Genomic DNA, 72,089 nt, shown 5'->3' with positions numbered 1-72,089 from the left:
TCAGAAGCAGATGTCACAACAGTGGCAGGTTTCTCTCCCATCCACTCTAAACCCTTTTCTTAGTATCAAAATAGTTGTTTTTTTTTTCCTTTGCTGAAGCGGAATAAGGTGACATAGTAACTATGGAAAGAAATGAGACTAATAGTTTGTTTCAAGATACGAATCGGACATGCCCACGTAAATTGAAACCGTATAGGCGACACGAAGGATGACTAATCTTTCATGACATGCTGGATAAAAAAAATAGTTAGGTTTTCATAAATATTCGCAGTCGACTTGTCGTGAGGTCCGTACTCGTATCCCAGCATAGTATAACCTGCACTCGTACCCGGACTTGTGGATTTGTACTCAGATTTGTGGATTTGTACTCAGACTTGTGGATTTGTACTCAGCCTTGTAGATTTGTACTCAGACTTGTGGATTTGTACTCAGACTTGTGGATTTGTACTCAGACTTGTGACTTTCTACTCAGGCTTGTAGATTTGTACTCACCCTTGTAGATTTGTACTCGGATAATCCTACTCGTACTCGAGGCATCTTCAATAGTAGGATTTGTACTAATGCAAAATTGTGTACGCGTACTCGAACGTAGAGCCTTGTACTCGTGCTTGTACTCAAGTCTAGGGGAAAGTTTATACTTGTACTCGTTTTCACTGGCTGTTGTACTAGTTATTGTATGTCTGGTTCGCTTAGTCCAAAGAATCGTTAGAAAATAATATAGCCCTTAAATGACACTTATGTACTCCATTTTCTCAACAACAACAGCAAAAAGACACCTACATGTGTAATGCGGTAACATGTCCTTATCATTATTAGCAAGGACTGATGGGTATAGATGTTGCCTGGTCACTTATATTCAAACCTTGTTACTTCTTCATGGTAGCCCAGGATATAATTCAACTGGCAAGATTGATAATATTTAGCTGTGTCCATTAAAACATAATCCACGAAACGTTAATATCAGGGTTTGAAATCCTGCCATTATTGTACATTTTTTACTGCAGCTTAGTCTAGTTATGAATCGAGAATCGAGTAGGCCTATACTCGTGAATGACTCACACTTTTATTCATAATTTAACTCCAATATTTATATTCAGTGCTTAGAGTGTATAAGAACATAACAGTAAGAACATGTTAATGTCTGGCAGCCATGTCTCTCTCTCTCATATGAAGGCAGTAACTAACAATAATAGGTACGATTAACTATCACCCGCACCAATACTCTGGTATATGTTATGATGTTTTATTAGCTGTTATGGAAGTTTTATCGAATGTTGTAAAAGTCAGAACGATGAAGGTCAATATTACTTCAAGTCCTCATTACGTCATTCGTCTTGCCATTAATATGACAGATAACTTGATGAAAACCATGCTTTCTATAATGAGGCATCACTTATAAGAGATATGGAACATAAACCTTATAAGTACATACTAAGTATATATGCCATATGTATATATATATATATATATATATATATATATATATATATATATATATATATATATATATATATATATATATATATATATATATATATGTACGAAATGTTGTGTCGTTTATATCAAATATCTGGACCTTCATCTGCTGAAAATAGGCAACAGACATAAGTAATTGGTTTGGTTTGTTTTTGTACTTATGGAATAAGGTGTAAAATAACTATAGTTTGTACTTTTAAATTACTACAATTGTTCTTTAATTTACTCAAACCTAAAAAACTAGTCAGCTGCAATGAGCATTCGACAGTAAACGAAATGGAACTTGAATTGTTGAATAGGTAAACTATAAGCAGAAGTTTACTCTTGTTATGTTACCATAAAAACAAAACAATTGAGCACGAGTAGCGATAGCTATTTCAGTTTTCAAAACATTCAACTTAAAAGTATGCTAAATATCTGGAGTATTTTTTATTTGAGGCTAAATTGGTCATAAAGTCAGTTTGCAAAGTGCAGGCCTAAATGTTCAAGCCGTTTATCCATTTGTTTATAAATTCGTATAACTCAACTAAAACATAACTGTTCTCTTTAACAAGGCCCCATTATGCATTTTCATTATAAACACAAATTTAACCGATCCCTATATAACTTTACAATCGTTGTGGGTACTTTTGTGTTTATAGTAAATAATCACAATGAACTATATTGTAATGAATGTGTGGCATGGATAAAATATATACACTCAACATCATTCCTGTTTTAGTATACTTTGTTCTTGAAACGTATAGTTTATACCACACGAAGAATTGAGTGTGAATTTTAACGAAATACGTACGGTAGATTAAAAGAGCCATGAAGGCATTTATAACTGGAGGATGTACCCGAATTTGTCACAGGCGAAAGGTCGTTAAGTCTTGATCTAGTCATTAAACTTGTTTGACTAGATATTGGGGGCCATTTTTACCCTTGTCTTCTTTCTACTGTCATTAAGCTACAGAGAAGTTTATGAAGTATGCCAACGAATGTGTAAGTAAAATGTATGATAGCTGTATACATATACACATTACCTGCAGAAGGACCGTATAACCAGGCTTTCATTTAGAGAGAGAGGAATAGAGCTTTCCTTTTGCTCTCGAAACATTGGAGTAAATCATCGTGATAGTTGTTGACCTCACAGATGGATTAAGTTATAGTTGTACCTCGTGATTAGATTGACTTTCTTCCTCTGTTGTTTAAGTATCTGACCTCCGTATCCTCATATTCCAGGCGTCGACGGTCGCATAAACAAGAGCCACTTTAATCAACCAAATTCAAGATGAAAATTTACGATCGACAAGTTGATAGGTGAAAATACAAGTACTTTAATGTCGTTTCTACAAAGCGAAGGCTGAAGATCTGTATATAGACCTATAAATACTTTGCATATTCTTAAAGTATACACAGCCTCATACCATTTTATATTATAATACCATGTTTTTATGACAGTGAACAACGATCAACGTTTGTTTACTCTATGTATAATATCAAGATAAAAGTTTGGTGATTGCATGGGTTAGCAAAGAAAACAGAAAACACCATGTAGCTTCATGCAAGAGGTTACCAAAATTCTTGTATGGTTTTAACTGTACTGACCTGGAACGGCAGATTCTTTGTATATATATATACGAGACAGTTGTCAAATAAACAGAGTAATATACTGCCAGTAATTAAAACGACTTGAAAATTTGGAAAATGAACTAGTAAATTATGTATTATTAACTGTCTCTGTACATTAGCCTTAAATCAAAGATGGAGAAATCTTAAACTTAAACTTCTTCCGTAAACTTAGGGAGAAAACAAAGACAGGTGAAATGCAAAATCAGTAAAAAGGTCAGTTTATACCAGTCTTATAGTTTAAAAGTCAAACATGAAGTTTCGTCAAAACTGAAATGAAATTAAAGCAACTTTTTTTTTGAGTCGATTTTTTATATTTTGCTTAGCAAATATCGCTATTAAGTACTTTCGTAATAATGAAAGTCAATAGGTCAAGTTTCACATCGTGAAGTTATAAAACGTCAACAATTGTGAACAATGTCAGTTCGCATTTGTTTTATCAATTGCAACCATGTCTTGACTGTCACTCTTAGGTTGAAAAGCTTGCCGAACGTACTCATATTATAAAACTGGGGTGGGAATGAAATTGAACAGGCTGGGGTGGTTGGGGGGGGGGTCTGGGGAAACTAAAACCTCGACTGATTTAGGTAGGAATATGAACCTTTATGGAAGTGGTATAATTCTTCCCCAACTAATTTATTTTTAAACCGACAGAACAATTTCTCCAACTGAACGTTTTCTCCCTAGTGATGAGTGGGTACCCCGCCCCGACCCCTGCGCAATAATGTATTTTAGATCCTCCTGCAAGCAGGAACTCTCGAAGAAGCCTCATTGGCTTATCAAAGTCGCAAGCTGACCGAAGTCAGTCTCTTACATTCATATTTAACGTCCATGATTATGAATTGTCAATTGTCAACAACTTTGTAACTGGACGACATACAATAGTCTGGGAGTGGCTCAACCGGGGACCTTATGATTGAAAGGCACATGCTATTATATTGGCAATAAAATATCTAAATTTTCAACATGTTTTCCAAATGGAAATTCATGCAATTAGTACACATGTTATCGTGTATTTCTGTATAGGAGAAGGTTTCGCGAACCACATTAATAGCGGTGAGGTAAGCTTTATCGCGAGCGGCAGAAACTTTGTTCGCTGGCCGTATGCGGCCCACGGGCTCTTAAAGGTTACCCCCGGTGTCGATACGTTTTCAAATTGTTCCACAAATCGTTGGTGGCAATCCCATGTACGACCTCTTCGTTGCTGGGGCAGAGAGGGGTGGGAGCGAATGCCAGACAGAAAACACAGTACCTTGCAAACAGTGTTTCCCGGGATCGCATACCTTGCAAACAGTGTATCCCGGGATCATACCTTGCAAACAGTGTATCCCGGGATCATAAAATAGTTTCATTACATGCTAACCCAGCGAGCAACAGGAATCGAATTGTAAGAAGAGAAATTCAACCATTTCTGTACACAAATGTGTAAATAAACAACTGCATAATGAATGGGATATTATCAAGGTATACTGTTAGCATGAAATGGGGTAATATAGATTGATAGATATCTTCCGAAACTCACCATCACCCTTTAATTCTTCAATCTCATCCTTTCTGATCCCAGCCCCTCCCCTATTTTCCTCTTTTGGTTAAAGAACCCATTACTGCAACACAGGCTACAAAATAATGACAAGTGAAAAATCGAACATTTTCTCCGTCGTCAGTTTTGTTTAATAGAAAAGCTTAAACCGTTTCCAGTAATCAATGATTTTTATCGGGGTTTACTGTTCACAGTATAATTAATAAACTTGAAAACAAATCTCGCATGAAATATCGTGACGGTTATGGCCTAGCTAATGACTTGTTAAAGAACACATTTAAACCATTGAACCGCTAAATGTAAACCTGGACATGATCATAACGGGTATTAAAGTGTCATTTATAAGACATATACAAAACATTAATCATGTTTTAACTTTAACCTATAAAAATGAAGGAAATATATCAAGCGAACGACGTAGATTTTATGTCCACTAAAATGTTTCTCTAAAGTGTGGCAAACAAGACACACTCTTTAATTGCTTCTACGGGTGGAGACATTTCGCTGGTCTGAAATGTCTAAGCATGGATGCATGGTTTCGATGAACAGTAGTACATTTTACTGTACATTATAAATTATCTGTTTTTCCTTACTTGAGGATATATGAATCAGTTATACGTAGTATAGATATAGATATATATATATATATATATATATATATATTTATATATATATATATATATATATATATATATATATATATATATATATATATATATATATATATGCACATACACATATAGATATATGCATAGGTCCTATATTAAAAAGTATATATATATATATATACCACGCCAGAGGACAAGATCTAAATTCTATCCTCCGTAATTTTGCACTTCCCCGTTCATCACTTTTTTGAGCTCCTCTTGGGAAATCATGAAACATAATTCATTTCGATTTTATTTCAGTATTGATTGAAAATTCTTCCTCAGGTAAACCGTGTCGTTTCATTAGTCCTGATTAGTTTGACACCTCCGGCAGTGACTTGGCAAAACAACGTAAATGATAGTTTAAGCATCAGGCGCACAACCGTGAAACAAAAACAATGTTTTTTATGTATGAGGAACATTAAAACGCGCGCTTCATGGTTCATTCATCTGATCTTTGGTCTTTAAAGGTTAACTTGACTGTAGTTGCAAAATTAAGTTTAATGTTTCGTGAATCGTAAAAAAATATATAAAAAAGGAAAAAAAACTCCTTTCTTTAGAGAGAGAAATGAGTCGACTGTTTAAATATTAACCGTTCATCAATCGATATCATTTTTTTTCAGTTATCTTCTCTGTTTTTCATTTTGAAGGCCTCAAATAACATGTTTACAATGTATTATCAATTTCTCAAGGACAAATGTTATTGGACGCTCTGTTGTATAACAAGAAGCTTGGAAGAACATAATGTATTAAGGTAGCAATGGATAGTTTACGGCTGTTTTAAATAAACAACCAAACCCCTATTGTTCAAATGGTATAGTCCTGTTCTGTTCAGACGAGTTATATTTCAAGAGTAGAATTACTGTTACTGTCACTGTTACTGTAACATTACAACCTGTCAACAGTATATTTTATATTATATTCACTCATATGTATTTAACTTTGCCTTCCCGTATTACGCTTTCCATTTTTGGAAGATAATGAGCTTATTCTTTGTTGCAGGTAAAATGTTATTTCCATTTTTGGTCAATATAGTTGTACAGGAAGGATGCACCAGGCGAGTAACCAGCCTCCGATAATTGAGGGACAAGCCAAAAAATGTGTTCCCATTTTAGGAGACATCGAATTTAAGTTTAATAAACTCTTGTATTGATATGACTTTTCATGACGGTACATATGCCTTTAGGCTCTACCCCACTCTCTCTCCAATCCCCCCTCTCTCCACCCACCCCCCTCTCTCTATCTATCTCCACCTCCATCTCTTCCTTTCCCTCCACCTCCACCTCTTCCTCTTATCTCTCTCTCTATCTTGCTCGTCTTGTTTAGATAGCATGTTAATGCGTATAATAACATACAAGACAAGATTACATACAGCTGCTAATGTCACTAGACATTCAGTAAACGTACGTATTATGTAGTGTGATAAAGAACTTCATGGGACAGAGTGAGAGCTTATCAACAAAAGTAATGTACCATAATCTTTATTTAATGGCACAAAAGATCAATTTACACAAACAAATTGAACAGTGGGAAAAATCTTAAATGAGGCTGTGAAATTGATTGTTGTCAAAGCATTCAAGGATGTCGATGGCGATAATGATACCGATGTCGAAGATAATGACGTTACAATGATAGTGGTGATGGTGGTGGTGGTGGTGGTGGTGGTGGTGGTGGTGGTGATATGATGATGATGATGATGATGATGATGATGATGATGATGATGATGATGATGATGATGATGATGATGATGATGATGATGATGATGATGATGATGATGATGATGATGATGATGATGATGATGATGATGATGATGATGATGATGATGATGATGATGATGATGATGATGATGATGATGGTGGTGGTGGTGGTCATGCGGGAGTTACAATCTAACACAGAATTGTACCATAACTGTGAATTCCGTGTCATTACGTACTAAATTCTTTTAACTTGATTCCCCTCGGGCTTCCGGACATATTCTGAAGGAAAATATACTTTATATCAGGAAATTATATTTTATTTCATCATGATAATTTTCGTTTACACCAAACATTTATTTCTAAAGTACAAAGCACCTATTGTCATCAAATTTAAATATATATATATAAATTACAACAATAAAGCAAGGTAGTGGGATATATTAACATCCTTTATGTACATTGTAATATAGATTTCAAATGAAAACGATCTACGTAGGACAAATTTAACAGACAACACAGACGTCCTCTTGCTAGCAGCAGAAGTTCAATTGTTCAAAAGGTTTCCAATGATTAACTAGTTTAAGTTATGGTTAAAAAGAAACAGACCCAACGAATCAATATTTTCACTTCCATCAATTGATTAAATGGAATGTTTGTTGATGTAGGTTCAAGGATAGTCTTATTCACCAAGTCCTTTTTTTTTCTTTTTTTGAATCGATATGTTGAAACTGACTCAGGTTGGTTTTGATATTACTGTCGTTAGTGTCGTTTGTGTAGATTTGCAAGAATTTACTTTTATCCCGAGTTGAAGAGAAGCAAGTGGGAACACAAAGACTGGGTTTAATGCTTTGTTTGATTATTAAAATTGGAAACAAATTGATGACTTTACTTCTTTGGTTATTTCAAAGTGAAAAAAACAAAATCCATTTGTACTTTATAAAATGAAAAGTAAAAGATACAACTGTATCTATAGCTTTGGGACACTGCTAAAATCATAACTGATTTGGATATTATAACAAGATTTATAATAGTAATACCAAATCGGCAAAAGAAGGCACTGGTGTCGTGAAATTGTGAACGCAACGGGGAAAATAACACAAATCTCAAATAGTTCGAAATCTTGCATTTAGCCACTAAAATATAAACTACTCTAGTGCTGTTTGGGCTCCCCCCCCCCCCCATTTTTTAAATGTTTATTTAATCGTGACCGCGATCCTTTTAATTACAGTTACACGGACAATGAAAAGGCAACTCGTAAAATTCATGATCGCATATATTTACCTGGCTTAAAATGCAAAATTCAGAGGCGGATCCAAGGAGTTGGTCGCGTGCCCCGCCTCCCCCTCCCCTTCCCTTTCCCCCTCCACTCCTCAATAAAAATATTGTTTGGCCCTAAAAATTACCTGAAAATATTAGTCTGACTCAAAAAAATTGGGGCACATATTGTAAACAAAAATCACACTTCGTGCGCTGGTGTATGTATGTCGCACCTTTAACGGATGTTTTAGTTTTGTTTATGCACCGACATTTTGGTACTAATATCGGTATCTGCCGATACTCGTTCCCTGGGCCACCTCTTCCGAGAAATCATGGATCCGTAATTGTTGTAAATAAATAAATATAGTAATAATTGTAATGCATAACACAAACTAAAAGCGAAAAATGTACAAGGACAACGTACCGTTAGACAATTAAACTATGCTAAAATAGGAACATAATACGAACAGATCAACCTACTAAACATTACTTCATCACATAATCCATTTATGTCAATGCAGCTTTAAATGAGTTTAAAATAAATTCCTGCAGTAATTAACTTCTTCAATTAAAACTTCTTTAAGTTTAAAAGTTAATAATTTAAAATTTAAATTAAAAAAAAAAATGAAAAATTAAATATATTTTTTTTAAAGTTTAAATTTAAACTTCTTTAAGTAATAATCTTCTTTAATCTTTAAGGTTATATTTCAGTATCCCTTTAACGATGAAAGAATAGGTCGAGATATTTCAGTGGGAAGAAGGACTGAAGTACTGTCAAAACCCTTCTGACTGGTTCCCTCTTTGACAGGACTGGCCATCATTCTCGTAACCTGATCATGAAGAAACAACTGGATTGTCTCTTGGATAACGTTCGCGCGTTTCCTTTGCGGGCTGTCTAAAATGGGCTTTAGAACAGACACGAGGGAGATATACAAGTATTGGATTTCTCTATAAATGATGTGAGATCTGCCTTCGAGGACAGACGGCTTCTCAAGTTATAAATAACGGACTGTTAGTGATCGTTAGAAGACTTAAATAAAAGGTGATATTTAGTCACAACCTTTTATTTTGATGTGTTATAGGGAAAAACTATAATATCAGTCAAAGTATTGTAGTATTTCTTTAAAGGTCAATATTGCGTTTATCTGGAATTGTTAGCATTCCATTGTCACTTACATTCATTTACATATCAGCAACTTGCGATCGATGATAGAGAGATTACTGTGATGGAATATTTTCTCGGTGAACCCTAATTAACGAGTAATTAACCTTTTTCGTAAATATTTACAATTTCGTTAGCCCAAACAAATGATGCATGTACACCACACCTTTCTTTTTCATATTTTATAATCAACCAATCAAATCATCTCTATCGCGTGACGTCAGACAAGAACATACCGTTGTTTCGCTCATTGTATACATACATTGATGTGCAATAGCCCTTTACTACTAGATGTAACTAAGCCGTGCGTTTTAGCAATTTCCTTTACACGTAACGTTAACTGACAATCAAAACTTCCAAAAAGAAGAAAAGTAAGCCCTTAATAGACGTAAAGAACTATTCATAAAGCTTGTGTTAACGAACGAGCTAGCTTGCCTAACACGGAAAAATCATATGTAGGCCTATAATATTTGCAGCCTGTACATACTATCAGTGTAGTACTAACGAGTGACGTTAGTTGGTGTACTAGACGTTTGTCAAACGAATCAATCATTGCAAATGAAATAAACACAAAAATAATATACTAGACTAACACTATAGTCCTGAGGCATTAAGCCGTCGATATAATCCACGGTATGTTCCGAAAATTCCGCTACAATTTCAAGTTTACGTGAAGTTCAAATTGACCATTCAGTGTGTGGGTATTTTCTGTTACGTCCGAATCGTGGTTGACAACACGGTATAGCATAGACAAATTTGAGCTATATGTACAGCGTCCTGCCCAAGTATAAAAGCATGGTTATGTGTGTGTTGTGTGTGTGTGAGTGTTCGCGACTGGTGTATATATAGTAGTAAAAATAATTACCTACTGATTAATTCAAAAATTGAGTAAATCGATAAAAAACAGCAGTCCATTTCATGAATATGCTCTGGGAACACTAAATGTTTTGTTTTATAGCTATAAGGGATGAAGAAAAGAATGACACATTAAACAACCTTAGGCCTATTGCTAATGCACTGTTGTTCGTTTCCTGCAGACCAAATGATCTACGAACTTTTGACAGTTACACGAAGCCAGGGTTTATTGATCTTTATTAATTTAATACATAACTACCATACTATACTTGCTACACATTTATTATAATTTTTATTATTATATTTTTTATTATTATAAGTATTATTATTATTATTATATTTATATATATATATATATATAAATATATATATATGTATATATATATATATATATATATATATATATATATATATTCCGTATACTTACATAGCATTGGCAGTTTAAAATAATTTACCCCATCACGAGTAAAAGCATGCCGAGATCTCTGTAATGAAAATCAATCTGACATCTTTTAATTGACCAATGGCCTCCAACGAGGAACCATAACGATGAGAGGAAAGTAGCTGGAATGATTAAATTTGCAGTTCCTCTGACGATTAATTTAATATGGTTATACACGTAATTTGATATCAACCGCTCAAGGTTAACCCTCGGTTCAACGTTCAAAGTCCTGGAGGAAGATACAACAGTTTTCTTGTGGTAGATATATATACCGGTACATGTATCGATTAGGTGTTTTTTTTTCTCTGCCCTTACGCAAGTTATTGTAGTTTAAACGAGAAAATGCCTGGTGTACAAGGCCATACGCGAGAGGATATTAATGATAACGAGAGTTTCTTTTATATATACTCATGTGTAATTAAAAGATAGTCTACGTAAAGGTCAAATCAAACCATATGAATAGCTTCGCATAGAGGTTACAAAAAAAAAATGAAAGAAATATGGTTCGGCTTTGACTATCCATATATTTTGGTTTATTTAGAGAATGTCTTTCTTGCAAAGAATTTGACTTAAGACAGAAAGGCAAAAATGCGTAGCTAATAAAGAAGCATTGACACTGAGTATAAAAATTCCCTGCTGAACAATAAACATCGGAAACTTTCGTTCAGAATTGATCCAATGTATAAATAAACTCAGCATTCGGCCAATCAATATCTTAGCCCTACAACCCCCCCCCCCCAACACCCCACCCATCCCTCACCCACATTAGGGACCCCCAAATACTTTGGTATTAAAAATAGTGATTTGCAATTATACTGTGAAAGAAATTCCACAAACTGTCACTATGGACGTACACAATATAATATGTTAACCCTGAAGTTATACCTATAGCAGCATATATAATATTGCTGTTGTTAAACGTGACCAAAATTCAGCTATCAAATACTGTCATTACGTGAATCGGTAATGCTGAAAGAAAATGTCCATGAAAAGCACTTCCCAATAGGGACACAAGCTGCATCAAAATATTTAAGAAAAAAAACTGTTGAAAATCAGTTACGGTTGTATGGAAAACGAGATCAATCATGAAACCCCACAACGCACATATCATCAGTAAAGCCAACACAGTACACCCCCTCATGACGTGTATAACCACAGAGAGAAAAGAAAGCTAATCATTACGCCTTAACAGCTCCATCACACATAGAAAGCCATATATATATATATATATATATATATATATATATATATATATATATATATATATATATATATATATATATATATATATATATATATATATATATAGATATATATATAGATATAGATATAGATATATATATATATATATATATATAGATAGATATATATATATATATATATATATATATATTTATATATATATATATATATATATATATATATATATATATATATATATATATATATATATATATATATATATATATATTCCTGTGATTGCGCCGACCTCTACTGTGAAGCGTATGTATTTTTATGTAGTCGCTGAGCAGACTCAGCAGAGTCTATACAGGGAAGACGGCTTAGCGGTAATGATGTCCTGCTCTGGCAGCCAATCCGACCGGACTAACGAAAACACTAATTAGGGTTTTCAAATCTCGTAGACTGAGTATTACCGTACAAACTACTCTGAAGGTAGTAGATTTTCTTGACCTCACCCTAGATCTAGGCATTGGGCACATTCCAACCATACAGAAAATAAAATGGCCAACCAGTATACATTAACCGATTGTCACACTGCCCACCCCCTCCCTCTTCCATCAATATTAAACAACATCACCTAGCCATTGAGAACAGAATCTACTCCCTATCCTCCATCAAAGACATCTTTAATAAGGCCGCCCGCCCGCACTGTAGACGAAGCGCTAAAATCAGCCGGTTACACCCACAATCTTCTTGAATACCCAATAATATATATATATATATATATATATATATATATATATATATATATATATATATATATATATATATATATATATATATATATATATATATATAGCTATCAATTACAAAAGGAAACATAAACGTTACTTTTTATTTTTTGTTTCTACAGATTGTAAATTTATAATAGTATTAAGATTGTAAATTTATAATAGTGTTATACTACGGCGCATTTTGAATGATGTTTGTTTATGAATTTAATGCTTCGCTGAGAAATTGATGACTAGAACAAATGCTCGTTCTATGATTTTACAAAGATAAGCTTCGATGAATTTGGGGAAACTCAGAGACCCAGAGAGGATTTACAAAAGCTGAAAATATCATTAAAAATGACAAAATTGAATTAAAGCAGCTTTAAGATTATTACTCAGCGTCAAGAATCACGTTAGATAACTTGCACAAAATGCCATACGAGAACAGGTATACATATTCAAAGAAATAAGTGAAAAATCAAGCAAATTCAAGAAAAATCAAAACATGGTGTTATAAGTAGATTTATCTCCTTTATCCTACTGAGCATATGAATAGGCCTATTAGGACCGTAAATACCAATTAGAATTATAGATTTCTCAGGAATAGGTCAATTTTATGGCATGAAACAATCTTTACTTTTATTTTATTATATATATCAACGAACGATGTAGAACACTGCCTTCTGAATAAAATCCATCAAAATGTAAAAACTTTGGTTTGAAATATGTGCAGGTTTTTTCTGGCAATTTGAGAGATTATTTACATTCTGCATATATTTTGACATAATCATAACACAGTGCATCTTTCTATGAATTCTAACTAGTGTGAGAAAACCATGTTAAATTGGTATAACATTTTAATTATTCATCATGCGTTAGTATAAACCGAAGATGCAATTGGTTTAAAGGCATATTCCGATAGCTGAAGTTCATTGTTTCATTAGGTCATAACCACTACTTTAATAACATTAGGTCTCGTGGAACTTGTATCGATGGCAGTTGTATCGAAAATGTATACTTCTGTATTTTTTGTTTCGTAATGTGCCAAATCATTTATCCATTGAAGAAAATAATATTCTTACAAACAAGTTCCACACCTGATGACATTCTAAAATGGAGATAAATTGACCAAAATTTGTATTTACGTCATGTTTTTATGGACAAATCAACAGCTGCACTGTAATAGAAAGTAAAGCTGTTGAAGATGATATACAATGATTACGTCACAGATCCCCCACTGTCATCCCCTTCCTAGGTAAAGGAAGCGTTTATTTGGTAAAAAGGATATAGTTCACATTCAGAGAAACATATATCAAAATTTAAGATAAAAAAGATGTTGACATAGTGATGATAGTTTTCATGTGAAATATTGACTACTTGCCCCATTTCTGTATAAACATTGCATTATTTGACACCGGAATATGCCTTTAATGTTTTGCCACACACGTTGATATTTGATGTATTACACGAAAGGGGGGCTTAAATATTCATGATGATATATAGCAGCCATCTAATTTAAATCCCAAAGGGTGTTAGACCATTAGGGACCAAAAAAATATGTTGATTTCATTATGTTAATGAGCTAGATATTGGACGTACCGGGTAAGAATGCCCAACTATTTAGATTATTAAACACAGACTGAATATATAGTTTTCTTTGAGTAAACATCATAAAGAGTATTTCATGTATACATACGAATTATTTCAAGTATACTAAGTTTCTAGAGTTGCAATGACGGATTAAACAGAAAAAACTTAAAAGATTACTTTAGGCAGATTTTTACAATTTTACTTTTGATATGTTAGACTCCAAGCCAAAATGAATAATTGAATAAATACATTGAGTGCTAATAATGCTTCTATTACTATTGAGGTTTTCAAGATATTCACCATTAAAATAAATTAAACCTATGGAAAGCTCCTTTAAGGCTTCAGAGATGATGACGTTATCTACTCAGTACATTATACCTAGAAGGTGATGATAAATCCGCTGCTTTGTAAACTCTAATAACTGAACATGTTCTTTTAACTTCATATAAACTATATAGCACCCTTGAACGACATTCAACATATTTACTCTAAATCAGACTCGTAAAAACACAGTCGGGCGCCTGTACCCCCCCCCCCACCCCGCCCCCCCCCCCACCGCCCGCCTGCTCGTGATTTCTGTCATGTTTTATACTTCTCAACGTGCATCGAGCAGTGACATGGTACACAAATTTCAAATTACAATATGCTGAAAAGTTTATGTCGTAACCATTCAATTTCAGGGATCATTTTTAGCATATTTGATAATTTCAACGTATTCTAGAAAGTTGGTTACGGTACCACCTTAGATCATAATGTTTTATCATAATGTTAATGTCAATTAAAAGCTATTTCTTAATCAGCGGTATTACTCTGGAAGTGTTATGAACTCGAATGCAGTAGCACGGTTCTTTCTCATCCATAGGCGACTGAAATAGTAATCAAGTAACAGATGCTTTCAGCTGAAGTGTTTTCGAGGCTCATTTGGGTAACCGGTCATAATGACCCACTCCGTATCATAAAGCAGTTATTTAAACAAGGGAAATTCGTGACTCCCATGAATTCTTATTGAGTACACAAGTCTGTTATTCAGTTTGTGCATAGGGTACGTTACCATAAAGAATATAGGACCTACTTCGTGTAAACCCCAATACGTTAATACAACCAGTCACAGATCCAGGGATGTAGGCATGTACACCCCTGCCCCCACCCCCACCCCCCCCCAATACGCTTCCAATTCAAGAGAGAGAGTGTTGTGCACGTTTCATGCTTATGTAACGTATGCATATGCATGATGTACTTATTCAAGCCAGCCAATCCTCACGTGAGAGTATTTCTCAAGAGAACCGTTTTGTACACAGTGTAATATGTCGAGCAATGTCATCATGCATGATACAGCCCAATCAATGACGTATCTTGTGGACCGGGGAAACCCTATGGTTAGGGTTAACCTCTAGGGTAAACCCTAACCCTAACCCGAGAAATACTGCATCACATGTAGTATCATGCAATACCGTACTACTTGAGGCAATGCAACTTGCCACATTATAACTTGTCATGAGAGATGGAAAAACACTTGAGGTCTTGGTGTTCCAGCCAACAATGTAATAGTATAATGTAGCAATTCAGTGACTGCCAGCAACAACTTAGTGTTGATTTCTTGTGAACGCAAAGAAGGACAGGGGGCTATAGCGTATACTGTCATCCGATGTAACAAAAATAGGCTAATCTTGATAAAGTTTCTTTTGAAAGTAGCGAAAGCTACAACATTGTACTCACGCAAATGGGAAAACTCACGTAATACACTTGTACACAAATGCCATGCCTATGGACATTACCTATATAGGCTATCAATTGATTTACTCTTCTATGACATTGTAATATACCGATTATAAAACGTGGACAATTATTCTTCGTTGCCAAAATAGTCATCACATTTTATTTCCATTTCCACACAGGCCTACCTCCACCTCCTCCCCCCCCCTTCCCCATCCCTCCTCCTCCCCATCTCACTGACTGTCATACAGGCCTGATATGCGTTATGCATCCTCCCACTGACTTGATGGAAATTGGGGAACAAAACAAATAGTTGCTAAATTTGAAAGATTTTCGTAGCGTCGTTTCATTTTCATCACGTCTTCTATCACCTTGGAATTTGTTATTCTTGTTCACATAACTATATTGCCCGTTGTTTTATAAGGGTATAAAGGCGCGAAATACTGTACCAGCTGGGCAGCTTTCTACCATTTGAGACTCGATCGTGACACCTGTACGTGTCCCCATCAACTTATTAAATCTAGCAAGTCGTGTCGAATACCAAACGTCTCTTGCCCGGAGGATGACAGCTGTCCGCCAAAAAAATCTACCGTAGTCAGAAAAAAATAATAATACATGAACAAATTTCAAGTACGACACTCACTTACTCAAGCTGCTCTATATTAAGAAGATAGAGCAAAATCTCAATCTATTCTACTTGTTTATTATTCACGAACATGCCTTTGGCGAATAAAGTCCATTGTCGCGTTCCATAGTAATATGTTGAAATCCCGAATCTGTTTGACTACATTGTATCAACGAGGTAAATGAATCTGGAGAAACTATCACACAGTAAATACGCGCGTACCATGTATGGAGGGTCATGTGATGTGTTCCAGGGTGGTACTAATATACTACTCTCCCTATTACGCATGATGATTTCACCCAACTAGAACGTAAATGTGTTTGCGTGCTTAGAGCAGCAGACGACACCCGTTACCTAGCAATAACCGTGCCTGTAGCCTAACGTGATAGCTATATTCCCGTCGAGCAGCATTAGGCTCTGTTCCATGGAGAATTCCGTGGTTGCACTGAACTAAACATTTCCCCACATTTCCCATTTCTACATTCACTTATAGCGTGTAGTAATAACGTTAGGCCATATGAGACAAAGCTTGCCCCTAGAGCTGTATTAATAAGTAAGATTATATAGAAAGCCTGCCTTCATTCAAGAGAATAAGGTTGAACGTTAGCATATTAGCACTATTTCGTAGGCCTGAAGTACCAGTACCTTCTTATGCCGTTAGTTCCCATGTCCGAACCGACCAATCTTTCACGAAGTCACTAACACTGTTCTCGAACTGCTACAGAGAAATATCAGTATAGTACCACCCTGGAACACATCACATGACCCTCCATACATGGTACGCGCGCACCCAATTGACATGAATCCTCCAGATTCATTTACCTCGTTGCATTGTATATGTATAGGTGTCACACCACAATGATTTGCTCCCATAGACTTACACACTAAACTCGTCACTTTTCAAGGCTACTGAAAGCATAGATAGAAGATTTCAACTGACATGTCCTATACCCAATATATGATAGCTGATGACTTGGGCTATCACAGCACTTTCAACTTTTGCCACCAATGAGCTAGAAGGGCTCAAAGTTTAGCATAGTGTTCCCCAACCCATCTGCCAGCTCTCGCTGAGGAATCTCCTTGTTTCTCCGAAGATTTTCTGAAATGCCTTAAGTCACCTTCAATCCTCCTGATTTTTTTTAAACTATTAGAAGTTTATTTCGTCCTCTTCAATATCCAAGTATCAAAAAGAATGATGATGACTCGGAAAATGCCCACAATATCAATACAGTAGGTGGTCATTTTAGAGCTATTTCCGGTTACCCTGGCAGGCGGACGTGTACTACTTTAATTGTGGTGCGATACCTGTAAGTATAGCCAAGTACATACTGCAACATATATATGCAACATATAGAAGTACATACATTGTACAACTTAGTTACATGACGTTACGCCACTTGTTAGGCCCAGAGAAGACAGAATTAACGTTTTCAGTTTTTTGACTGTTTAACTTTTGCTTAATACTTTTATGAGAGTATAACTCAAAATATCAAGATAATTTATCGAAAAAAAAGTATACCATTTGTTTCCACCAAATGAGGGGTTAAAGGGCTTTATCAGGTGGCTAAAGTTCAGTGATTGCTGAACAATATTGTTGATAATTGTGAAAACCAAATCCTCAGCATTTCATATTGCGAAGATATGAAGTTTGAAAATTTAGTGATATTTTGTAAATGTATCTGGCAACATCAGAATGGATGATGTCATCATGGCACTACAGCTGAAAATGTCTTTGCTTTTCTGTAAAATTGGTGAATCATTGATTCACAAGCAAAAAGAATATTTCAACAAAAAAAGTTACATATTGATGAACTTCTAAGTACAGAGAACTTTGACAGCTATGCAAACATTCCAAATGTAACAGGTTTTAAGGATAAATCAACAAGGAGCTTATAATAGCCTAAGTTGAGCTTTTGAAGAGCATTTGCCCAGATTACGTCACACATCCCCTACTGCGGTCCAACTTCCTGGAGTAGTTGAAGGTTAAGCCAATCAACCATATCTCGAGTTAGGGATATGATATTGAGATGGAGTTTTCAACTAGCAGTTTGGAATAGTTTTCTCTTCAATATAAGTTGCATATTGTTTGTCACCAGACAAATCCCTTTAATTAGGCGGATGATTAATGAATTTGATTCTCAACATTTCGTTGCCCTGACACCGTTCTTAAGTATAAAATTGCACGAAGGAATTGGGCAGCGTATATACCTTCACAAGCTAGATGATTTCCTTCATCGATATAGTTGTGAGCGTAAAATGTGGATAATTGGGTGAATAGAACGATTACAGTGCCCCCATATGACGATGCCGATGATGAGAAATGAACTCACATATTACCATGTTGATAACATATCTCCGTCAGTTTGCCTCTTGTAACCACTCAGAATTAACCTTCAAAAACGAGCGACAATTTTAGGATTAAGTGGATGTTGGGGCCCTTCATATAGTCTACCCATGCAACAACATGTAAAAAGTTGTATCGATTTGGGTCTGATTGCATTATTTAGCTATGTAGTTATATTATGACTTTCAGTTTGTTATGGAATCTGCTATGTGAACTATACTCACAAGGAGAGGCGTCGGGAAAGTGGAAGGAGAGGGGGTTCTGGGCCCGGGGGACGCTCCCGGCCGACTTTGGGAAAACATAAAAGTGCCATTTTTCGAAGATACGAAGTAACCCATTTTAATACAAGTGTAGGCCTACTTTATCCATCATTGTGATTATAGGTACCTTCTGTTGTTTCATAAAACCAAAGTGTCCTTTTGTAAATAACTTAAGTAAAATAGTAATTAAAACGTTTTAAGGTACCGTTGTGTTTTCCACCCTCAAATGTTATGCCCCCCCCCCACACCCCTTGAGACTGAAGTATCTTCCGTCGCCCCAGACAACCGCATGAGAAAGAAAGCACACATTAATGTTGCAAGTTTCAGGTTCAGTGTAGCTTTAAACATTAGGAATTTGATGTATGATTGTATGATACTGCAACGAATCCATGTCAGTGCAGCTTGCAATTTAATACCAATTCTACTTTTGTGACGTACATAGTGTTAGGAGAGTGGAAATACGTAAGACAAAACACGGTAATCAAATCAACATTATTATTTATGTTACGTATCCATTCTTTTTCAATCACAAACCAAAGCAATGGAGTTGTCAATTAATATAGGTAAACAGTAAATTGTGAATTATTAACTTAATTTGTCAACGTATAGAATTAATTAATTAAATTAACCACTTATCGAACACTGTGTGTAAAACAATGCAAGTTTAATAACCCTTGCAAGGAATCTAACCTAACTGAATCCTCCTTAGGACAAATTATAGATTTGACGGTGAAGCAAATATATACAAAATAAACTCGATTTTGTTCTTTCTGCAAAGGTGTGGCTATAGGTAACTTAGATGTTATTTAAATGGAAATATTCAAACATTTACTATTCACAAACCAAGTGTTTCGTCAATGCCAAATGAATTATCCGACTTATTTATGTGTAAAATAAATTCGTTGTTTACTCATCAATACTTCCCTGCAGACTCAATACCAGTTGTATTCTACTGTTCATGTGTAAACTATAATCAAACTTTAAATTATTGATTCTTACAAGCAAAACTAAATAAAAAATATTCAAATTATTGTTTGCGTTCAACAAGAAAAAGAAAAAAGAAAAGTGAATTCATACGTGTTTGAAATGAAGCCTCGTTAAACTGTTAAGTGTCAAATTTAACAAAACATATTTAACGGGGTAGTGGAGGAACAAAATTGCCTGTCTACCAAAAATTCACCGAACAGGAAAATTATTTACAAGGTTTGACACGTTCGGCGAAGGAAGGTCAAATACAACGTTTCGACACTGTCAGTATTGATAGACCATCCTTCATAGTTGATTTCTTTGACAACATTATCTAGTGAAGTTTTAAAAATGTATAAGTGAAATATATTCGATGGATTGATTAAGCAGAATGTGTTAGGCGTGTATCTCTGTTTGGTGTACCATAGCTTCAGTGCATATATTTAATAACATTTATCCATGGCGGTTATAGGATTGTACATAAGTTTGTTTAAGCTTAAAGGGAAAATTCCGGTGGCTAAAATTAATAATTAAGAAATTATTGCCGGAATTTTCCATTAATATTTTGTTCGCAACCACATCTCACGATCATGACAATGGAACTGAAAACGGTTTTGCCTTTCTCTATATTTATCATGTTTACCTACAAAACCTATAGAAAATGCCAATTCTAGAAATAAGTTGCATTGTGATGAAATTCCAACGAAAGAGACTATTAACAGCTAATGAAACATTTCTAAATGTATCTCATTTCAAGAATAAATTTATACAAATTCAAGGTTATAATACAAAACTATGATTTTTGAATATCTACTCCTCTGATGACGTCATTGACCACCTGCTGCCATCCCCTCCCTGCAGTAAGGGAAGACTTAATCGGTCAAAATAGGTTACATTCAAGCTGTATCTCGAGTTATCTCGAGTTACGTTCAATATATTACGATAGGGGCTTCAAGTTAACTAACAATGTCGAGTATTTTTTCTCTTTAACATAAGGGTTACATTGTTTTGCCACTAGAATACCCTTTTAACTGTTTAACGGAGAAGCAAACAAAATCGCATTTCAATTGGGAGATATTGCGGATTTATTGTTACGTCACACAAAAGGGGAAAGACTTGATCAAGTCTAAAAATGATGTCATCGAGCCATGCTTTTCTTAATGTATTGAGATCTCTGCAATAGAGGTGGGTTTTTTACGAATACTGAATCTAACATAATGAAGCTCTTAACATGACTCTTATAATTAATGAATCGGTTTTCAGGGTCATCACTATTAACATTCTTCCTTGATAATATGAGAAGAAAAACAAAGAGAAAATTACAATTAGCGACACTATGACATCACTATGACATCACAGATTTACAAAATGACTGATATCTCCCAAACGGAACCAAATTTTTCTTAGCTCTTTGGGGGGGGGGGGGGTGGGGGAGTTGTAATTTACAACGTTCACTGCCAATTAAGCCACAGAGTTTGGTTTGGTTTGTGTCACTTTTAAGATGGTCTGGCAAATTACTGTAAGGACGCTACTGTAACCCCATCACATCACGCGTTTTCGCATCATAACCCATGTTAGTGTAATGATGGTCTAATGTTTATCAGTTTTATCAGCTTACGAGGTGCGTTGGATATAATTTACGACGCGTGTCACTGGTTTATGACGCATGCTGAATATTGCAGGTTCATAATACTCAGCCCATGACTTAATACAGTTCATTGGAGCTAGGGGTGCAGAGAACTCATAAAAAGCTAACAGCGAGAAGGATAACCCTTAATCAATGAGATTTATGACTAATAACTACCTATTTTATCACTTATTAAAATACACTTCAATGTACTATCTTAGTGTGTTAACCATGGTAAAATAATTATATTTTCCACTCACCGATATATATATATATATATATATATATTGATATATATATATATTGATATATATATATATATATATATATATTGATATAAAGATTTGAATAATTATCAAGTTTTTAAGGTCAACGTTCCTGTTTATATAGTAATGATAAAATAAGGCCCACTCTTGGGTAAATGTCTGGATATAGAGGTTAGATGTGTGCTGAAGTGAAACCACTTCCACAATTGACTCGAAATGAAGTTTATAACATTATGATGAAGAATCCAAGAAGGAAGTAAAGTAAGCAATTGAACTAGCAGTACAGTGATATAGTGTATATTGTACGCTCATGCAGTGTAGCAGCTTGTGTCATTCGACGATCAGTGATTGAAAAATTGATTGAAGCTATTCAGGAGACGGGCCTGATACATTGGAGTCTTACCAGTATCTGGATTACCACAGAAGGGTTTAGTGATTGTGTTCTGTGATTGACGTCATCTTTAGGTTACAGGTATTTGAGTTGTTGCTGACTAGTATTATACCACTCGTCTAGTGGGGAAATCCGTTTCGTCACGAAAATATCAATGAAATGTTGCGGTTACGTTGGAATAAATCTATCTATCTATCTATCTATCTATCTATCTATCTATCTATCTATCTATCTATCTATCTATCTATCTATCTATCTATCTATCTATCTATCTATCTATCTATCTATCTATCTATCTATCTATCTATCTATCTATCTATCTATCTATCTATCTATCTATCTATCTATCTATCTATCTATCTATCTATCTATCTATCTATCTATCTATCTATCTATCTATCTATCTATCTATCTATCTATCTATCTATCTATCTATCTATCTATCTATCTATCTATCTATCTATCTATCTATCTATCTATCTATCTATCTATCTATCTATCTATCTATCTATCTATCTATCTATCTATCTATCTATCTATCTATCTATCTATCTATCTATCTATCTATCTATCTATCTATCTATCTATCTATCTATCTATCTATCTATCTATCTATCTATCTATCTATCTATCTATCTATCTATCTATCTATCTATCTATCTATCTATCTATCTATCTATCTATCTATCTATCTATCTATCTATCTATCTATCTATCTATCTATCTATCTATCTATCTATCTATCTATCTATCTATCTATCTATCTATCTATCTATCTATCTATCTATCTATCTATCTATCTATCTATCTATCTATCTATCTATCTATCTATCTATCTATCTATCTATCTATCTATCTATCTATCTATCTATCTATCTATCTATCTATCTATCTATCTATCTATCTATCTATCTATCTATCTATCTATCTATCTATCTATCTATCTATCTATCTATCTATCTATCTATCTATCTATCTATCTGTCTGTCTATCTATCTATCTACATGTGTGTACATTATATATATATATATATATATATATATATATATATATATATATATATATATATATATATAATATATATATATATATAAGATATGTCCCCACCGGTCGTCTCAGTGCTAACCTGCTTGTATAACTAGTGCAGACTTTATAATGGCTGATATAAATCAGTATTGATTTCATCCATGATACCTCCGTGGATGATTTATATATTTATTTATCCGTGACGGCTGCCTTCTTTTGTACCATGATATTCCCCCATCAAAAGGATTAAATCCACCCAGAGAGAGGTAGAGAAAGAGCGAGAGAAAGAGCGACAGAGAGGATGGAGAAAGAAATCTAGTTTGGGAGAAAAATAACGTTATGCCTATCAAATGACGTGATATAGTGTCGTTCATCCAAGGTTTCAATAAAGACTCGATAAATCGGCCGAGTCTTATACAACTAAATAGTTTCTAGGACAGTTTTTGAATGACTTTTGCGTCATTACTTTGATTCTTTTGCAGTCTTTCGACGAGCTGATTCATCGAGGAGGAGAAGGATGAGACGGAGACCTTTGTGTGATGAAGATTTAAGTCTCAAATTCCAATGAGGTTATAGCACGAATAGTGTAAACTAACATTCTTCTTTGTAAATTCAACGACGGATTGTTTACAGGAAAAGATGGTTCGCATTCAAACACCATTTAATCAACCCTTTATCCCGCGGTACTGTTGAAGTTGGAATTTTTGTACCGTGCCGCATATTTCGCATTTGTGTAAATGTCGTAGTGTATATAGTACACAGGCCGATATAGCTCGCCATTTGCGGCGATTCTTCTCGACGGATGGTGGTAAAGTCTCTATGTGATTACTGCGGAAGCCTAGATTAAACTCATGACAAGTTTACAATAACAAATGCCAACACCGTTATCCCTCATCGGAAATGGGATTGAACGGCTGTCAAAATCAAATTATGGAATCCTTTTATGACGTCACAAATCACAACAACCAATGCGTAATGTGTATATATATATATATATATATGTATATATATATATATATTTTTTTTTTTTTTTCATGCTACTGTTTGACCATCGGTGACTCAATCATATTATAGTTTGTTAATCCATAATGTGATCCAACTGACACTCTGTGGTAACTTTAAACGTATAATATGGAGAATGACATGTCGATTTAAACGTCAATAAAATACTCGCTCCGTAATTCTCCTCAAGGAATTAACATGTTTAAGAAATCGAATGATTCGAGGTTCGATGTGCTGCTACACTTGTTACCCAGTGTAAGGCTTCCTGACGCTCTCTGTCTCTTCCAACCCACCCCCCCCCCCCCAATTTCCGGATGTATCGCGTAAATTGTTGGTCCTGAACCTACCTTTTGAGAAGTTAGTTTTTCTGCCAACAAATTTATAAATTAGCAATTATCTACACCCCCCCCCCTCCCTCCCATCATAACAGTTATTTGTATCGTGTAACCATAAAAATTGCAGTAACTTTACCATCATGAATTAATTTTTGTTTTAATGTATAACTATAACATGAATTATGAATATTACTGAACACGTGCAATATCATTCCAATATGGTACCTCAAAAGTACCACTCTCCATAAATTGATCGAACTTGTCGAAAAATGTTGAGGTAACTAGCGTGCCCCCTAACTTCAAAGTCACATATTCCACTGTCCTGTGACGTATACACCCCCCCCCCACCCCTATTCCCTATTGAACCCTCTTCGACCGCCCGTGCTTGAAGAGGTACAGCTTACTCGTTGACTGCTAAACCAGATAATCGGCCTATTTCATTCATTGGCCTACGATATCCAACATTGATTTATTTATTCTTTTATTAGCTAGAAAGTATAGAGTAGACATAAATAGTTATATTGAAAATGCAACATATAAGACTATAAGACTCACTGAATAAAACTTGTTTCTTTTGCGATCTGCAACATAACAAACGCTGTTTTATAACTAAACGCCGGCAGTCCCTTAATTCTCCAAAAGTCACCAAAAGAAGGTTAATAAATCGAATTATTGTGTCAGTTACATACGATGTGAAGTTTTGCGTTGATGCTGCAGTATTGTCAAATGTCCAAGAGTTTTTGAAGCAACACGAATTTTGATGTTGTGAACTTAGGGGACACCTTAGAATTGTTTCTTAATTTTCTTTATCAAGATTCACATGTTCTCGACCGATCTTTTCAACTTCCCTATAGTAAATTAAATTGAATTCCGGGTTTTGCTAACGTCCGAATACCAAGCATTCATTTACTTGTGTGAGCATAATATACTTAACCCATTTTAGGTCCTGCTGCAAGCGACTACATATATTCGTATTACGGTTAAGTACTTAACGAGAGCTTGTCTTTTTCTCTTCTCCTTCTTTGAGTTTTTGCTCAATTTCCCCTCTTTTTCTCTCTCTTCCTCCCGTTATCCGGGTATAAGATTACACGTCTTCTGGAGCGAGGCATACAGCCTTCGTGAACCTTGTAAAATGGGTATAAGTCAATTAGTTATATCTAAAAGGTTCGCTCGCGTTGAAAATTGACCGTTTCTTTCGCCCTGTTTTCTTATACCGTCACCGAAATCAAATTAGGAAAGAGTTGACATTCATTTTTGACTAACTTGAAGTGATACTTGTCCTTTCTGATGCCATCCATCCTACACTTATCAATGCAATGAGTTATGAGTTAAAGGCATTGAAGACTCGCCCCAAACCGCGTGCGGCCATCTGAAAAAAGTTAAACTTTCCGTTGCTTGCAAGTGACGTTTTGTTCGTGTCGCTACAAAATGCAGACAGTACAGTACAATGAAACGTGATACCTTGTTATCTTTAGCTGGACCTGAGATGTCCATCGCTGTATTGTTTGTACACAGTGCTGTGGGTATTGACCGCAGCTGTATGTACTGACTATACACAAGTGTCTAATTACCGATGGTAGCAAGCTGTGTGTGTGTATTTTCTGCGATCAATGGTGGTGTCTAACAGTTCTGTTACACCTCATTCGAAACTAGGTCAGATTACCGGCATTAGACGTTTCTTTTTGCGCGAGTCTTCACACCCTTTAACGAAAACGGTACTTCAGATATATAGAGTTCAGAAGAACAACAACATAGAATATAGTGTACTATATGTACCTTTAAAGTGATTATATGCGTACTGAAAAATAAAACACATAAGATAATGTTTGATGTGTTTTTTCTTTATGTTTCAATGTACCACCGGTGTTGTTTTGTGGATGACTCGTGTCATTTAATGACTAAAAATGACGGCGTAAAAACGGTACGATGTTCACAGGAATTTTTTTATAAGAGCTATAGACCACGCCTAGATGTGAGTTTAGTAATGAATACGCAAAACTAAGCCACGAGGGTGTCATCGTTGTAACACATGCATGATATTTCAAGTTTTAGTTTCAGATTCCAACTTTGAGTTAAAATGTTGAATTGGAAGCCACCCGACATGATAATGTAATCCATAGGCCCTTGCCGGTTTCTCCCACATTCGTGGTCTAAAGTAACGGCCTCACGGCCTGTATTTATTTAGCCCTCTAAGTAGTATTCCGTACTAGTAAGGTATGCATACTGCATATAGTACACGCTAATCCTGTTGCATGCCGGCATGCTGTCTTCGACCCGTCCTCTGTGTTAGGTTTTATCACCGGACAACTAGTTTCATATCATAGGACTTCAGAAGCGAGATTATGCTGAATTGAATATACAAATTAAAATGGTGAGTCAGTGTTATTTCGATCAGCTTCATCGGACGTCAGTTGGTAGGCGTACTAGTACTAGAGGTATAGAAGCCTAGGTCTTAATTTAACGTTAGTAGCCTAGTCATAGACCTAGATCTGATAAGGTTACGCTATTATATATGCCTAGTCAGGGAGACATTGTGAACATGATCGAAAGTCTGTGATACCAAGTGTAGTATTATATACGTGACCATATAGGCTAGGGTTTGCACACTTATTACTATTGTCACTCTGCAACTGCCGCATCGACGATCGGCTGTTTTCCGAGCAAGGAGATATGTATTACAATGCGGTCTCTCATTGGCTTGTTTAAATCAAGAGGCACTTTGTAACAGAATACATGAATGAAATCTGTCTTCAGCGGATAATTTTTTGGATATTTTTCGATCATTAATTTCTTCAATAAATGAAAAAGTTTTTGGCAAGATTAGATTGGTTGAAACCTTCTCATTTTTTGTCCGATAAGCAGCTTAAACGAAGTTCCATTGTTTGAAAATGAATATTTTTAAGTATTTCCATTTTCGAAACGCACAGAATCATTTTACGATAATTTCACAGTTATGGAGATTCTAAATCTGATGGTCCCTAGTAGAGGGCGACATTCATGATTACGTTGCATCTATAGACATCATATGTATAGATAGTGTGGCGAACATACGTTTGACATCGAATTTTATCATCAGTAGCCTACTGCAAGCAAATTAAGCATGCTAAGCAGTACAATATTTGTTCAATTGTAATTTTTCCGGAGGTTCGCACACCTCCCACCCCCTCCCCACCCACCCCCACTCTCCTCCAACCCCAAATTTTTCAAGATAGTCCGAAGGGTTAGATTAAACCCAAACGAGACTGGCCACAACTGCTTCGGTAACATTTGAATATGAGTGAACATTATATTTGACTTGCTATCCTATTTGTGAGCCAATACTGAGATATTTCATAATGGGTGCACGATATATGTGTGGGACACAAAAAGAGAATCGTGTTAGCTTTAACGGTTAGTAACTCGTGAATTATGGAAGATAAATGATCGTAAGCAAAGAGAAATATAAGTTAGATTGAGGGGTAGTTTGAATATATAATACGTGAATAATATATGTCGCGGCGCATTTCACAATAAGTTGCAACCCAACTAAAACGTAGCTATTTGTAAAGAGCTAAATATTAATGATTTTCTATAAATGTGACATATAAAGTTCCATCAATTTAGCCTGGAAGCCTTTAATATGTGTCTCGTCTCTCATAATTTATAGAGGTTGTTGACAACATGTGAACATTTAAAATGCCCGTTATTCAATCATTAGTTAGGTTAGTTACAAAGTTACTTCGTTTGGACCAAAAGCCATTCATTCATTCGTTGACTCATTCATTCACCCATCCATTCATTGCTTCATTAATCCATCCTTCCATTCATTGACTCATTGATTCATTCATCCGTCCATTCATTCATTCATCCATCCATTCATTCATTCATTCATGAATGCATTCACTCATTCAACTATCCATTTATTCATAATTCGTTCGTTCGTTCCTTCGTTCGTTTCTTCGTTCGTTGGTTCATTTAAATACCATAGAAAATATAATCAACATATTCGTGAAAAAATATATGTAGATAGTGAACTTAATATCAGTGACTGACAAGATGATCTCTTTTCTCTTTCCCTTGAAACGAAAAATTCCATGCGGCATTGTATTTATGGTAAACACTGAAAATAGAAAGCAAATAAACATTAAAGAAAACAACTTGAATTCCAATTCAATTTAACAATTCATCATATTATTATAGAATGAATGTCGTATATGGTGTGCCTATACAAAGCTCGTATACAGACTATACAAAATATTTAAAATAAGGCCACAAACATCCGTCAATATGTCGAACAGAATTGTGTGACGTCGACGTAAGTTCTCCACATTCCTCGCCTGTCCTTGGAAGACGAACACATCAGCGCAGGTTTAAGCATAATCAAATTGAAAATGAAACTAAACACTTGTCAGTCCTTGAGATCAGAATCCTTTTAACATGTACCTCACTGATTCCATGTGCCATGCAAAGTGAGATGTCGCTTTTATATCCGGCACCAGTTTCTCACCAACAACTTGCTTCTCTCATTCTTTGTACAGTTGGTTTGGTCAATCATCTTCAAACTATTTGAAAAGGATAACTTTAAACAAGCGAAATATATGGTTCAAATATTAAGATTAATATTATTCATTAACCGTATATCATATTATTTCATATCATATAATCACATGAGAAGATACGATATCATTATTATCATTATTATTATTATTACATATCATATATATATATATATATATATATATATATATATATATATATATATATATATATATATATATATATATATATATATATATATATATATATATATATATGAATAACGGAAGGAACTGTTAAACAACTATGTTGCATTTAGAGAAAGGCTGGACCTGGAGTGAGATACAAAACTTAAATTAATGGAGTGATTGGAAATAAAACAGCTCAAAACCAAAGAAAGGCTGTTTGACTTCTAATCACTCAGTGCGAGATCGGGACCGACTCGCTGGAAGAAAGCACCACAGAGGACAACACTACAGTGGTAGAGACGGTCATCGAAATTATGACCACTACCAACGACAAGACTAACTCTGTGATTGATGTAATCACCGAGAACACCATCGTAATGGTAGGGATATATAGTTATAGAAGTTATAGAAGCATGCGAAGACCAATGCCGGCCAAGGAGGATACCAACTCGGTCGAAGAAATCACCACAGAGGACAGCACCATAATGGTAGGGACGGTCATCGAAGCAGAAGCCACTACCAATGTAAAAAGCTCACTTTGTTTTATAGACCAAGTAAGACAATAATAAAAGTGAAAAGAAACAGAAATAGAAATTGAATCCATCTCAAGCGATTTCGTTTTTTTAATCCTTAAATTAGCAATAATGGTGAATGCATACGGGTTAATATTGCGACGGTCTACAAGCCATAAAATAACATGCATGTGGTCTTTATTCTCTATTTTCCTAGTCCTTCAACCATTATCTGCATCGAAAGCCGTTTAAAACTTGATTATTTTTGTGCAGTTTTGTCCTTGAAAAGTAAATGAAGGATTCACAGATAACATAAATGCCCTCCCTGCACGTTCCAAGAAAATCATATTGTTTTTCACTGTCGTTCTACATAAGAATATTTAGCCTTGAAGCTAATATTGTGATCGTAGACAATGGTGAAATTGCAAAGGGCCAGCAACAGGCAAAAATAAATGAAAGGTTCGATATATGGAAAGATACAACCACAAAAAAGAAATACATAAATTATCTCTCTGTCAACGTTCACCATCATTATTGCTATGATATTGAAAAAGAAAGGGAATCAACGGTTTGAAAATGTATACCCCAACACTTCAGTAAGTTATTGAGTAAATGTTTAAAACTAATCATGAATTTCTTGCGCGGTGTTATTCTTTATCTCTTTTATTGCAGGTATTTATTTATTTACTTTTGGGGTAAAGTTGTCGAAGCATTACAAAACATCCATTACCTCGTAGATGTTTATGAAGAAGTATATCAATGTTGTGGATGAAATTCAGTTAAGGTTCACCAGTATTTCTGGAAAATATATTAACAATTAAAGTCAAAATACTGGCCCCTTATGTTCCATCTTCAATATCTTTTTTTTTTTTTTTGCAATCACTGCCAAAAAATTCTTTCATCAAAGAGATCGACTCTATAGTTTGTGGCGGAGGTACAAAAAGTGCTATCTTGAAGATAAATACTCATTAAAGATCGTCCGTATACTTTTCTTTGAGATTATTGACAATTTAATTGTACAAAACATTTATGAATATAAGCAATATACATAATTATACATATTAATAAACATACATATAAACAATAAAAAATACAGACGCTATTTACGACAAAATTCATCATCAGTTGATCTATCATGCTTAAAGGGAACCCAGAATGAAGGAAAATTATGAACAATTTGCAAAAACAAAGACGTGTTGGCTAAAATGGTGAGAAATTGATACATTTTCGAAAAAACTGTGTATACCTTTCTGGACGCTCAACCCTTTTATCATTGTTCAACTTGGAGGGTAAAATTAGTTATTTAAGCAATGTAGAGGATTTTGGGGGGGGGGCGATGGGTGTGATGGGAGTGACAATAGGAATTACCTATAAACATTTCTTAATCACATGTAAACTTAAAAAGCCTTCATACCTGACCCTATAGATGTATTTGTACTGAAGCCTTCATTCCTCCATTTATCAAATGTATTATTATTATTATTATTAGATACTAAATTAAGAAGCTTTCAGTACAAGTTTATCCATCGTATCATTACTACAAATAGTTTTCTTAGTTAAATTAACATTATTGACGACCGAAGTTGCAGTTTTTGTGGCGAGTCTACTGAAACTTTAGACCACCTTTACTGGCGCTGTAGCGCAGTTGGAGATAGTTGGAACAAAATATATCTTGAAATCTTTAATTCAAAAGTTGAAGTTGAGTACGAACACGTGTGTTTTGGTTATGATTACGAGAACAAAATGAAATGGTATAGCCTGACAATGTTTTATGCCAAATATTATATTTACCTTTGCAGAATTAACAAAAGCGTTCCAAGTTATGATATTTTCAAGCATAAGCTTTCATTTTTCTTGAGTGTTGAAATGTATATACTTATCAATAACAAAAAGCACAAAGAAATTAAACTGCTAAGAGATTCTTTGCATTATTGATAAAGGAAATGTCCTTTTGGTGTCATGAAGCGAACTTTTTCTTTCTTTTCAACTTAATATGTTGTGCAGAAGAGATGGATGCAAATAAAAAAATAAAAAAAATATTGTTATTATTATCATCATTATTATTATTAGTAGTAGTAGTAGTTGTAGTAGTAGTAGTAGTAATAGAGTAGTAGTATATTATTATTATTATTATTATTATTATATTATTATTATTATAATTATTATTATTATTATTATTATTAATATTATTATTATTATTATTATTATTATTATTATTATTATAATTATTATATTATTATTATTATTATTATTATTATTATTATTATTATATTATTATTATGATTATGATTATTATTGTTATTATTATATTTGTACCTACATATCATACCACTGCATGCTTATAATAAATAAACTGATAGATTTGCCTAGCTGCTGACTATTTGTCTGTACCGCCTTCTGATTTTCTCACGATATTTTTTGTTTCTTGAAAAATATAAATCGTATAAACGTTCAAATAGTCTATTCACCTTTAAAGTAAGAGGTGAATTGTGATAGGATTTAATCCGATTTCCTGGAAATTTTAGTTAATTAATTAGAAATGTACGGGTTTTGTGTGTGGTTGTAGTTTCAGCATGATTGTAAAAAATCTTGCCGCAATTTCAAAGACTTGCTTCGCATTACCTTGGTTTATATAACCAAATGAAAAAGACACGACGAAACACCCCCAGCTTTATACAGCATAAGACAATCAAATGTATGTATTAAAAATGTTCTCGATTCAATTTAATTCAAAATATATTGCTCTGGAATTAAAGCTGATGACGAGAACATTGGTTTATTATTGTATCTAGCGGTGTTACAATGATGCAAGGCCAGAGAAATAATGTGTATACAAAAGTTTAGTCTTCGTATGCATGGCCTATACAGAATTACCTATAGGTTAAATGAAAGCAGGCTTTTGTGCCGCGGTTGATGTTTATAGGATTTTCCAAGCTGTTTGACCCTAAAAATCCATGCTATTGTAATTATTCTGTATAACTTGATTAGTCAAGTTCAAGTCATGAAATTATGCTTTTTTTGAAGTGCTTCTGCACATGTCCAATTTTGCGACAGTAACATGTTGACATCAGCTACAATTAACGACAATTGACGAAATTGATGATGGAAAGTTTGTGAAAATGTTCACCTCAATATCAATCTCACCTTTACCTAGATCCTGATCATATCTCCTAATCCCACTGCCTCAAAATCAGAAATAACAATCACCGTTTCTCTCTCTCCCAGAATCGCCATCATCGTCATTTTGCGCCCACACTCATCCTCACCCCCCCCTCTGACACTCGTCTCCACACATTTACAATCAACATACGCTTACCCGTGAAACTGACTCTCACACTCACATCATTGTAATCACAACCACCTCGCGACTTCACAATCAACATCAACACTCCCCTCCCACCGGACACTCACCTCCACTCTTGCGGTAACATTTGCAATCAAAATACGCTTACCAGTGAAACTGACCCTCACACTCACATCATTGTAATCACAACCACTTCTCGAACTCACAAACACCCTCGCAAGCAGCATCATTAAACACCAAGTCCATATTGTCTAAATTTCTTTTACTCAGTTTCTAGTTAATATTGCATGTGCCCAGAATGAAGGCTTTTATGAAAGGTTGTTGAAATCTCAATGATTTGGACTGCTCTACCCCTGTGACCGGTGAGTTGCAACTAAAACAAACCTTGTACTTTTCTCATTGTTTTCTCGCTGAAAAGTGACAAACAAAACAACAATCGAACAAACAAACAAATGAAACATGACCGAGTTGAAACGCTTGATTTAAGAAAATGGTACAAATCTCACAGATATATAAGAAAAGGGGGAGTCGCTAAAATCTAAACCACCAAGGTTTCCGTTGTCAGTAGACTGACCAAAGCGTGAAATTTGAACCCCCAAAAAATTCACACAAAAATCAGAGAACTCAACTAATGTATTGTCATCATGAATTAAGTATAATCTTCTTTTAGGTGATGTCAATACATGGTATTGTACTTTCTACTAATGCCTTGTAACGTTTTGCTTTAACTTTACGTTATGCTAAGAATTACTCGTTGATGTGTATGTAGTACTGGGTATACCACAGAAAAGTACATCTGATTGAAGGAATCCAATAAACGGGACAAACATAACGAACCTTCTATTATTTGATTATTCATCAGTGTGGTAGTGGGTAAGGGGAAGGAGCTGGGGAGGGTGCGTACCAAAGCTATTACCTTCACCTGTGATTTTGCTCCATTAATATATGCTCCGAGCTTACTCTAATGCTGGTCTGTTGTCATTCCTCTTCTTCCCAGTTAACCTGTCCATCATACAGAGAGTTGAACGTTAAAATCACGGTTCTCAATAGATTTATTCCTCTTTTTAGTTTTCTTATATATGACTATGTACTATGGATTATCCTGCATTGGACTAATCCGTCTTTAACAGATTAGTAAGAATTATCAGAATGATCGTAAACACATAACATCTGTTATTTAAATCTAGCGGTAGTTTAATTATTTGGATAAATAGTAATAAAGATGTTTGGCAACGTCTTGAAAGTATACAATCTGATAAAAATTTTGCAGATTTGAATAATTAACTTCAAAACGCAATCATTTTTAAATGGAGGCGCTTCTTCATTTTGCAGTTAATGGACTTATGTATACCACAAGGAAATACCGGAGGCATATTGACAAAGAAAACCAATTTGTGTTTTCATTAATTTAAAAATCAACTTTTTTTGTTATTATTTTCGTTATTCCTTTGTGAGCGGGTCATCAGTCGATTATCTATAACAACTTGTAATTTTTTTTCTCTATACCTCATCAGAAACAGATTCATTTCTACGATTTGATGAACAAGAACGAAAGCAATATCTATGATTTAGTTACGGTTATAACTCAAGGTCTAATGGAAAAAACCTGCGGGTTATGAATCATTTTGACAAATCAAAAGGTATGAATGATCTTCATTTAACAGAAGGCGGATACAAACAATTTTCTTACTATTCAATTGAGTATTATGTTATAGAGGTAATACTATATGAAAATATGACCGTCCATATTCCAACTAAAAGAAAAATAAAATATCTGGAAGAAGATAGAGTAGAATATCAATTCCAAATATCCCTGAAGTGACCAGAGACAGAAAACACACCGAAGCGATGAAAATCGCGGCAGGGAAGAGCTGATTGGTAAACTTTGTTTTTCTTATTAATGGATTAAGAGATTGATAGCGATATTTGTTTCGATAATTAAAAGAATTATAGTAGCTTAGTTCAACGAACTTAATGAATCAGAGTAAATCAAGTGGTATTCATTTGTGGTAAAGCTGTAGGCCTGGCTGTGATGTACAAGAACTTGTAAAATGCTTCTTTTGAAATTGTCGAGAGCATGTTGATGCGATGGGGAGGTGGGGGTGGGGGGGGGTATTCATCTCGACCACAGAAGTTTGTGGCGATTTCTAAATTATGTGCAAAACTGGTATGTCGGTGCATATTTCGGTGGTCAAAACTTACTGCAAACTATATATACAAAAACCAAAACTTAATAATGATATATATGTTTTATGAGTTAGTTTCATACATCCAACTTTGTATGATATCAATGGAGACATATGAGGGGTTTGACAATTTATTGGAACAAATACAGAAACGTGTCTGGTTCAGATAACATATATACTGGGCAATGTGCTTCAATGATTACAAAATTGAGAATTGTATCATAAAGTTCCGTTTTTGGCTTTAACGTTTTAACTGGTTGATATATATATATATATATAAAGTATATGTAGAGTATATGTGGAGTATGGATATGAGTATGATATAGTGGTTATATTTACGTGTATGAGTATTCTATGCTTCTAGCTATAATACAATAGACATACAATGCGATTTGTATTATCGATTACGAAGTGAAAAACAAAGCTATATATCATTCACCTTTGACATTTGTGTTTTTGTTGTTGTTGTTGCTGGATGATATAAGTGTAGCGTATCTATGAGTATGGACTTGATTATAAGCAGTGGCGTAGGAAGGTACTTTTGAGTGGGGGGGCTGAAGACTGATGGCCGGCCTGGGGGAGGGGTCTAAGGGGAGGGGGTGTCCCCCTCCCCTTTGGATTTTTTTGCATTTCCAGGTGGCCTCAGATGCAATTTGGTGCAATATAGCACACTTCAACACCCACTTCATTTTGTAAACTTAATTTTGTATTTTCACCTGGCCTTAGATGTAATTTGGTGCTTCAAATGAGATTTTTTTCTCATTTGGAAATGAAAAAGGGGTTTTCTGACTTGCGGAGCGGGGGGGCGGAATGATACTTCCGCCCCTCCACATTTTTCACTGGGGGGGCTGGCGCCCCCCCAGCCCCCCCGGTTCCTACGCCCTTGATATAAGCATGAGCAGAAATATGAATATGTATGAAGATGTGTTCCAGTCCGAGCATGGCACCGTGACGGACACGAGGACGAGTACTGCTACGGGCATGATCTCCAGCACGGCCACCAGTACAGATACAAGTACGGAAGCGAGCGCCGTGACGGACTCGAGCATGAGCACGATCCAGAGCACGACCTTGACTGTGACCACGAGCTCGGCCACGAGCACGAGCAGGAATACGAGCACGAACATGAGTATGATTATGAGTATGTGTTTGAGCATCATTATGAGCATAAGTATGAGCATCAGCATGAGCATTAGTATGAGTAGAATTAAGAGCATAAGTATGAGTATAAGTAGAGTATGAGTATAGGTATGAATGTGAGTATAAGTATTAGTATGTGTATAGGTATGAGTATAAGTATGAGTATGTGAATATGAAAAGAGTATAAGCATGAGTATAATTAAGAGTATTAGTAAAGGTATGAATATGAGTATAAGTATGAGAATAAGTAAGAGTATGTGAATAGGAATGAGTATAGGTATGAGTATACCTATTCGTATGAGAATAAGTAAGAGTGTGTATATAAGTATGAGCAGAAATATAAGTATGTACATCAGTATTAGTATGAGTATGAGTACGGCCATAGTAGGCTGCAAGTATGAGCTAAGCGATGCGAGTATGTGTTTGAAACGATTTCTGTGACGTCAGTGTCTGTTAGTTTTGAGTGCATATGTAAAACGGCTTCAATCTGTTGAGTACTTATAGCTGTGATATCAGAAGAGAAGTTTCTTGACTGACAAAAATATATTATAATTTCATAAAGGTCCGAGAAAACCCCCAGTTATTAATGCTTGGGCCCAAGTTTGCCTTCATCATTACAACCCTTGTATAAACAAGCAAATTAATATGTATTCACCCGAAGGTTGCTCCGTCGTCTCCAAACTTTTACTAAAGCAAATGCTTACTTCTGTAGACAGAAGAAAGTTTTAAGAGTCTAAAAGAATGTATAGTACCATCGACAGACAGTGTGCCCAGATTTTGTATAAAGAAAGATTATGATCACTCCATTAATCAAACATTTTCATATAGCGAGATGAAGAAAAGTCTCAGAGTACACAGTGTGCCCCCTGCAGATGTTATATAAAGTGTATTAGTAAGTTTCCTCCGGCACAATATTTCATTTTGTGTTATATTTTAGAAGTCCGAATGAAAGGCAGGTGAATAAGTCATTGTGTGGGAAATAACAGGAAACAGAAAAATGGAAAATAAACTTACTTTAAAACTTATACCCTTAGAAAATTAGAAAGAAAGAAAGAAAAACAAAACATTCATTTCTTGTTTCATGATAATGCTTCCTAGATATAGATATATATTCTTTAGATGTATTATAGATATATTTCTTTAGCCTCAAGTGTCTACTGACAGTAGATATCCATCATGTCTACACTTTTCATATTGCAGAGTTTTCAAATCGATAGATCTATGAGCAAAAAAGTAGAGCGAAAAAATGTTAGGTCATTGCTTTTCCCTAGTAATGAAGAAAATGAAACAGAAATATGAATAAAATAATAACAAAGAAGTTAGTTATGCATTTTTGTCAAAGTCAGGTTTCTATTCCGATTAATATTTCAGTATCAAAACACAATACAAAACAAAGCAGCTCGTAATATTCTGTAAATCTTGTCAATGCTTTTACTCGATATATTGCTCAGTTAAAGGGGGGAGTTGTTAGAACCTCTGAATTCTAGGCAATTGTCTTATGCAGCATGGCGTCTGACGTCATTAAACAAACTTGAACATATCGTATAGGCCTATTTGTAAGCTTGCTACTTGAAGCCTATCGATCGTCGACGGGTTACATAATTTGGTTCGCCAGTATATAGGCCTCCCTCACCCCTCCCCGCCCCCACCTCCACCCCCCCCCCGTTGTTTCTGGTTATTTTTTTAAATTTCAATTAAAACCATATAATATTACAAAACGATGGCTTGGATGGTGAACGTTTAACCTCCATTACCATGTCATCTAGCGCCACCTGTCCCACCCACATCACCCCCCCCCCCAACCTGCTACGTCTACAACCATCCGTCCCGCCACAATTGCAAATATGGAAAGTTACTGTTCCATGTATTGTATACACCCCCACCCACCCCCCCTCCCATATGATTCTTGCACATGATAATGACGTATGCTACGTACCACGGATTGTCAACCATGATTTACAATCTTTATCCGCACAATCATTTTCGTACAAATTACCCCACAAATACAAAAAGAGAAAAATGTTTGATTTTTTAACAAACTGAATGACATAAAATTTCTATAGACAAATAATGCTTCACTTAGTTCTAAAGATCTACACTGCATCACTATATCCTTGAAGAGAGAAGATGGCTGTAGCGGATGTGAAACTAAACATTAATGTGTAACATTCACATCACTTCCACTTCACTCACTAGTGACTATGCAGATGATCTCGTGAAATACGCCCCACCCTCCCCCCACCCCCCCCCGACCCCTTTCCCACGCACAAACAGGGAGACACCCAAGTGTTAGGATCCACTGTTAATACGAAACAACTTCCTGCTTAGTTGTTGTTTTAGGCCTCTTTAGCCTATACATATACATTTGCCATGTAAGTATATTGTGAGTTTATAGTCCAGGACTAGTTTTCAAAGTTTTACGAAATTCGTCGACTGACATAAATATGACATTGCTGAAATTAGTTATACGTAAAACGCCAACATGTTTAGTTTTCAATTAATAATATAGCGAAGTGGTGTGATAGTACGAGTTACACGGACTATTGCAGAATTTGGGGGGGGGGGGGGTTAAAGTCAGCCAGTTGGGACATTTTGAGACGCTAGTACCAATGTGTAACAGTAGAAAGGCGAATACAACGCCATGACCGGGTTCAAGTATACGGATATATGCACGAAGACGAGTACTGCGGGTAATTCTAAGCGTGTGCAGTTGTACTTTGTAAAGACCTGTCAAATAACAGTCAGTAGTTACCCTATCTCTGTTTATCTTTGAATTCATTTTGTTCACTCATGTGAATCCATTTACAGACCTTTTAGGCGTAACCTTGTCACACTTTTGTAAGCATTTTTGTTTTTATTATAACTAAGGTCAAATGAAGCAGAGTCCCTGCATTAAACGTGGTATAGTTATACTTTTACAGTTATGCATTGCTGATGGAATACAACAACTGTGCCCGATTGTTTTGGTTTATAAAGTACTGGTCTATATACGCTCAGTAACGCTTATGTCTGTATATTAAATATCATATCGCTGGGATTACCTAGAACGACGATTTTGTAACCTATCAAGGAAAGCAATTAACAGGTAAGTGTTAAAATGGTGCTAGTATGTGATATGTAGTCTTATCTGTATGGTGAATATGTATAGGCTATACATAATGATGATATTCGTTCGAGCAGTACATTCGTCATTACAAAACAAATACATTTAGCTCATCATAGTAACCGTAGCTATATATATATATATATATGTATATATATATGTATATATATATATATATATATATACATATTTATATATATATATATATATATATATATATATATATATATATATGTATGTATATATGTGTGTGTGTGTTTGTATACCGTAAGACTAACATATAGTACATTGCAACCACAAGCATAGAGACCTCGCATAGCTTAAATAACCTGTCGATCTATGATTATTGTGGTTCTGTTATTAAGTACTATGCTATAACAACATATTCCTATACCGTTATCGTTATGACGCCAAGAATCACGTTTTGCTGTATAGGCAGCACATACATAACATAATTGAGTTTATTTATTCGCTGTCTACACAATCGTTCTGTGTTTACGTCACTGGCGATGAGTCAACACCTTCCTTAGTTATCAAAAGACAACTTTAGATACCATTGAGACGCCGCCTAGTTAACACTAAAGGGGTTGGTGAAATGTGCAGATATATATATATGGGCGTATCCAGGAAAGGGATGCCCTCGCCTGTCTACTATCTTTATTGGGGGAGGGGCGAACTAAAAACTAGATGCAAACATCTTTTTCTCTACAAGATTCATAGTGGAACAAGTTAGCACTTTTTTTTGTAACCTTCCTCCCTTGTTTCCTGTAAATTCTTATTTGGTTGGATAGAGTATGTTGTGTTTGGAACCAAATATCTAACATGCACTTTCATATAGGATGATTCATAGATGAGCAACATGCTAATCCTAATGAAGTAATTATTATTATTTTTATATTTTGGAATAACCCGTGTTTAATTACTAATTGCCGACTTTTTTGGACATTTCTCGCCGTTCTGTCTGTTCTTCAACATGAGTACGATGTTTGTCCTTATGTGGAAAATGACAAGATAAGCGTTCATTGTGCCACAAATGTGGTTCTAACAATTTCGACTGTAAAAAAAAAAAGTAAGATAAGATATAGACTATGTGGTACCGGTACAAAAACAAAATAATTCCATCAAGTTTGAGCCAGGAACGAAGAATTTATACATAAAGTTCAAAGGTTTGCTAATCAATGAAACCCTATCAAAAAAACACTTGAGGAGGTGACATCCTATTATCATTCTTTATATATCTGTTTGTGTTTGTATGTGAGAGTGTTTGGTTATATATATATATATATATATATATATATATATATATATATATATATATATATATATATATATATATATAATTATGTTATATTATATATTATATTATACATATCGATACAATTATGGTACCCCTTCAGAATACCAACTGAACCCTCATATCAAAGCAGAAGTGGAAAGGTAACCTCCCCCCCCCACCTTAGCACAAACCCTCTTTCCTTTCCCTGCTTTCAACCGAACTCCACCCCTCCCCCTGCACACATTTTAGCACATATATACCATATTTCCCTTACCTTGTACCGTCTTCTAGTCTTTTTTTGTCTACATATATATATATATATATATATATATATATATATATATATATATATATATATATATATATATATATATATATATATATATATATATATATAGTGCTCTTCTAAATTCTTTACTTTTACATGCTTCCACGTCACCAACATCATAAGAGGAAAAGATTTGTCTATACTTACTACTTAACACACAATATACAATTACGTTTTAATACCAGTCATTCCCTCATTACCCTACGCCTACCACCCCCACCCTACCTCCTCAACCACCTTCCAGTCCCCGTTGCCACCACCGAGAATGTTCCCTGGTTTTGTGATAATCTGCATATAGCCTTCACGAAAATTATGCAATCAGAATTTGAAGGAGAATAACAGCTCTGCAACAACCTCCTTATAATGTACATGAAGTAACATATAATAAGAAAAGGCCTGTTCGGAATAGCATTTGAGGACTATTATTACAGAAATGAAATCCCATCATTTTCCTCTCTCCCTCTCCACCTCTCTCTCTCTTTCTCGATATCTTGCATCTCAATAGCCTTGTTAATATTTCAAGAGGATAAACGCTGCACCCCACTGACTGTCTCTGTTTCTTCATCTTAATCATTAGCTCTGCAGGAAGGACATTCGGAAATACATAGCACTTGAGCTTTATTCAAAATTTTAAAGAGAGCACTTATTCGTATCCGTCAATAAGTAACTTTCCTAGTTATCTACAACAATTCAGGAAGTGTGAAGGCATTAGTCTTGGCTGTTTCTTTTAAGAGCATTATCATAGTGACATCTCACATGAGTACATGCGATAAATAGATTAAACCAAACGTTCCTCGCCTTCTACTTCTCCACTCCATCCATCCCTCCCCACCCACCTCCCCTCCCCTCCCCATGCACTCACTCACACAGGTAAAAGAGAGGAAAGTTGAGTCCCCCCCCAAAAAAAAATGAAAAATGAATCTCATATATTAATTCTTGTTTCTGTTTCTCACACCCACTCACCACAACCCCCGACCAACTTACTCCACATTCCTCCTACCGAAATGTTCAATGTAACTGTATGGATCAAGTGACTTATTCTTCTATAGTGATAGGGGCGAGCCGAGGGAGTGGGGGGGTATCTGTCTATTAATCTATATAGCACTCTGTCTGTCTGTCTGTCTGTCTGTCTATCTCACAACCTTCGTGACTTGTATTGGTTTCGTTTGTTTATGACTCATATACGCCTCTCTGTATATATGATTGTCTATCTATTTGTTTGTGCACCGAACTTTATGTCTGTCAGTATGATAAATATGCAAGTCTGTCTGTCTGTCTTTCTGTCTCATGTCTGTGTTCAGTTTAACTATTAACTTTTTTACTCTTACTATTTTCAATCAATTTGATATCCACTCCCTTTAAAGTTGTGTAAAATTAATTCGAAACTTGCGTGCGAGAAGTAGGTAAAGGTTATTTTGAGAAATCATATCCCTGGATAGACAACTTTAGAAGCTAGACTAAATCGAACGACTGAACGAACGAACGGCAACATCTGGCGACAACGTGTGAGGACCAACCTACTTAAACTTCGACAAGGCTTTCAAAGATTGAGGATCGTTTTATGAAATTAAGGGATATCAGCTCAAAATATCCCGGAATACGATGCCAAGGAGACATTATTCATAAATCTTAACGAGTGAATCAATCCATCATGGTTTGCTATATCATATGAGAAAGTGTAAAAATAGAGAACACACCATAGACTTAAACAAAATACATCTGTTTACAAAAACACTGCAAAGAAACGACATGCTTTCAAACTGTTTATTCAGATTAGGCTTAACTTTGCCACTGAAACGAAAAAAGTGGTTAACTTCAATGTGTGGAACACTAAAACAAAAGTATTCGGTTTAGCTGTTAATAACTCGCGTGTTATATGGAGCAGTCAAATGAATTTAACGCCAAAGATCGTGCTCAGTTATAGATGGAAGGCTATCCAGTGGGGCTTAACAATCGCAAATAAAGTAAACAGGGGGCGCTGTTATTTTGGTCTCATCTAAGTCTACGAAACTTGACAAGCCATTTGCTAACCTTTAGCGTGCTGAAAGAATGCAGCCTTAGCGCCCAGACTCTCGCTCTAATCAGACCTAATATACCACAAGCTTCTCAGTTTTAAATTAAAATTGACAGATTTCAACAAGAAACCCCTCAAAAATAACGTCATGGTTATTAAAATATTAGGCTTTACTTGCATAACTTGGTAATTTTTAGAGAATGTGTCACTTTCGAATATGCATATGACAAGAAAACTGTTATTTGCGTTTGAGAAAAAAAACGAAAAGGAAGTAAAAATTCCATTCCATTCTAAGAGATTGACGTACGTACTTTAGAACTAGAAATAGAAGTATGAATTTAAATTACCATTATTTGACTCTCTAGCCTATTTTTCAATATAGATTTCACTTATATAAAGTTTAGAGGCCCTATATAGAGCATTTTGATCTTTCTCAGAGGCTAACAGGCCCGCCTCCGAATTATACATGCACGTGCTCTTGTTTTTGCAGTAGATAAATATATTTTTTCTTAGTTTTTCATTTTTAATATATATAATTTATTATACCTTTACGAAGGCTTCATCAAATATATCTGTAATACTGCATGATGTTGTGGAAATTTCTGTTGTTATTCTGTTATTATACACACAGCAAAATAGACTGTTCTTCTCCTGCTCGTTGTCCCTAAATTACCTGGCAACAAGGGCGTAGGAACCGAGGGGCTGGGGGGCGCCAGCCCCCCAGTGAAAAATGTGGAGGGGCGGAAGTATCATTCCGCCCCCCCGCTCCGCAAGTCAGAAAACCCCTTTTTCATTTCCAAATGAGAAAAAAAATCTCATTTGGAGCACCAAATTGCATCTAAGGCCAGGTGAAAATACAAAATTAAGTTTACAAAATGGAGTGGGTGTTGAAGTGTGCTATATTGCACCAAATTGCATCTGAGGCCACCTGGAAATGCAAAAAATTCCAAAGGGGAGGGGGAGACCCCCTCCCCTTAGACCCCTCCCCCAGGCCGGCCATCAGTCTTCAGCCCCCCCACTCAAAAGTACCTTCCTACGCCACTGCCTGGCAATATTTGGTAAAATGGTATTAACAGGCCTTGCTGTTGATTTCTTCCTTTTGTCTGTTCCTCTCTTTTAAAAAAACAAGAATGATTGACGGAGGCAACGAATCGGTAAGATATAAATATTCATGCTTTCGGCTACGACAGATTTTGGCCTTTTGCAGCTGTCAAAAGAGACTTGGTATGTTTAGATCTGACTACATTGTAGACCAAGCGTATCGAGCTAGGATGTATATGTAACACAGATTTCATTAACATTAATACTTTTTTTATCACGTACAAGCAATAAATTACTCAAAATCGGTGACGAAATTTCATCAATCTTACATCGGAAAAAGATATAAATAAAAATAAAACCCCGAGCCTTACGTTTAAACATTCATTAAACTGATGACATAAGTGTGATGTGAAAGTGCCAGGAGAAACACTGATATTGCGGGCAAAAACCCAAATTTAAAGATTGTTTAAGATGGGAGTTTAATGGAGGCAAATATATAATACGATGTTTGACAGTGAGGAAACCTTTCGCCGAGAGACCGAGACCCAATCACAAATTAATCATTTTCTTGCGTTCCCTTCATCCGGCACGAATATTAATACACTCATTTTTTATTTATTTAATTCATTCATTGAGCAGAAGCAATTAATAATAATAAGCAGTTATATGTACGACGCGTAAGCGACCACAAATGTGGGAGAAACCCGCAAGGGCTTATGGATTACAACTTACACGTTGGGTTGCTTCCAATTCATAATTTAACTCAAATTTGGAATCTTTTCAAAGTTAGAAAGTTTCAGATGGGAAAACCGTAGATTGCTCTTGGATGAAAAACCCATCTATAACTATGACCAGACCGGGTATCGAACCCGGAACCTCCCGATCCCAAACCTAATTGCTTCAGATGCCACCGTATTTATCCACGATCGGCCACAGCACCGGTTCAATTCACAATTGAGTCAATATATGTAAGCTTATACATAAACAAAATATAAAAAAAATATAGGTTATCGGTGCTGGATATTCATGACGTGGACATAACTTTGAAACTTGATATCGCTGTTGGATATTATTGTTTAAGACAAAAACATTGAGAGACATGCTCTCATACCTCAAGCTAAGCTTATTTTCCGTTGCTATCGTAATAACGTACACGAAATTTCTTTCTTGACAAAGTGCGTCATAATAGGTACCGCGACATAATTGATACCTCGATAATATTTGGAGAAAAAAAGAGTATATTATAGCATTTCAAAAGACTTACAGAAAGCAGAAGGATGTCGTGCTATTGTTAAAGATCTAGTAAAGGTAAAAGACTTTCCCTTACAATTTCAGACCATTCATGAAACTATTCTGATCTCGCGCTTCACACTCTTAACAGGACATCTCAACTCTAAAATTGAACGGAACGTTGGTACATTGGTATAAGAGAGTAACTTCATTATTTTAATGAATTAAAATTACGTGCATCCTCAAAGAGGCCTTGATGATGTTATAATGAGCATGGGTAATCGCGATGTTGTTCTGGAGTACAGCAAGCTGTTCATAATGGTGAAGGAGGGCTAAACCTATATACAACATTAATTTGATATGTTGTTAACCTACAACATTAATTTGATATGTTGTTAACCTACAACATTATTTTTGAGATGTAGTTAACCTACAATATTAATTTGATATGTTGTTAACCTACACATTGATTTGATAGGCTGTTAACCTACAACATTAAATGTTGATATGTTGTTAACCTACAACATTAATGTTGATATGTTGTTAACCTACAACATTAAATGTTGATATGTTGTTAACCTACAACATTAATGTTGATATGTTGTTAACCTACAACATTGATTTTGATATGTTGTTAATGTTGTAAATCTAAAATATTAATTTTGATATGTTGTTAACCTACAACATTAATTTGATATGTTGTTAACCTACAACATTATTTTTGAGATGTAGTTAACCTACAATATTAATTTGATATGTTGTTAACCTAGACATTGATTTGATAGGCTGTTAACCTACAACATTAAATGTTGATATGTTGTTAACCTACAACATTAAATGTTGATATGTTGTTAACCTACAACACTAAATGTTGATATGTTGTTAACCTACAACATTGATTTCGATATGTTGTTAACCTACAACATTGATTTCGATATGTTGTTAACCTACAACATTGATTTCGATATGTTGTTAATGTTGTTAACCTACAACATTAATGTTGATATGTTGTTTACCTACAACATTGATTTTGATATGTTGTTAATGTTGTTAACCTACAACATTAATGTTGATATGTTGTTAACCTACAACATTGATTTTGATATGTTGTTAATGTTGTTAACCTAAAATATTAATTTTGATATGTTGTTAACCTACAACATTAATTTGATATGTTGTTAACCTACAACATTAATTTTGAGATGTAGTTAACCTACAATATTAATTTGATATGTTGTTAACCTACACATTGATTTGATAGGCTGTTAACCTACAACATTAAATGTTGATATGTTGTTAACCTACAACATTAAATGTTGATATGTTGTTAACCTACAACATTAAATGTTGATATGTTGTTAACCTACAACATTAAATGTTGATATGTTGTTAACCTACAACATTAAATGTTGATATGTTGTTAACCTACAACATTAAATGTTGTTATGTTGTTAACCTACAACATTAAATGTTGATATGTTGTTAACCTACAACATTAAATGCTAATATGTTGTTAACCTACAACATTCATTTTGATATGTTTTTAATAGTTTAAGATTATTGCCATCGATACAGATTGTATTTCTATACTCTTTTTATTTCTTTGGTTTTTAAGGAAAGAACCTTTAAATTTTCAAGGCTCATCTATTAAAATGGCTGAACAACCTAGTTTAGCACACCGATAATCTGGTCAGTTTCTAAAATGCAACAAAATACTCAAAAAGGTGATAAAATGGTGTTGAATGTTATCCAACGGGGTTTCGTTTTATTATAAGTGATTCCTGAATTAATCACCCTTTGGCAATTTCTCATTAAATATATGTTTTCTATTTTTTTTCTCGTGTCTCTAGGATGATTCCTAGACCATCCATTCGAGTGGAAGGTGTCAATGATGACCGTCAGCACGACTTTGATGAAGGCCTTGTCGAACGGAATGGGCGTCCTATCGATACGTTACCACCAGCCGATTACCCACGTGATAAATATTCACCTGTCCAAGACGGATTACACAGGGCCGTACAGCCTTCGACTGTTTTTAGGGAATTTTATCCATCATATCCACCGAACGTTTATTCGCCATATCCTGCATACGCCACGTACAGACCCTCTGTGCCACCCATCAGAGGTCCAGCCTATGATCCTTATAACTATTGGCCCTCCGGCTATGGACAATCCGGCTATGGACTAAACCAACAAGTATACTACATCCCTCCAGGGACCAGCTTTGAATTGATTTCTCAAGAACCCCACCAAGCGAAACCAACAGCATTGGAACGATTCGAAGTGGAGTCCATAACCGGTAGGGGTGAACCGCACCATGTTAGGAACGTATCAACCGGTGAGCGCTTTGTGGTCGAACCGTCAATACCCCAGCACCTTCCGGTGACTTATGAACAAGATCCTTTGTATCGATATCCGGGTCCCGTTGCCGATAGATTTCTACCTGGGCCTCGAAGAGTAACACAAGTGGTCCCCCGTAGCGACCCCGTTTTTCGACATGCCATAAGGAGGGTGCCGGCGGGATCAACCTCATCCTATACCGATGGATCGACTCATACCAGATCTGGTCCACATTTCATGAACGGTGTCGATTATTTGGACGTATCCACTCGATCTAGAATTTTGAATTGGTTGGATTCTTCTCAGAACCGGCCTATACGACTGAGGCAGGTGACTGGACCGGGGCGACCAAACCGACCGATTTCCAGAGAACCAGTACGATACCGTGTCCATCGTTCGCTAGGACCACAGTAGAACCATAGAAGAGATTAAAAGAAAGTGTTGAGAAATTAATATGGAGATATATGATGATGATTATTATTATTAGTGTTATTATTATGATTATTATTATTTTTATTATTATTATTATTATTATACTTCATATCAAACTATGTTTTGTACTATTACACAATTTACTTGATTAGACCTTTGAACATCAAAACAGTGCATTTCTTTACTTTTGCACCCGGTACGAAAATATGCGAATTCTATTTAGGTTTAACAATCTGTAGAATGCAGGCCATTCACCAGCGGGGAAAACTTGTTTTTTTTTGGGGGGGGTGGTGATAATAGGTTAGAATGTCCTTCAGAGGAGGGTCTAAGGGGAGGGGTATCCCCTTCTCTTTGAGAATTTTGGGTAATCTGGAGGGTAGATGCAACCGATACAAAACTTTTGAAATACTGTTGGAGCATATACATAGTACATTTTATATATTTATCTTCTGTTTGCACTATGATTTTTTTGCCAATTTGATTTTGCCAATGGGAGGGGGTAATCCCCATCCCCACCCCAGGATTTGTGTGGGGTTATAGTTGATTCGTAGCGATAATCAATTTTTACAAACATTATTCATATTAGTATACTAAAAATACGACATATTACTAACTAATACTTTATTGAATCCAAGTGCACGTTTGTGTTGAAGTTATAAAGTCAAGTATATATGAAATTATGAAAGATATAAAAAAAAAATTATTGTACAACGTCCATTCATATTTGTCAAACATGAGCGAATCTGATTGGTCCGTTGCCGTCAGCTGACCGTGCATTAACCTATCGATAATGCACGGTAAACTCACCGGCGGATCAATATAAATTGCAAGAAAGAAAAGATCTCGGCAAGCTTAATCCCAATCGGCCCGGACAATTGCCTAAAATAATTCAAAGCAAACGAATCACAGAACTCCAGTGAATCGAATCAGATCAAGTATGGTATGACAACTATACACCCAATTGACAAAATGAGGACCAGAATTTCCGTAAAGCCAACTTTCACCCTGAAGTGTATACTTACCATAGGGTGCTAGCAACAATGATAACCTCATTTAGCAATGCTGGTATTAATGTTAATCTATTAATATCATGGCGTTAAGCAGCCATCGAAACAAACCCAAAAAAAAAAGGCATAGCGCAGGTAATAGTATCAGAAGTTACTGGTGGCTTGGAATAAACAACAGAGGCAATTGCTCAAATGTCCTAAAACTATCTCTTTTTCTCTTTCTCTTCATTTCTCTTTTTCTTTTTCTTAGTCTATTTCCCACATTTTCCCTTCAAGGTTTTTTCCAGCGTTGCTCATATTTTAAAAGATCAATATGTTAACCAAGAAAAATCCCTGTCGTATAGAAACGTGACTATACTTATACTGAAAAATAGTCAAGCGTTTATGAATTTGAAAATTTGTCAAGAATCGAGTCAAATAACTGTGCTATCGATGAGTTGCCTCGTTTGGAATCTGAAGGATGCTGGAGATCGGACTGTATCTAAATGCAAATACAGAAGAAGAAGATAAGAAGAGAAGAAGAAAGAAGGAGAAGGAGGAGGAGCATGAGGAGCAAGAGTAGGAGGAGAAGAAGACTATTGTTCCCCGAAGCGACATAAGACTGACCAAAAATAATGGAAATTAGGTTTTATGTTAAGATTTCTTCTTGTGGTAAGGATTACAACTGTCAGTGAACTTCTTGAAAATGATTTGAGGTTTGACGAAGCATCGACAGAAATTACACGATCCGTAAAAGGAAGTGTCCTTGCACCAAAATAGGCAATCAATGCAAGAGATGGCAACCAAGTGACAAACATGTTTGACATGGTAGCGATAAAAATCATTTTATTTTGTGTCCATGCACGTGTCATGACGACAGATATATCTCCAGTTTATATATATTCATATTTGTAGCACGAGTTTTAGCAACGTTATTCTCCTCAGCTCTTGTGGTTAATGGAAAAAAAAATAAAAAAAATAAGAGGACAAAAGAAATTTTTCAAATATTTTTTGGGGATTATTTTCCTGTCTGATAATTAGATCGCCACGGAATCTCAAATTGCTGATTAAAACGTCCTTGAATAGAGCAAAGACGGTTTTGGTTCGGACAGGATTCGAACCAGGAACCTCCAGGCCTTAGTACAGACCCCTGTGATCTATCAAATACAGCTCTTCAGCTCTTAGTTGATGACGATCCATATATTTCTCTACTGCAAAGCCAGACAGAAGGTACAGTATACCTTGCACACCATGTAAACAGGGTACACACTCTCCAGTTTGAGGTGAAAAGAAGGGATGAAAAGCTTACTTTGTAGAGGGGAGGGGTTGGAACTTGTTGGAATCCTATTCTAGCCAAACATTTCGCTGCTCTTTTCAATATTTTTTTAAATTTGTTTTATATGTTACTCAAGTCAATTTTTCGGTTGTTCATTTGATTTAAACCATACTATAAAAGGGGATTATTTACAATAGAATGGAATTATAGCTCAAACATAGGTCTTAGCATACTCACGTCATCCTCTGATTCACTCAGCCCTTCAGCCTTTCGCAAACTAACCGGTGTCGCGCACGTGGTTTCTGAAGTCCACCCGACTAATGTATTTAAGGGCATGGATCCTTATAAAAGTGCCAAATGCGGAACCTGCAGGATTTTATAACGGAGGCGGTCAATTGGTCAGTGCATTCTGAGACATATTTAGACTATAGCTTAAAGCAGCATTTGGCGTCATTTTCTATGATTTTTCTCAACTTCACTGACTCCACTATGCCATAACGACATACATAACTAGCTGATCTATTTAAATCTTACTTCAAATGGTGGCATAAAAGTCGAAAAATTTGCAACTTTCAACTTTGTTTTCTCCAAGATATTTTCCGTTGGGATCCCAATAAACCTCGCCCATAATATGAATATTTAAACACTACGAACGTCATTGACCAATACGTAATACAACACCATGCCTGATTTGTGTACAGTCTATATATGGCAGTTGTACCAGGGAGTTCCATACATCTCCCTGGTTGTACCAACGCAAAGTCTTGAAGCTATTTTGAGCAACGGCTCATAACTTAACCTGCATCTCTGATTGGTTGAATTCAAACTAGTGGGTTTGGGGGAACTGTATGCGATTAATTTTAAATGTGGAATTTGTCGTGGACACTTTTCTCATTATCTGCAAATATCCTTAATTACTCGCCAATTAACGTTGTTGACAGGGAAAAACTTGGCTAATATCTTAGTTTGCTGTTTTGTGATTGATATATGTAAAAAAAACTCGATGGACATGTCAAAAATGTAGAAAGCGGCGACCTAACGCAAAATGCTGTTTTAAGGTTTTAAGTTGACCTAAACGCAAGGTTGTGCTTACAATTACTTTGTTTGAATTTATGTGTGAGGTTGAAAGAATGTATAAAACCTAACACCCCGGGATCCGCATTTCATTGCGTCCTGGGCTTAGAGGAGTGCTCTCATGATTTTTCCCCGACTGAATATAAAATATCCCCGGATGAATGGTCTTCGCCGAATCATCCATGGCAATGGCAATAGCTACCCACTCCCCCCCCCCCCCCCACATAGTCTCGTGCACACCACTAAAACTAACCCTCATCCCCCGTCTGAATATGAGAAATGCAGTTTTATTGATGTTTCATATTCTTGTTTATAACATGAATGAACCCATAGCGATATAATTTAGCTTCACCAAATCAGATGCTGCAATTTTACTGACGATATAAAGTAACAAAGAAAAGCAAGATGAGTCAGATCCGTCGAGTCAACAGACTTTCAAGGACGAATAAAGTATTCAACTGTCTGAGAGATAAAACATGAAATTGATGAAAAAAATTTGCCCATGGGGAGTCTAAATTTTAATATTGACAGAGCGTTTGAAATGATAAAAATTTACATGTGACATTTTTTTTTGTCTGATACTCTGGCAAGATTGAAACTATGGATTGGGTTTTACTCACTTCAATAAAAGGTTGTGTGTTGACGACTTTTGAGATTTATTTTCAGTCAGCGTCCCCTTACTGAAGTTCTTACGTAATCTGATTAGGGAAATTCTCTCATTTAATCCTACAAAGATTTCGATGGATAACAATAGAAAAATGCTATGTTCAATGCAGCCTACATTAGTATACTGCTACCACACACTGAATTCCTTCTTTTATTTATTTATGATTTTTGGGGTGGGGCTGATCTTTGCAAATTATTCTTAGGTCAAGAAATAATTGAGAAGTTTTTATGACGGGAGGTACTTTCATCTCTATCTTTCCTCAACCACTGCCTCTCCTCAACCACCCCCTCCCCCCCCCGCTCCACCTCGTCCCTTGCTCCTCCCCCTTTTGGTTGTGCATCCCTATGGAATTACTAAATTTAGTAACTTTCTTAGTACGAACTCATACAGACCCCCCCCCCACCCTCCTCTACAGACAACAGAACCCCATGGACAAGCATCTTCATGTCCCCCTCCTGTCCTAATCATCTTTTGGAAGGATAACTCATAAAAAAATAAACCACCGACACACCCGTCGGCTCACCAAGGCCCCCACCCCCTCCCTCCAATCACCTTCGACCCGACAAAACAGGTCAGCACAATAAAACATGACAAAAATCAGCGTCTATTTTGAGAGGCATAAAACATTGACAAAATAAAATGAAAAAATAAAATAAAACTGTTAGCAAACTGCTTATCCACTAAAGAGCCTGTGTAGGAGAATACTTTTTAAGAAAAAGTCACCCAGGAAAGAACCTGGGCACGAAAACCAAACTACCAAACGACTGATCCGCTCTCAACCCCAGTCCCCTTGCATCGGGACTGTGACTGTGTGATCATCGTCAGGTGTGCATCACCATTCCCGAAGGGAACAGATACTACACATGATCTTAGCCAAAAAGGCCGAGAAGCGTGTGTAGGAGAATGTGTCAAAGTAAGTTGGCCTGACGTTTCGATCTTCTTCAAAGGCTAAAAAGGCTTTTAGCCTTTGAAGAAGATCCTGCTAGGATCGAAACGTCAGGCCAACTTACTTTTACACAAAATAATATTACATGTACAATTCGTCACGTACTGTGAGGGCCTGAGATTGGCAGCAGGTCGGTACCGGAGTCCACATTGGTGTGTGTGTATGTATGCCATGCGTGTTTGTGTTGTGTATGTGTGCGTGTATATGTGCGTGTGGGTGTTGTGTATGTGTGCTTGTGTACATTTCGGTTCAGCTTCGTTCCTGTATGACTTGACTATAAAATCATTTGTTTACCTGTCTTGACTTTTCATGTACCTGAATTCAACTCTTTGATCGTATTTCTATGAGCATACTTAATGGTGAACAAGCTTACGTGTTATGGATCGATAATCCCTGAAAAGAAATCAATCAATATTCCTTATTGAATCTCAATCAGAGATAGATCTATACACTGTTAGGGGTACAAGTAGAGAGGTAGACCAAAATGAATTGATTTTAGAAGAGGGGTGTAGGGAAAGGCTACAATGAGGAACAATATACAATGTCCTTTACATGGTCCAAAAAAAGAACGCCGATTGGCTTACAGGCTGTTGGATTCTATTGTATATTAGTTAGCGACAAGTAGTTGTAAACAGGATAGGCAATTGGACCCTCCTTGTAACCTACTGTTGTATAAGCCGGATTATTTAGCTGTCTAGCAGTGGCTTGCTGCTGTAAAAGAAATTCATAGCATTAACTGAGAATCCATGAACCCATCAGACTCGTCTCTGCCAATAATTGTTATTTTAATTATTACTTTAATTATTAATTATTGCTCAAAATACATTGTTTCACAACAGGTTTTGAGAGGAACAGTAAGGGAGAATAACAGAATATACAAATATTTGCAAAAGTTGAAATTCAAAGTTTTAAATACTACTATCAATTGGGACAATATATATATGGAGTTTGATTACCGGAGATATAAAAAAGGCATCATATATGAAAGGTAAGTTTTAATTGCACTTTTTACGTATACCAGGCCCGGCTATAGGTTTTAATGATCACTGATGTATTAAAAATAATAAGACAGTCTGGATGTTTTTAGAATATCGATAAATCGACCAGGATGGATGAAGAAGCATGGAACTGGAAACGTGTAACTCGAACAAGGCAAAAACATCGTACCAAACTCATTGCAGTTTATTGTATAACTCTCAAAAACCATAGATAACACTGTGATATTACAACAGTCCTATTTAGTATCTTTGACATAGAACATTTACTTTTTTCACTGACTGAAAATAACAATTTTATTTTCATATATTACTCATCACTGAGTTAACAATAAGTATTATGATCAACAAATAATTAATATTATCTACTTTTGTGAATAAAAATCAAGACCGTTTGGTTATAGTCATTATATGGTAATATATTGGTACCATCAATACGAAATAGCCTACTATATATGGCCGGAAGTACAATAAGGGTAAAAGTAAAACACAAAGATTGTCGATTCTAAAGCTTTCTTCATCAAAACATATTATTAGTTCATGTAAATTTGCACATTCGCTTGCTACACATATGTCGTATTAATATTTATTTTTTCGTTCAACCATAGGCCCATCTATTTGGAAACTGTGGTATTTAATGCGGGTTGCAAGTAACATGATGAAAAGCAAATAGTAAAATTTATGACCACGTCTGCGTAGAATGTCATGCTGCTTCCACGAATGTTGTGCGTAAAACAATTTCATGTGTTTGTAAACGTGATTGAACGTAATGAGCAGGGAACAGCAAATGACATGATTTGCGTTCGCGCAACATCCCACGCCCTTAATGTGCTGCCATCTATATATGTTGGGTACCATATGGTTTAATGACAATAAAAACAAAGAGCGAAATTTAAATTTTATATGACACATAACTGTATAGTGATATCATTCACAGCAATGTAATGTATGTGAGGGGAATGGTGGGACTGGTTGGCGAGCAGGTGAAAATTCCGTGTCCCCTTAGCTTATATATATATATACATTCTCTTTCGAAGAAAGAGCAAAAAAAAGGACTTCACTGTTCCTTGACCATCAAAAAGAGCTATCATTTCCTCTCTCTCGAACGATCTTATCCCTCCCCCCAGACAACCGGCCCCACACAGGCGCGTAGCCAAGGGGGGGGGGGCGAAGGGGGCAGATAGTTTGCAATGCCGAATCTACAGTTTCGCCCCCCCCCCCCTGGCAAATTCCTGGCTACGCGCCTGGCCCACAGCACCCCCTTTCCGCTCTCTCCTCCCCACTAAAGAATTTCCTTCTCTCGTCACTTCTACCCCTCCCTTCCCCCTCCTTTATGACCTTCCTTTGTCACGCCACCGTCTCAGCAGCAAGTCTCAGCGCATAGATACGTTGCAGTAAAAATGTTATGTCAGAAACATACGTATATAAGAGGGACCTACTTTTATATCTATGATCGACATACTCGCGGCAGATTGTTATGTTTGTAATTCTCGTCAGCAATAAAGACAAGGAATTATTATTATGTATTGAGAGACATGGAAAAATCAGACATAGGACCAAGAATATTGTCGCTAAGATGAAACATAAAACTCTAAGATGATAAGAAGAGTGAAGAGAGATGGTGTGAATTGCACACTACAAGTTTTTTTTTCTCAACACTCTCTGTATGATAACCCACATGAAGTATCATGTAAAAATTGTAAACATACACGCTTGAGAAGCTAATTACTCAATTTTATCTTTTTGGCAATATTTGCAAAGAGAGTGGGTTTCAATTTTCGGAGTTCGCCTCTGCATGCTTCATTAGCAGCTTGTTTCGTTCTCTCTGTTAAATACGTTAAACTTCGATGTCTGGGCTGAAAATCAGTCATGCAATAGACTTCCTTAACTAGGATGTTGAATCTCCACGGCAGCTGTGAGAACATTTCATATAAAGGAAGGGAGGGGAAAATGAAATATGATAAAATTGAGGTTACTAACCTACAGAATAAAAATAGGGCCTGAAAAATGTCATGATTGGCTGGCACGATTTCCTTTTATGGTATGATATTGTTATACTTCTTCATTCACTGCTTACAAGAGTAAAGATTGATTAGAAAATGAGTGGAGTTGTTTCATCACATACATAATCATATATACATATTATAGAGATATGTATAAAAAAATTAAAGTAATATTCATAAATGGTATATAGTTATTGATGAGAAACATACTACATATAGTTCATAAACTTTACCTCAAATTTCAATTTCTGGGGGCGAGATCATAACATTTTACCTAGCTTACGAATCCTTTTATATCTGTCTTTGAAAGTTTCATTTAAGCACAAGCTTGAAAGCGCGTAGTAACAATTCGGCTAGAAGACGAACAGACCCTCTCCCCCTCCCACGGTCCTCATCTACCGTAGCTTACCAGAATTCATTACCACGTCACTAATAAGACATACAATACCCCCCCCCCCCTTCCACACACACACACACCACATCCCACTACTGTATCGGTAATTCGTTAAACTAACATCCTATTTCCTTAACAAAGTGTTACGGTAAAACCAACATAACTATAGAGGCCACAGTATAGAGGCTATGATTGGGAACGTTCTAAAAGAAATGCCCTACATTTCTCATACTATATAGCCGTAACATTTAACTCTGCTGATCACATAATCGCACATCTGCAGCGTTAAGCAACATATTCGTTCCACATTTTATTAAAATATGTATCCTAATATAAAGTTCAAATTGTTTAGTAGTATGGAGAGTAAGTACACTGAAAAGAAAGTTTGAATTTTTTTTTAAACTCTTTCTTCGCTTTTCACTTCATTTCCCTCAAACAGTTGAATTTACACACAAAAAAAGCAAACCGATTCAATATCATTACTCTCTTTAATAATTCCATATTGTTAAGGTTAAAATTCACCGCAAACTGTCGATATTTTCTGTGGTATTTGAACCGTGTCCACAAAAAGTTCCCCCTTTTTCCATTTCAATGACAAGTCACCCTCTTCAACCCTCTTGATTATACCCTGCCTACGCCCGTGACATTTCCGACCAATTATAACACGTTTCAAAAATTAATGGATTTGCCACGTGGTAGGTGTAATTGTTTGTTATATTATGTATATATAAGAAAACATCAATTCGTGAAATCCCGGCCACGGCTTAATTGGTTTGTCTGGTTTACAGTGATCCATCATTTAATAGAGATCAGCTGATCTATATGTCAACTGATCCAGGCCTACTTTGTTTAGATAAAAAAGACCTGGATATTGGTATTGTAACAATTCCGTAACATCATCAAACGTATTATAGAAATAAGGAAAATGTTAATTATTTTCAAATAAAATCACGACACTATATATTATTTTTAATAACTTAATATTGAACAATGAATCAAATTTAATAGAAACTCAAAACTTGGGGGAGTTTTCCCATCACGTAATGCAATAAACTTGAATTTTGATGAATCCTAAATTTGTTGTTAGTCAACTTCGTATTATTTGGCTGCTTGCAATCATTCCCAGTATCAAACTATATGAGTGGCCTTCTGACGACAACATCCATAATAAAATCCCTTAACAGGATATTTTTTAAGCCTTAATTGCAATGCACGAGTGATTTAAAAAAGATGCACATGTCGGTAATCTTTGATGTTCGGAATCCTTATCTTCTGAAGATGGTTTAAGGTCGCTACTACCATCAATAAGACAATTGGGTCGATCGTCATCAGTCAGTTATCGGGGTAATAAATATATATGAGTCGTAAATTCAGCTAGGCTATATATTAAAGCGTAATAAAAGTCATGGAGAAAAATTGCAAGTTTCAGCTCCTGCGTTAATTGATTAATTAGTCCCTTCATAAACCTCTTTGATCAGTACGATTAAGAAATATTGATAGACTAATCACGATATGTCTATATCGGGATATCTTTACTACGGGTCTGACAGTTGATTTTGATCAACCAATTTATCTCTTTTTCAATTGTGTCTTTTCTCATCCCCTATTAAAGATTTGTCTGAGCCTAATTTGACGCATTATTGCCATGTTAATCAAGATGGACGATCTATATGAATCGGGTGGAAGAAAAAAGCTGCTGAATGAAGTACATTCCATGGTTTGTCTACCTTCAATCGAAAACGTCGACGGTAAGCCCCTTTCTCTGAGCTCATCTTGGAATGGGTGGGGCTGTCATCACCCTAAGAGACCCTTCAGTGCCTTCCCGAATGGATTTCATAAGAATAAATCTAAGAAACCTTTTGGATTGCCTTTAAACTTATCATCATCTACTACTGATCAAAGTACAATACAAAAACCTAATAGCTACTCCACCACGGAGCGAAGAATCACGAGAAGACGGCTGACGCGATCCGTTTCCATACCTAACGGGTTCATCATGTGCAATGATGGTGAACTGGAGAATGAAAGAAAAACATCAGAGCCCTTAAGCCCCTTGGAAAAGTCTTCCAAAGCAAAATTTATGATTGGCGATATGGAGGAGGGGACTCAGAATGAAAAGCTGCATCAGAATTCTACCGTGACGGCTGGAATGATTCTAAAAGTGCAACCTGGCAAGTATGCTGAGGACATAAACAATCAAGGCTATCATTTCTCTCGAAAAACCGAGAATGATCGATCGATCCTTTACCCGGAGGCGACAAGAGGTTACACGTCGTTTCATAGGATGAGCCTCTCAATGCGTAACAGCGATGATACCAATGAGCCGTCGACGTTGTCGTTATTAAGACCAAATAGGCTGAGTTGCCCCGAGTCGTTTGGAAACGGACTCGATGAACGAACTTTTACGAATAACGACGACTTGATACCGAAGATGAGACGATGGAAGCTATCGGAAGTGTGTCCTTCGACAGACATTGTACTTCCTCGGGCTTCTACAGCGATTAAATCTTTGTCCGACCTAAAGGATGGACTACCACGTGACGATATTGTCCCGTCTGAAGATGTTCTGACAAACAGAATCGAGAGCTGGCTAGATGGAGTTGAGAAGCCGACAGAGAAAGACGGAGAAGAAGAAGAAGAATTGGAGGAGGACTCGGTATCTGAAGTATCTCTCATTAGGCTATAAACTAAAGACAGAAAATAGGTATGACATACGCCTGCAGCAATCTCGGTTTACATACAAATAATCAGAAGGACTGAACATCTAACGCTACGTGTCGTATTCGTTTACCCAATTATCAGACACTAAAGTTAAAATGTTGTTTGATATTGGAGATCATAAGTTTGACAAATCGTGACATGATGACGCAATGGGGGTTTAAAGAGCTACTGTCAGCTACCAAATAAAAGCATCTATTTCGAGGCGGGAGATAAGGTAGTTAAATCCGAACAGAAAACGGTCAACTGTGCAAGTACCAAGCTCTATTCACACCAGAGAAGCAAAACTTGAATCTAAAATTATGTCCTTTAAATTTTGTGTCTTTCAAATTGTAAAAAAAGAGCTAATTGACTATCCCAAGAGAAAGTATGCTTTGGGTTTAGAAGATGACAGAAACTTTCTGAAATTGGGCAACACGAGATCTTTGTTTATAGCTGGTACAACAGGTTGGGCTAGAGTGCATCTCAACATTATAAAGAAAATCCGTATACTCCAATAGGAAATATTAGTAGACAGAAACAGATAACAAATATATATATATATATATATAGATATATATATATATGTAATTGAAAATGTAATGAGTTGGAAAATCCAGAACAGTGAAAAAACTTTCACCGGGATTCGAACCCGGGCCTCCCGCCCCATCACGCGGTCACCCCAACCACCAGGCCATGGACGCCGACCGTATATATATATAGTTATATATAGATTTTTTGCATGTTGTTCTTGTTGGTATTGCAAAAGTTTACGGCGTATTGTCCAACAACTCCATTAGGAATGATGTCATGACAGTGTAACAGATAGAATGATTATATATATATATAAATATCTATATATATATATATATATATATATATATATATATATATATATATATATATATATATATATATATTTATATATATATATATATATATATATATATATATATATATATATATATATATATATATATATATATGGCTCCTTAAGTTAATTGAAGATTATTGCAGAATGGAACTGACATCGCATACATTTTATTATAATAAAAAACAGACATTATTAATGCATGGAGCATCGCACTCTTTACCTAAGCGAACTTTTTGCTTAAGTGAACTTTTTGCCCAAGTGAACATTTTCCTTTAGTGAATTTTTTGCCTAAGTGCAAATATAGGAAAAAAAGATATCCTTTTTCATATGTTTTGCGTATTTACTATTATTATCATTAGTTATTTATAAATCCTTGAACAAAGAGTAGTAGAGCTTCTTCTCTATATATTTGTACAAGAAATTGAAAACAAAAATGGTTTTGTGGTCACCGAATCTTCAATCTGACAGAATAACAGATCGATTGATAAATTTCTCCGTCGTTATTTTCATGTATTTGAAAGTTCTCCCGCAAAAATAATATCATTCTTGTTCTGTTTCTTTAATTATTGACAATGTTTATTTACCCGAAATTATACATATAAACAAACACAAATTATAATTATGTCGTAAATCGTTGTTTTTGTTTGTATGAACTTCATCTTTTCTGTACATGTTACCGATGGTAGGCAAATACTTGACATTCAGAACAAGACTGCACACTTTTCTCCAGCAGTGAAGGGTCACATACCTTGAAAGTGCTTGATGTACAAAGCTAAGATGAAGCGGTCCGAACTGTTATTTTAATTAATTAAAACCAACATTTGTCAGGAATGCACATACAATTAAAAACAAAAAAAAACAATTTGAGCTCATAACTTACCCCTCCGAAAATACGAATTCTCGCAGGCCCTGAGTTTGAACAATACGTTAGTATTTGAACTGATATTCACACATTTTCGGCAAATTTCTGTCAACCAAATCTGCGCTAAAGAGTTAACCATGCTCGGAAAACGAAAAATCGGTGGAAATCACGGAGTCTGCAGCAATTGCGTTACAGAATAATGCTTCACAAGCCACGTTTTTCCAGGGATATAATTTTATTGTGTCATTTTTGGCATTTTGACATTTTTGGCGTTGTGTCAAACTCAGCTTCGATCAAGTAACAGTGACTGTAAGTCCTAATCTCTCGCCCTTCAACCGGGACCCCTGAAATCCTAGCTACGGTGGTATTGAAAGTAAGTTATGGTTTAGGAATGATCAACATTACTACAACTCAATTGATTGTCTTTTGCTGTAAAGTACACTGCCTAAACGGAATAACATTCATGAAAAGAAGTGTAATTTACTCTCTACTGACGAATTCAAAGACATACCAACACTCAAGAGATCTTTCACCCCTCAGTGCTTTTAGTTCCAACGGCTTTGTGACGTATGTTTGACGTTCACGTAATTTAACAAATATTTGTAAATACTTATATACAGTCTTGTTCTTAAAATTGTCTCAACGACATTCGACGTTCTCCAAAAGAATCCGTAAAGTAGGTCATTGCAAACATATATGAATTATTCAATTTCTTTACTGTCTAAACTAACACTTGAAGGCTAAGTATAATAAACTGTATCAATAATTATATAATATCAATCTCGAAATTACATTAAAAATTTGCCAAATTGATCACAACAAACTGTGATATTTTCAATGCAATTTGGTGAAATATATGGAACATTTTGTGAAAGAAATTATAGTACAAGTAAAATAATAAAGCCAACACCCATCCGGGTCCCACCCGAAACGAATTCAACTTAAATTAAACTCATTTATTTTTTCAACGAAAGAATTTTTTTAAATAACGAAAGTTGAAGAAGTACTTTTAATAACCCAAAATTAGGCACTTCTAAGCTACGATCCTAGCGTGGGCCGTGCTTAGGTTCCGCCCCCCCCCCCCACACACTCACACTACAGGATAGGCTCAGTCAAGTTCTACTGAGGCCTCACTTTCAACAGATGATAGAAGTGTATACCGGTACAGATTCAAACACACGCTGTCCTAGATTTTACCCTGTATGTTGCTTCAGTCATGTCACATAACGCACCGTCAAAGCTAGATATTTACTTCACTTTGTTATTACTATAACTCACATATATACCACTTCACATATCATTTTGATTTATTATTAGTATTGCCTAATTGAAATAGCTTACCAGTTCTACTGAAATGTGTTCAATGTATTATATATGGGGAGCGAATACTCAGTAGAAGAAAACAATGATTTATAGTCATAAGAATTATTGAGTATCTCTCCTTACTGGTATATAGGACTGTTTAATACATTCTGATGATGAGATAATAGTTAGATCGTTCGCGAAACTGTCTTTAACATTAACTATAGCATACCAAAAATCCCAGTTTCCTAGCAAGCCAGTGACGTCATGTTTTCTCTACAGGCGCGTATACAAATAATCCCGCCAACGAAAGTTAATCTTACTTTGTGTGATTGCCCAGGTGTGTTATCTTATGCCTTTTCATTTTTTTTGTTTTTTTTTTGGAAGATATGAAAGATTATACAACCAAACGATTGTTTAATTACTTGATTGCGCGTGAAAGAACGTCATAAACATTTTAACGCATTGGATTTATAACGAAACTTAATTCTGATTTACGTCATTGACAGCTTTCCTCGACGACTCGTAGGCCAAATGTATTTCGATCTGTTTTCATAGTTACAACCAAACATACAAAGCAAATACTCGTGCGCATGCTCAGTACTATAGGACTGTCACTATATCTTCAAGAAGGATTGGCAGAAGGCTTGATTGCTGCGCGTTATTTACGATGACAAAATTCACCGACGATCTTGAATTCAAAACAGTAGCTGTGACATTCTCCAATGCTGGGAGACTTGAGGTATACCTTCTCTATTGCTTCAAGGAATCGACGTGTAGTTATAGACAACACCTCAATGCATTGAGCGCCTTTTACAAGTGTTGTTATGATTACGACAACGACCCAACGAAATCTCAATACGCCAATTATCGGTTTATATCGCCTCATCTAAACATTTATACATATGTTGTCTGTTTGTGTGGTCCTACATTCTCCGTTCTCAAAAAACATTCACATCACACCAATGATTCTTGCAGGTGTGTTGATACTACTATACATTTAAATCCATGACAGAAGTGACCACATTGTCATAAACTGATCAATAATTTCCCAACAATTCTCGGAAGCAGTATTCTAACCTGTAAAACTCATTTCTTGGTATTGTATGCTATTTCTGACGTTCAACAAAATTTGACCGCACATGCATAACTTTACATATACTGGTCGACCACGACTTTCTGTTAAATTGTAATCAACATTTATGTAGAACATTTGGAGATATTGGAAATTGTATTATATAGGCTAACTAACCTAACACAGTATACTGCTTTAAAGAAAAAATATTTAGCTTCTTGAAAAGTTGCACAGCTGTGTCAGCAATAAGGATGTTTATTAAAGTCAACTATTCTTACTTTTAATGAATTATTATGATTGTTATATATATATATATATATATATATATATATATATATATATATATATATATATATATATATATATATACATATATATATATATATATATATATATATATATATATATATATATATATATATATATATATATATATATATATATATATATATAAATATATATATATATATATATATATATATATATTATATATATATATATATATATCACTATATATCAATGTATATATCAATACTGAAAATACACATATTCCCGAAAGATACTCTACAAGAAAGAAAGTAGGTCGAGTGAAATCAATGAAATTAAAGTATAAAGGTAAACAAAATATTCAAGTTAAGAATTTCATATTTGAACGATGTCTGTTTGTTTCTTATTATCCAACGACTAGATAATTGTGGAGGTTATTTACATGTAGGACAGGTTGCAATGGCTAACTAGAAGCCAAGAAAACCGCAGACTGTTTTGGTTGCTAACCCCAATACATGGATTTGTTTGCATAGATAACATGTATCCGGCAGGTTGCCACTAGGTTTATTCATTTAATTTTAACCTCGCTATTAAAATATGGGCATTTTTATATACAGGAATAAACACCCGCGGATGTATGGTTTATAATGTTGATTGTATAATATTTCATATTATTACTAAAGCTATAGACAGAAATGAACGAGAAAGTCTTCCGAAAAGTGCTTCTTGAGGTGAGGGTTCTTAGAGTATATGTAGTCTCCATTTATATAAAAGTAATGGTAACGTGTTTGCCCCATGGAAAAAAAAAGAAATCTTTATTACATCATACATATAGTTTAAAGAGTTTTAGTTTTGCCAAGAACGTATACACTATTGTATATTATTTGATGTACACAGGGGTGTCCTTAGGGCTAGGACCATGGTTGGGCACGATGCCAACCTTCTATACGCTGCAAATATCCCCAAGAACCGTTTCAAGAGCACTTTGGATTCAGCCTCCCAGTGGATATCGCTTCACCTATTCATCGCTGTCTTGCAGTTTAGATAAACATGTCCTAAAATTAAAACCAAATGCATTATAAAAGAAAGGAAATAAACCAGGACGAGGGTCTTTCAAAAAAAATCATCTCGTGTGTGTGTGCGTGTGTGTGTGTGTGTGTGTGGCTGGGGGGGGGGGGGGGTTAAAAAATCGCGGAACTGATAACTTCTTTTTTTTATACCGAACCCGCACTCTTCACAATCAGATGTTTACGATAAATGTTACTACATAAAAATACCATTTAGTGACTGCAAGTGCCATGTCTCATTTCGATGTATTATTAGTTCACTAATGTTACCTAGTTATTCATATTCTGAAGAAATTGGAAAATGGTTAGCTCGAAAAACAGGAACTATTACACAACAAATCAGAATATTATAATGGTATAATTATTGTTTCTTAGTAACACTAAGGGGCAGCTAACTAATAATACAGTCATACCGTGGTTTACTCAAGTTCAATATACACTCTATATATAAAGATAATAATTCAATGTCGTACGGGATTTATTACACTTTTATCAAAGAGTTTCAAGTTGTTGTGACAACTATGTTCCTAAACTTTTTATAAGAATTATATGCTGATGAGAAGTTTCATCATCTCTATCTTAATTTCGGATGACTTCTTACAACAGGGTGATGTTGGAAATGGTGTTTGTGAAGCTGACATAGATGAATACCGGTACTTAATCTAAGTATGTTGAGTGAGGGTGTAGGGGAATCCCACCCCAACACCACATTCGATCTCACCCAGTCAAGATTACCTCGTAGCACAACCATGCGTTTAGAAATAATTATCGACCTTATTTATAGTCTAACATGCATCAGAGACAACCATTTTGAAATCTTTTTTTCTTCTAGGGAGGACACTAAGATCACCCCCCCCCCCCCACCCCAATTCCACATGGGAATCCGCTTCGATTACCAGAGGGCCAATCCCGTCAGGTTTAAAATGATGTATGGACAAGTTGTATCGACGACAAAAAAGTCATTCGCACTTTTGAAAGTTAATAAACTTATTCAAACTGACATCAATTTCATTCCTGCCATTAATTTCTTCAATCGAATTCTTACGTTCGTTCTTAACGATGTGTACGTTTATTGACTTTAAACAAAGAACGTATCATCTTTGCCGGAATCTATATAACCAGGTCTCCTTGTAATAAAGAGAGAAAGAGGTGGGTGAAGAGAGAGAGACAGACCATCCCTGAACTGACTCTTTCATCTTCTCTTGATAATAACTATCCGTCAGTCTTCACAGACGCGATACATTTCTCTCATTCCGCGACTGTTCAAAAGCCGTATACACCTAATTATCTTGAAATTTGACGTAAACGTTTGAAATTGTTTTAGACAGAAGCGCAAACATTCTGAAATTGGATTGCGTCGTGATTCGATTTTCACCTTTAATCAGTTTAATGTACTGGCTTGCACCTGTTTTTTATTAGTGTTATCAACATATAATCAGTCTGCAAGTCTCTGCTCATCGGGACATAATTATTCGCTTAAGTTACCGCGCACTTTCACTGGAAATGAGTCAATTTAATATGACAGAAGGTAACAAAAAGGGGGTTAAAGTTCATAGCTTTTCTTCAATGCTTATATTTGGTCACACTATGTGCAGACATGAAATTAAGTGCCTTGGTTCGCTGGTAACGCAGATTACTGAAGTTCATGTGACTTCCCTCGACTTTATTTTCTATCCATCTCTTTCCTCGTCTCAACTCTTTTCTCTGCCTCCACCTTTCTCTCTATTTCTCTCTCTCTCTCTGTAGCCCGTGGGCTTTTAACAAATCCTAACATGGTTCACCTTTAGTGGTTAAATTGTAATGACATCAAACGATAGAGAATTCTCGCCGTCCATTACGTTCATTACTTTGAAAATAGGCTGTACTGCTTGTAAATTGGCTTAAAAGGTGATATAGAGGCGAGTCTAGGTCGATAGACTCGTGCAAGAAAATGAAAAGTACTTTTTACAAGATCTAACTAGATAAAAAGAAGAGGTTAGTCAGAGGTGGCACCAGGTAACGAAATTAAGACGCTGTAGTAAGTGATGCATGCTTCTTTCATTACGACGCTCTAGTAAGTGTTGCTTGCGTCTTCAATTAAGACGCTCTAGTAAGTGACGCATGCGTCTTCAATTAAGACGCTCTATAGTAAGTGAAACATGCTTCTTTCATTAAGACGCTTTAGTATAAGTGATGCATGCGTCTTCAATTAAGACGCTCTATAGTAAGTGAAACATGCCTCTTTCATTAAGACGCTCTAGTAAGTGATGCATGCGTCTTCAATTAAGACGCTCTAGTAAGTGACGCATGGGCTGTTGGCTTTGCAAGGCCTCTGATTATCTATCTAATACAAATTAGTGAAATTACCCATACATCAGGAAACAAATGATACTGTTGTTTCCTTCACAAGTCCCCCTAAATGGAGTAAATTTAAACTGCAACTGATACTTTTAGTCTTTAATCTTCAAAACTGTGTGTCCTCAGGCTTTGGTGAAGAGACACATGTGTATTGGAAGAAAGGCTACATGAAGTTTTAAACAAGAGTTGAGGGAAAACTGTGATGGTATCACCTAGAATTAATAACTTTATGGTCAATGAAGAATTGATACTTTTGCTGCCAAACTGATAAATTGTTGAAATTTAATATATATAAAAACCGTTTTGGTCATTTTGTAGCTATATAATGTATTTCCTATTGATTACTTACATATAGCCAATTCGTCTGTCTTATCAAATTGTCATTATGTTGAATACTACTCACATTATAGAACGGTTCAACATTTTAACGACATCGGTAACGTTTCCACATTGCTCACCCTATGTACAAAGGAAAGCAGTTTCTGTTTCTGATAATAATTGAAACTACAATCAATCTTCCTGATCTGTTGTGATCGTAACCATTGAAAATGAATATCTATTCATAATTAGGCATAATTATTGATATATATAATAATTGATACTTCATAGCGATATGACGGGCTATTGCACGCAATCAGAACAAAAGTCCATGAACCAACATAGCATGTAACTACCTTGTTTAACACTTGCTTAGCCCATTAACCACAATATAACCACCTGGTCATCTTTGCTTAGCCCATTAACCACCATACAACCACCTGGTAAGAGCTTGATAAACCCATTAACCACCTCCTGGTCATCGCTTGGTAAGCCCATTAATCACCATAAAACCACCTGTTTATAGCTTGATAAGCCAACTTACCACCATATAACCACCTGGTCATCTTTTGCTTAGCCCATTAACCACCATATAACCACCTGGTCATCTTTGCTTACCCCATTAACTACCATATAATCACCTGGTAAGAGCTTGATAAACCCATTAACCACCTCCTGGTCATCGCTTGTTAAGCCCATTAACCACCATGAAAACCACCTGTTTATATAGCTTGATAAGCCAACTTACCACCATATAACCACCATCTGGTCATTGCTTGCTTACTTTTCAGAGTAGCTCGTGAAATGGTAGGCTACTCTTTTCTCTGACACTTATTATTTAAAGATGACACCGTATTAAACAGGTTAGGTTTGGTATCAATTCAACAGAGTTTCGCAGCTAACATTCTGCTAAATATTTCGTCGTGAAGTTACTATGATATATAGTCCACCACATATAGGTATAGGCCGGTATTGTTATTTAAGACTGGTATGTTTCTGCAGTAACAAACTCCGCGTAAAATGATTTATCTTCCGAAATTACAAGAAGCTATATAGGTCTTGCCTCCTACACTGTCTGCATATGGTTTTTCAATGGCAAACAGTTCGGGACTCCCCTCATTGTAGTATACAAGCACGTGTTATCGTTATATCTATACTTTTAATTCACTATAACTTGAAATTAAATTTAACCCAACAAGCTATAATGAGTTACATTGTTATCTTGCTCTGTTCACTATATGGGCTAGCGTTGAAATATTTATCAATTTCAACTCAAACAGCTGCTCTTGCTAGGTGATGGGGGCAGCAACGATGCAGTGGGGGGGGGGGGTCGTTCTTTAGAAAATGAACTCCCATGAAGAAATATACACCCTTGCCCGACATTTAGAAAGGGTAAGTTGTCAGCGTGGTGCGTTATCTGGTTACAACATGTATAGAGGAATCTCCTTAGGTTGCACTATTATTCGGAGCCTGCTAGATCATTAGTTGAATGAAAAGGTCATGGAAAACTCGATTTTGGGGAGTTCAGTGGAATAAAATGAGACGGGATTATTCAATAAAGAGTGAATGGTTGACAAAGTTGTTCTTCGATTGCAAAAATATGATTTGAAATTAAAAAGTAGACTACTGTTCAATGTATAGCTACCTTATATTTCGTAGTTTCTCAACGTCAGTTTGTTTACCGAATAAAATCGCAGACTATTCATAATGATAATGATCAGCAGTTATTTTTACGACGCTTAAGCGACCACAAATGTGGGAGAAACCCGCAAGGGCTTATGGATTACAACTTACACGTCGGGTGGCTTCCAATTCAACAATTTTACTCAAATGTTTTTTTTACCCAATTTTTTTTTCTTCAAAAATCAATTCTTTCGAAATAAGTTCTAACCTGAAGCGAATGTTCAGAAAGCATTATCACAAAGACCAAAAAATAAAGACGAATGTTCTAGAGAGAGGACCAATGCAATTTTTTTCATTTATTTATTGACTTCTTACCGTTTTCTTGAACTTGAACTATCCCGTTAAGTACCATTCCAAGTGTTTATGAAAGGTTTATGAAATGTTCCCTCAATTACTGACTGCCAAAAAAAAAGAAGAAGAAGAATTGCCACTGGAAACTTTATCCGGAAGTTGACAAGTGGGTGCGGATGCCTCTACTAATGTCGACAGAAGATGCAGGCTGTCGACTTTTTTATTAAAATTACTCAATTAAAAGTCAATTTTCTCGGCAAATTTTCCACTTTACTTCTTGTAAGAGTTTGTTCGTCAATCATCAGCAGTCCCAGAGCGCGTATCTTGAACCACTTATTGCCTATCACGGGCCTTTCGAATACGAAAATGGAGTTCATTAACCGTCTTCCCGGAAGAACACTTCGTCTGTTTGCTTTACAGGTTAGGCTTAACATTCAATCGAAATCAAGGTTTTAAACTGTCTATGGCAGGGGTTCCCTAACTGGGGTGCATGAACCCCCAGGGGGTGCGTGAGTCCATCCCAGGGGGTTCGTGAGACGTTTCTGAAAGTCAAAACTAGAGTACTTTTGATTGAACTAAAATCTGATATATCATACAAGTTAGTAATGTACACAAGTCGTACCTATCGACAAACTCTTTTGGCGTTCCATAAGCATGATATGTTGCCATAGTAGTACCGTACCGTGCATTTTTCATTACATTATTACACTATGTACTTGATCTTTTACGAAGCACTGTTATGCGTATTATAGTATAATGATGACTCAGATCGTGTCTCGAAAAGTTGGGGGTTCGTGGACAACTCTGACATCCACAGGGGGTTCGTGGGGGGGGATAGGGTTGGGGAAACCCTGGTCTATGGTCTATCGTTTTGCTTGCATGGATTTTGCCCCTACCTAGAATTTATAAACTCCATTCAGACAATATTGAACAATGCAATGCATTATATGGTCCTCGTGGTAAGAGTATAAAGAAACCGAAAAAGTTCCGTTGTCCTGTTTACACTCTTCCAAGTATCATCTTACCATTTCTTCACCTGTTTTTTTCTTGGGAGGGGGGGGGGGGTTCGACTTCTGTGCATCAAGTTTACAGCAATAACATAGGGTATGATTGTCGTTGGTCAAGCGCATTTATCACCTACAGCGTCACCGTGATTATAAGGCCTAGACCTTTTTAGTGTCGTAATGATAACCTCAAAGTGAACATATTTTTAGCTGTAAGGTGGGGGCAGCGGGTGGGGAGGGGGGGGGGGGGTTGGTGCGATTTGATGATGATTTGGGTATGTTTCTCCTTTAACTTATCACTCTTGATTCTGGTATATGTCTAAACTGGAATTCAACGAAGCGGTAAGCGAACTTACTGGTCAAGTCGAGCTGAACTTCCAACGACAAGTTCTTGCTAAGAACTCAAACCATTATGATAAAGTTTACATCTTTGAAGAATGGTCAATGAGATTCGAACCCCAGCACTGCTTGAACTTTAAAAAAAAAAACATAAACTAAATCTTCTTTCGCTCCAAATAACCACTGAGGGTAGTAATTAATTCATGCAATGTGAAAGGTTAGTAATATCAGTAAATCAAGATATTGACCCAGATAGGTTATTATTCTCTTACAACTTCACGGTAGAATTGCAATTTGCAATCACAATTATAGTAAATGGTCACTTTGGCGCCAATGTTTAGCACTAAGTTAAAGGACAAAAGTTGAATCACGGCTCAATCGAAATTGTATACTCTTCAAAATTTTTATAGCTATTGCCTCCAAATTGTCCAATTCAAGATTCGTTCAAGACCAAGAGCGACTTGCGAGTATTTGTGTGAAAATTGTAAAAAAATAACCCCGCTCGATCAAACAAGGATCATCTATTTAAATATCCAATTTGTTTTGATATACTTTATAAAAAAAAAGTAATCGCAGAGAATAAACACTAAATATTATGGAAAAACATGAATGTATAACACTTCTAAACTTGACATATAACTTGAACTTGATTTCAATTCCTAACACACAAATTAAATCTCGTTTTTTTTTTCTTCCGACTATGGTCTACCTCTCAAATTGTATCAAAAAGGCTTAAATCTTCTCGTAACCTGCTTATTGCCTTAGCTATGAATTATGCTAATTGTAAAGATGTCAAGAATACTGGAATAGCAAAAATTGTCAAAATCGAAACGATATCACTAATCGTTCAGTGCTGAATGCTGATTAGCTAAAACAAAAGCATATTTCTTGCCAATATTGTCTGAGAGAACAAGTATAGTTAGATGGATGACTAGACATTCGCTTTAAATATTCATTCGTTAAAAAGTGGTCTGTCTCAGAAGTGTGGTAATAACTATGCGCCAAACATACTGCTTATATTATATGTCTTCTGTATATATTAGATTATATCTCGGAAGAAAATGCTTTCCATGAATATCAGAAAGGGAGAGAGAAAGAGAGAGAAACCAATCAAAGAATGTACCCTAAAGGAATCAATAATTACTACAAGACCTACATCATTTTACTGGAATAGTTGTGTAATTTAATAACGAAACGTTATATACGGATGATAACGATCATATTGGTTATATATGG

The 72,089-nt window shown here is 35.6% G+C and overlaps 2 protein-coding genes across 2 annotated transcripts; both read left to right on the top strand.

Annotated features, from left to right (window-relative positions):
* Positions 1-39,488: 39,488 nt before the first annotated feature.
* Positions 39,489-49,609, top strand: LOC139967991 (uncharacterized). The gene is made up of 2 exons (XM_071972255.1): positions 39,489-39,717; positions 47,475-49,609. Exon 2 carries the CDS (start codon positions 47,476-47,478, stop codon positions 48,376-48,378), a length of 903 nt encoding a protein of 300 aa, XP_071828356.1. The 5' UTR covers positions 39,489-39,717; position 47,475; the 3' UTR covers positions 48,379-49,609.
* A 4,366-nt stretch (positions 49,610-53,975) lies between these two features.
* LOC139968201 (uncharacterized) lies at positions 53,976-60,298 on the top strand. Its single transcript, XM_071972593.1, has 2 exons — positions 53,976-54,333; positions 58,350-60,298. Exon 2 carries the CDS (start codon positions 58,383-58,385, stop codon positions 59,421-59,423), a length of 1,041 nt encoding a protein of 346 aa, XP_071828694.1. The 5' UTR covers positions 53,976-54,333; positions 58,350-58,382; the 3' UTR covers positions 59,424-60,298.
* Positions 60,299-72,089: the final 11,791 nt, after the last annotated feature.

This window comes from Apostichopus japonicus, chromosome 5 (assembly GCF_037975245.1).
Source record: "Apostichopus japonicus isolate 1M-3 chromosome 5, ASM3797524v1, whole genome shotgun sequence".
Taxonomy (NCBI): domain Eukaryota; kingdom Metazoa; phylum Echinodermata; class Holothuroidea; order Aspidochirotida; family Stichopodidae; genus Apostichopus; species Apostichopus japonicus.
Note: the sequence above shows the minus strand (reverse complement) of the source record. Positions and strands in the feature narration are given on the sequence as shown.

Excerpts from the sequence above, each read along its gene's own strand:
- LOC139967991 (XM_071972255.1), top strand. The coding sequence starts at position 47,476 with ATGATTCCTAGACCATCCATTCGAGTGGAAGGTGTCAATGATGACCGT.
- LOC139968201 (XM_071972593.1), top strand. The coding sequence starts at position 58,383 with ATGTTAATCAAGATGGACGATCTATATGAATCGGGTGGAAGAAAAAAG.